General features: G+C 32.2%; 1 protein-coding gene across 4 annotated transcripts; it reads left to right on the top strand.

Moving 5' to 3' along the window:
• Positions 1-22,432: 22,432 nt before the first annotated feature.
• Positions 22,433-29,749, top strand: LOC139897495 (uncharacterized protein At5g08430-like). Of its 4 annotated transcripts, none has more exons than XM_071880203.1 (8): positions 22,433-22,680; positions 23,172-23,937; positions 24,434-24,543; positions 25,292-25,351; positions 26,301-26,351; positions 26,981-27,051; positions 27,340-27,587; positions 29,114-29,749. In XM_071880203.1, the coding sequence occupies exons 2-8, from the start codon at positions 23,289-23,291 to the stop codon at positions 29,500-29,502; spliced, it is 1,578 nt and encodes a 525-aa protein (XP_071736304.1). In that variant the 5' UTR covers positions 22,433-22,680; positions 23,172-23,288; the 3' UTR covers positions 29,503-29,749. The 4 variants fall into 4 exon arrangements, with proteins under 4 accessions (XP_071736304.1, XP_071736303.1, XP_071736302.1 ...); XM_071880202.1 differs by having other exon boundaries at positions 23,212-23,937; XM_071880201.1 differs by having other exon boundaries at positions 23,217-23,937.
• The last annotated feature ends 42,340 nt before the right edge of the window (positions 29,750-72,089 follow it).

Consider the following 72,089-nt stretch of genomic DNA (forward strand, 5'->3'; position numbering starts at 1 on the left):
TCCAAATCGTTTGTATTCCAAAAGTATGTTTGCAAGCACCCAATTATCAAGACTTAACTGTTTTGTACCCTGTTACGCAGTGTTAGAACATACACTATACTTGAAAATATATTTCATCCGCTAACGGTAGCGAACCGTCCGAATGAGGGCTCGTCAAGCCCAATGTGATCACATAACATAAGTTCACGTTTACACCCTGCAAGTGTAACTAATGATAATTGAATTGAGGCTTTTTGTTCTAACTCGCTGTGTAATGTTTGTTTTCGTACTTGTGTTCAAAGCATAAAAGTATGATACGTATATGTTTCTCATCCCATAGTTTAAAAGTAAAAGTTGTTGAAAAGGTGGGACTATGATCTTACCTTGAGTGCACGAGTAAATAAGGTACTTCACAAAGTAACGTGTGTAAGAACGAATGCTAGTCTTGACCTAAACAAATAGGTTGTATCAATATCGGTAAACACGGTTGGTCAAAGTGTTTAATTAGTTCTATGGCTCGTTACGACTAGATTAATGTAGCATGTGAATCAAATTGTCAAGTTTCATGCAAGATTCAAGTATAAAAGCATGTTACCATAAGTATTTGGTTAAGTTTGGATAAAGGTCAACTTAGGTCAAGTTAAAGTCAACGAAAAAGTCAACACGTTCGGGTCGGGTCCCGAACTATTTTTTTGAGGTTTTTAATCATATATAAGCATGTTAGAACAAGTTACATGTGAATCGGAGGTGCGTAGCATAATTAGAATTAAATGGTAAACGGCCAACCAAATCAGAACCTGGTAGTTCATCTGGACGGCATCCAGATTGGCTGGACGGTGTCCAGATGTTTGGACGGCGTCCCATCCAGTACCCAGGTCCTGTTTGCTGGAATTACACAATTGCACGAACCAAACTTCAAACAATCACAATTTATGATCCACAAACAATCAAAACATGTATCTTATATTGTCGAAAAGGTATTTTGATGAGGAACGCAGCTAAGTACATTTCATCAATCAATTTAACATTTACAACAACCAAAATTGCATTAAATGCTCACCATTTATTACACTCAAGTTCATTAAATGTGTTTCATGATTCGGGCAACCAATTTACATGTATGATATGCCGTTTCGAAGGTAATTGAACACACATTGCAACTAAACACTTATCAATAACATTTCATAGCATTTAATGCATCAAAGTTCATAATCAAGCCTATCAAACCCTAACCCAAATCACTAAAACAATAATCATGTTAATGAAGTTTTCTTAATCAACCTACACATCAAAATGAAGCTAGTGATGCTAGTAACACATTTAATACATGCACTTTTAACATCTAACAATATTTAAGCAACTAAATCACAAGATCAAACACACCAAATTTCAAGTTCATGCTAGTTACTCAAAATAACAAGATCGAGCATACAAATCATATATTCATGTTAGACTTGAGTCATAGACACTAATTAACACTTTTATAAGTTAAAAACATCAAGAAAAAGGAATCTAGTATTTTTAGAAAGTTATCCAAATGCAATGAAGTTGGTATGGATTCGAAGAGGAAGTTGCAAGGATTCTAAATATGCAATTTGTTTTGAAAAACACTTGCTAGATTTAAAATGGATGATGATTCTTTGATTGAGGGTTTGAGAGTAAAAAGTGGAAGTATTAGAAAGTGAGGAGGTGATGAATGAGTGGAGGAGGAAGAGTTGACCACTTGACCTAGTCAAGACTTTGGTCACTTGGAAAGTTTAGTCTCTCAAGTTTAAGAGCGGGTGCGTGAATTACCTAAACGAAATATTTTAAAATGCGTATTAACGGAAGATGTTATAATTATATAACGGACTTTAAGATAATTAAACAGAAAGTAAACAGAAAAAGGCGGGATGTTACAATTCGCAAGACACCTACGAAGATGGGAAACATGAAACGTGCTATGGATCCCCGCAAGCTCTTCGGGCAACTCTAGTCTATAAGAAACCTCGCCAACACGTGCAAAAACCTTGAAAGGACCAATAAACTGAAGAGCTAACTTTCCTCACTTTCGAAACCGGATAACAACTTTCCATGGCGAAACCTTAAGCATCACCATGTCACCTTCTTGAAACTCAATCGGTCTCCTACCTTTATCAGCATAAGATTTTTGTCTATCTTGCGCTGCTTTAAGTCGAGCCCGTATCATCTCAATCTTACTATTCATCTCTAAAACCAAATCGGTACTCCCGATTTCTCGTTGACCCACTTCACCCCAACAAATAGGAGTTCGACATCTACGCCCATAAAGCATCTCATAAGGTGGCATTCCAATACTAGTGTGATAGCTATTATTGTACGAGAATTCCACCAATGGTAAGTGCTCATCCCAACTACCACCGAAATCAATAACACACGCCCTTAACATATCCTCCAACATTTGATTCGTACGTTCAGTTTGACCGTTCGTTTGAGGATGATACGCCGTGCTCATTTACAATTGAGTACCCATATCTTCATGAAACTTATTCCAAAACCGAGACGTGAAACGTGTATCTCGATCCGAAACAATAGATATAGGAACCCCAGGTCTCGATATCACTTCCTTGATAAACAACTTGGACAAAGTCTCCGACGATATCGTTTCCCGAATGGGAAAAAACAAAGCACTCTTCGTCAACCGATCAACTATCACCCAAATCGTATCATAATGGGTTCTTGCCGTCTTTGGTAACTTGGTAATGAAGTCCATGGTAATGTGCTCCCATTTCCATTTTGGAACTTCTAACGGTTGTAACTTACCATACGGCATTTGGTGTTCGGCTTTAACTTGCAAACGCATGACGCATTGTTCAACATACTTAACAACATCACGTTTCATACCGGGCCACCAATACACTTTCTTCAAATCATAGTACATCTTCGTTGCACCCGGATGAATGGAATACTTTAACTTATGCGCTTCATCAAGTAGCACTTGTCGGTAACCACCCATCTTAGGCACCCACACTCTTCCTTGAAAAGACAACAAACCATGCGGGCCTAAAGTAATAGACTCCGTTTGCCCCACAATCCGCTCTTCATGTTTGTTGTGAACGTACACTTCTATTTGAATCTCACCAAGCTTTACAAGAAAATCGTTAGTAATGATCATGCATAACGACCCTACTTGTATTACCGGATGTTGACTCTTTCGGCTTAATGCATCCGCAACCACGTTCGCCTTACCTGGATGATAAAGTATTTCACAATCATAATCCTTTACCACATCCATCCATGTCAAACCCCGTCCAAGACCCCCTGGACGAAATCATCAATATCTGGTTCCATTGCGATGATCGACTCCAAGTAATGTCTTTAGTATGATCTTATGCACAGCGGAAGACTTAAATCATACCTGAGAATAAACATGCTTTAAAATGTCAACATAAAGTTGGTGAGATATATAGGTTTGATGCTAGCAGCGTAATAACTATGGACCACAAGATTTCATATACATACATAATACACTCCTCGTGTATGAAAAGTCGTTGAGCACTTGGTAACCATACTTAACATTTAAATTACAGCAGCATATTCTTAAATAAACCCTACACCGTACCAAGTGTAGTAACGAAACGAAGTACTGTGCAACCGTTTAAAACTGGTCGTCCAGCCCGGTTGGGGTTGTCAGGCCCGATAGATCTATCAACAGGATTCGTGTTTACGCTCCTCACGTAAATATTAGCTACCAAGTATAAAGAAATATGCCATGGTACATCTCAACGTAGATTTTATTTTTGATCACTTGTGTCCATATCGTAAAACATTTATAAAAACAGCTAATGTATTCTCAGCCCAAAATATTTAAAGTTTAAAAGGGGACTATATACTCACCTAGTGTATTTTGTAGTAAAAATACATATAACACCATTGGTAACTTATAAGGTTGGCCTCGGATTCACGAACCTATAACACATGTATATATATTAACACATAATTGAAATCAGATAATTTCGCCTATTAATTATATAATATTTATATAATAAATGTTAATGTTTATTTAATATTTTATGTAATATTAATATAATTATGTATCAAATATGTTTTTATGTATTTTAAAAAAATAAAATTAATATTAATAATAATAAAAATTATGTTAATGATAAAAATAATAATAATACTAACAATAATAATAATAATAATATATAATAGTATTGATAGTAAAAATAATAATAATTATATATAAAATCTTGATAAGGGCAATATGGATAATAATAATAATAAATAAAAATAAATACCTTAAATGGGAAAGGCTTTTAAAAAAAAAAATTCCCCGGGTTCGAACCCGCGACTTCCCACTAACTTATTAACGCTTATAACCATTCCTCTGTCACCTCATTTCTGATTTAATTCCCAGTTTAATTCTATTAAATCTATCTTACTGACTCCATCTTCTTACTTAACTAAATCACCATAATCATTTAATCATTTTTATTCATCATCACCAATATATCATTAACACTTATCATCATATCTAACTCGTCATCCCATTTCATCTAATTTAAATCTCGGCCCAATAATGTTTCGGCCCAAGAATAATTACTTAACATAAATCGGCCCAACTTGTATTCTGGCCCCAACCATTTCTGTTGTAAAAAAATAAACGCCGTTGCCTGGTTTCGATCCTAGGACCTCTCGCTTAAACACAAACGCTCCAACCATTCAACTGCCATTCAATTTCTGTTATAGTGTATACTTTAAACTTATTTATTCTATACTGTATCAGTTTCTTCTTCATCGTTATCATCATCCTTAACATAACAATCATGCTTATCATCTTCTTGATCATCTAATCATAATCATAACAGACGTTTTCCGGCTAACACATAATAATACTTCGTATAAATAATTAATTAAGTGTGTTCATATGTATCATTACCATCTTCCTCATATCATTCGTATTCCATCGTCACGAATCATCATATTAATCGTCATTATTAATTAATTATCACGATCATCATCTTTCTCATCCTAACAGCTCATCGTCTTCTAAACTTGGAAGTTCGTAAATCGTTTTAACAGAAAACGAAACCTCGGGGACCAAAAATGGTTATTTGTCCCATGAAAACTAATAGTGCATAATACACTTTTTAAAAGCAAACAGAATACATCATAGCCACGTTTTTTTTTCTTTTTCCTCTTGTCTGTTTACTTATTGAAATTTCTTCTTTTGGCACCCTTTAACTGTAATCAAGTTTACTTTATTTAATAAAGTAGGATGACACTTATGTAGGTCACCTTGTACCCGATATCACCACAATAGTTTAACAAAAATAGAAAACACAAATAACGGTTTATGGTGGTGGGAGAAATGGCTGCAAACAGTTGGACGGTGGTGATTGGGTTATGGGTTATGGTGGTGATAATCGACTAAAAACAAAAATATAATAGTAGCAGGAGCTGTGGTGGCGATGTATGGTGGTTTTAGATGGGTGGGTCTCGAATGATACAGCGGTATCCGAAGGAATAAAGCATGGTGTGGTGATCTTGATTGATGGTTGTTCGTTGTGTGTTCCTCAAACAGGAACGGAGGACAGAAGCGGATAGCAGGTTTCATTAAGTGGTGGTTTGTTATCATGAAGGAGTAGAGGAGACTAACATGGTGATGGGTGTCGATGGTAAATGTGTTTGTGGGTCTTGGTTGCAACGGATATTTGAAATAAAAAGAAACATACCACGAGATGGCTATGGTGGCGGGTTTGATCACATGAAGAGGACGATGCACATCCGAAATATAGTGTTTTGTTTGATTGTTGTTTGATAAAATATTAAAGGAGTAAGGAAACACAAAAATAAACTATCATATGTATGTAGGAATATATGTAATGCATATATATACAATAAGATAATAGATGGATAGCTGGATCTAGAAAAAGAAAAGGGGAATATAGAACAAAAATAGTTGGTATGCATGTGATTTGCCTAATTGCTATGAAAACGAATATAGAGTATTATATTAAAAGAAATCAATATTATAATCATATAGTAACCATAAATTAAGAAACGTGTAAAAAAATAGAAAAATAGTATAGCCGTCGGATACTATTAGTTTTCACGGGGTATTTCGTACTCCGTTGCTAAATTAGTGGCGGATAAAAGTGTTAAGAAAAATCTCATACTTTTAAATTAACCAAATTTATTTATTCATTTTTTTTTTACTCTCGCTGATAAATATAATAATCTTATATCGAAACCTAATATTATATATATCTAATACCTTGTTAACGTTAACAATAAATAAGTATATATCACATATACACATAAATGTTCGTGAATCGTCAGGCTTGGTCAAAGGGTAACTAATTATCCAGATATAGGTTTCAGACTTTCTAGACTCAACATTAGGGTTTTTGCTTATCGTGTCGGAAACATATAGAGTTTAAGGTTTAAATTTGGTCGGAAATTTCCGGGTCGTTACAGTACCCACCCGTTAAAGAAATTTTGTCCCCGAAATTTGGTAGAGGTTGTCATAAATAACAATAGGAATGTTTTCATGACAAATACGAGGTGGTAATGGAGTTTTATCATTATTGAGGGATATAGATAAAACGATTCGATCATGTGAAGTGCACGAGTGAAACTATCACAAAAGAGTGAAATGAGTAAATATAGAATTGTTTTAACCGATGACGTGGTTAGAATTGATTTTCGGAATTTAAGAGATTTAGAGAAAATCTTACGTAATAAGATTTGGTTCTTCGGCGATTTAGGCAACAGGATTTTCTTTGATTTAATGCGGCAAATCTGTTTTGATTTCTTTATCAGATATTTCATTATAAATCTACCCCTTCATCTCCTTATTTCCATATCCTACATCTTCTACTCTTTCTCCTTAATTCCTACTTTTAAACATTCGTCAATATGCTCCATCCCGTTCTAATTCTTGTTATACTTCTAATTTTCATATCTTTCATTCTTCTCTTTCACCTGTCGCCAGAAAAATCTATTTACTTATATAATTTCCTTGGAATTATATTATTTTTAATTCTCCCGTGTCTTTACGTTGCAATATGTATTGATATACACGGTTTGTAGTTTCTGGGTGGTTGTTGGGTTTGATATCTTCCCGTCCTCGAGTCAAGCGAGCAATGGTCCGTAATTCGTAGGTATGAAATTTGGAATGAATATAGCTAATGTTCATAGAAAGAAATGGTAATGGAATGGTTTTGAATTGTCAAATTACCAGGATATTCTGGAAAGATAGAACTATCAAAGTGATAGGTTCCTAATGTGTTTGGAGATTGGATAGAATGTAAGAGCCGTGTAACATGGCACATGATGACGGTACTGAGAATCATCATGCTTCATTAGAAACTCAACATGAGTTACTGTAATATAATGAAGTTGATCAAGTTTCATTATATTATACTAATTCATGCATCAGTTCCCAACACTGCTTCAAAACATTCATATTTTAAACTCGAAGGTTTCAGAATTTAGAAACTGACACAGCTTCTTTTATATTGTAACGCAGATATTACTGAGAGATAAATGATCGCATATAGAAATAGTTGTGAAAATATCTCCAGAAATAGGGAGAATATGTATAACAGAAGATATGAAGATATCTTATAATATCTAAGATAAGATGATGATGATGAATATCATCTGGAAAGGTTTAGAATAAGGATTAGGGTTCTTACTAACGGTTTCAGCAGGCACTGAATCGTTTGGATTCTTTGAAAACAGGTTCAGTTCTTGTGATTTATCCACAGCCTCTTTCACACTTTGCTCAATCCATCTTCCAATTCCAAATCTCCTCTTTTTCTGAGCTTTACCAACACATGATACTTTATCGTCAGCTTTTGACTGCTAAATTCATTTACAGTTTTTGCTGCTTCATCAGCATTTTAAGAACTTCTTCATAGTCCAGAGTGTTTTCAGAAACTTCACATTTGGAGTATGAATTTCTTAGGAATAAATATTATAGGTATAGCTGAAGAAGTGCTACGAGATTTTCAAGATACTAATTGCGGATTCCGCCGAAGAGATAATGAGCTGCTGGTATATCTACCGATGATGTCGTGGGGTATAAAAGGTTCTCCAGTAACGACGGCAAAAGGACAACGTATTTATATCGAGATGATAATAAGACTAGTTTTACTGAGAAGTCAAAGTGGAGCTGTGATAAAAGTGGCTAATTTGGAAAGAATTTGCAAAGTTCTTTTAGGTATTAGTAACACTAAAGAATTTACAATGCTACGTGTTGACTCAGTTTCCGAAAGTTTTCAGGTGCATAACCATATGCAGGAATCTTTCTTCCGTAGACGAGGTGCGACTGATTTAACTTCTCGATCGAGGCGTTTTTAAAAATCGTGAAAAGTTGTGAATACGAATTGTAATCGCCAAAATACAAATGAGGTTTAGATAGAATCAAGTGGCAAACTTGAAGAATTGTTTAGTTTCATATGTTATAATCATCATTTTTACTCATTTTTAATTGTCCAAAATTAGCAGTCCAATAGTCCGATTGTTCAATGGTCCAATAAATTCATATATAAATTAAATATATAATATTCGAATTAATTAATACATATCGTGACCCGTGTACCGGTCTCAGTGTCGATCACAACTCAAACCATATATCTATTTTGGAATCCACCTCAACCCTGTATAGCCAACTATAGAGTGTCTATGGTCGTTCCGAAATATATATATAGATGTGTCGATATGATAGGTCGAAACCTTGTATACGTGTCCCGTTATTTATAATGCATAAAATAAATAAATATATATCATGACCCATTATACAACGTGTTGTCTCAGAATTAATCTGACGTATTTTTGTACATGTGTCCCGACGGTATGTAAAGTGCAGAAATTAAATAACAATAAATAAAATTGCGAGAATGTAAATTGAGATAAATTAAATGTTAATCAGTTAGCTGGGAACAGTTAGCCGGAACAGTTAGCGTGTAATCCTAACCAAATTTCAATTAGTTAATTCATCTGTTTCTATCAAATTTTTATTTTGTCCAATATTTTCTTCTTTATGCCACTTGTTGGATTCTGATAGATCAAAATCCAAATATGAAATTTGAATAGAAATGATTGTTCTGTGGTGAACGGATACGTATATTGGTAGTCGTATGTGGGATAATAGATGACCGTTGAATCAGATTCGAAGAATGTACAGTGTAACTTATTAATGTGAAATCTAAATATTCCTCGGGTATTACCCACCCGTTAAAATATTTTCCACCATTAACAGTTTGTACAAAAGAATTTTTAATTACAATCTTTATGAAAATATACTTGCATATATATTTTCTTCAAATGTAATCATAGATTTAATGAGTCAATAAAATATTAAACTCATCAGGTTTATTGTTAATACTAGATTACATAATCTCTAAAGCATTAGAGATTACTTAGTCGCCATATTGAACGTAGGTAATGAGGTAGAATGGTACGTAAATCGAGGTTAATCGATGTAGAACGATATGAAGAACAAAATTAAAGTGGATAGAGCGATACATAGAACGGTGATTATACTCGAGGTGTAATTTGTGACGTTGAGATTTACGATGTGGTTGTGGTTTGAGGGGAATAATGATATCATTGACGTTGATGATGGTGATGATATTGATGGTGCTGGTACTGAAGATTGCGATGTTGATGTTACTGGAGGTACTGGTTATGCTGCCGGTGCTGCCGCTGGTGTTTGTAACCTTCGCACCAGGTTCTCCAAAGCCGTCACACGAGCGCGAAGTTCGTTACTTCTGCTAGTACACCGGGATGATTGGCGGTTGGAGCGAGCGGATAGATAAGATTCGAAATATGGGATAGTATATAGTTGTGACGAGATACTCTAGAAATGAGAGAGAAAATGGTTTCTCGAATAGGTTTGCCGGTAAGTGCTTCAGGTTCATCACCAAGGGTAATTGAATGGATGGAAAGGATCTTCAATGTGAAATGATTTCCAGATATCGGATGATATTCTAACTATATAGAATATCTGTATGTAATACTAAAGATTTCGTAGGCTACAAAGGATGTTACGGCATATATCAGGCAAATCTACAGATACGCCAAAATAGGAATTATCAGATACGCTAAGATATGAATTTCGTCTATACACTATCGATGCACTAAATGCAGTAGAGTGTGTCTAGACTTGAGAATGATAGGCAGGCAATTTCCTAAGGATAATAAGCAGATGATTTCCGACTAGAAATGATAAGCAAAACTTTTGACAGGCAGACACGGTCAAAGTCCAGACTCACTAATGTATCCTAACAACTACCAGTTAGACACACTAATGCAAGGCCTGGTTCGCTAAGACCAACGCTCTGATACCATTCTGTCAAACCCCGTCCAAGACCCCCTGGACGAAATCATCAATATCTGGTTCCATTGCGATGATCGACTCCAAGTAATGTCTTTAGTATGATCTTATGCACAGCGGAAGACTTAAATCATACCTGAGAATAAACATGCTTTAAAATGTCAACATAAAGTTGGTGAGATATATAGGTTTGATGCTAGCAGCGTAATAACTATAGACCACAAGATTTCATATACATACATAATACACTCCTCGTGTATGAAAAGTCGTTGAGCACTTGGTAACCATACTTAACATTTAAATTACAGCAGCATATTCTTAAATAAACCCTACACCGTACCAAGTGTAGTAACGAAACGAAGTACTGTGCAACCGTTTAAAACTGGTCGTCCAGCCCGGTTGGGGTTGTCAGGCCCGATAGATCTATCAACAGGATTCGCGTTTACGCTCCTCACGTAAATATTAGCTACCAAGTATAAAGAAATATGCCATGGTACATCTCAACGTAGATTTTATTTTTGATCACTTGTGTCCATATCGTAAAACATTTATAAAAACAGCTAATGTATTCTCAGCCCAAAATATTTAAAGTTTAAAAGGGGACTATATACTCACCTAGTGTATTTTGTAGTAAAAATACATATAACACCATTGGTAACTTATAAGGTTGGCCTCGGATTCACGAACCTATAACACATGTATATATATTAACACATAATTGAAATCAGATAATTTTGCCTATTAATTATATAATATTTATATAATAAATGTTAATGTTTATTTAATATTTTATGTAATATTAATATAATTATGTATCAAATATGTTTTTATGTATTTTAAAAAAATAAAATTAATATTAATAATAATAAAAATTATGTTAATGATAAAAATAATAATAATACTAACAATAATAATAATAATAATATATAATAGTATTGATAGTAAAAATAATAATAATTATATATAAAATCTTGATAAGGGCAATATGGATAATAATAATAATAAATAAAAATAAATACCTTAAATGGGAAAGGCTTTTAAAAAAAAAAATTCCCCGGGTTCGAACCCGCGACTTCCCACTAACTTATTAACGCTTATAACCATTCCTCTGTCACCTCATTTCTGATTTAATTCCCAGTTTAATTCTATTAAATCTATCTTACTGACTCCATCTTCTTACTTAACTAAATCACCATAATCATTTAATCATTTTTATTCATCATCACCAATATATCATTAACACTTATCATCATATCTAACTCGTCATCCCATTTCATCTAATTTAAATCTCGGCCCAATAATGTTTCGGCCCAAGAATAATTACTTAACATAAATCGGCCCAACTTGTATTCTGGCCCCAACCATTTCTGTTGTAAAAAAATAAACGCCGTTGCCTGGTTTCGATCCTAGGACCTCTCGCTTAAACACAAACGCTCCAACCATTCAACTGCCATTCAATTTCTGTTATAGTGTATACTTTAAACTTATTTATTCTATACTGTATCAGTTTCTTCTTCATCGTTATCATCATCCTTAACATAACAATCATGCTTATCATCTTCTTGATCATCTAATCATAATCATAACAGACGTTTTCCGGCTAACACATAATAATACTTCGTATAAATAATTAATTAAGTGTGTTCATATGTATCATTACCATCTTCCTCATATCATTCGTATTCCATCGTCACGAATCATCATATTAATCGTCATTATTAATTAATTATCACGATCATCATCTTTCTCATCCTAACAGCTCATCGTCTTCTAAACTTGGAAGTTCGTAAATCGTTTTAACAGAAAACGAAACCTCGGGGACCAAAAATGGTTATTTGTCCCATGAAAACTAATAGTGCATAATACACTTTTTAAAAGCAAACAGAATACATCATAGCCACGTTTTTTTTTCTTTTTCCTCTTGTCTGTTTACTTATTGAAATTTCTTCTTTTGGCACCCTTTAACTGTAATCAAGTTTACTTTATTTAATAAAGTAGGATGATACTTATGTAGGTCACCTTGTACCCGATATCACCACAATAGTTTAACAAAAATAGAAAACACAAATAACGGTTTATGGTGGTGGGAGAAATGGCTGCAAACAGTTGGACGGTGGTGATTGGGTTATGGGTTATGGTGGTGATAATCGACTAAAAACAAAAATATAATAGTAGCAGGAGCTGTGGTGGAGATGTATGGTGGTTTTAGATGGGTGGGTCTCGAATGATACAGTGGTATCCGAAGGAATAAAGCATGGTGTGGTGATCTTGATTGATGGTTGTTCGTTGTGTGTTCCTCAAACAGGAACGGAGGACAGAAGCGGATAGCAGGTTTCATTAAGTGGTGGTTTGTTATCATGAAGGAGTAGAGGAGACTAACATGGTGATGGGTGTCGATGGTAAATGTGTTTGTGGGTCTTGGTTGCAACGGATATTTGAAATAAAAAGAAACATACCACGAGATGGCTATGGTGGCGGGTTTGATCACATGAAGAGGACGATGCACATCCGAAATATAGTGTTTTGTTTGATTGTTGTTTGATAAAATATTAAAGGAGTAAGGAAACACAAAAATAAACTATCATATGTATGTAGGAATATATGTAATGCATATATATACAATAAGATAATAGATGGATAGCTGGATCTAGAAAAAGAAAAGAGGAATATAGAACAAAAATAGTTGGTATGCATGTGATTTGCCTAATTGCTATGAAAACGAATATAGAGTATTATATTAAAAGAAATCAATATTATAATCATATAGTAACCATAAATTAAGAAACGTGTAAAAAAATATAAAAATAGTATAGCCGTCGGATACTATTAGTTTTCACGGGGTATTTCGTACTCCGTTGCTAAATTAGTGGCGGATAAAAGTGTTAAGAAAAATCTCATACTTTTAAATTAACCAAATTTATTTATTCATTTTTTTTTTTTACTCTCGCTGATAAATATAATAATCTTATATCGAAACCTAATATTATATATATCTAATACCTTGTTAACGTTAACAATAAATAAGTATATATCACATATACACATAAATGTTCGTGAATCGTCAGGCTTGGTCAAAGGGTAACTAATTATCCAGATATAGGTTTCAGACTTTCTAGACTCAACATTAGGGTTTTTGCTTATCGTGTCGGAAACATATAGAGTTTAAGGTTTAAATTTGGTCGGAAATTTCCGGGTCGTTACAATCCACCTACGTTGACGATAATTCAAATCTCGTTGATTAAAGAGATGTTTCAAACTCTTATGATCCGAATAAATCGTACACTTGACACCATACAAGTAGTGGCGCCAAATTTTCAACGCATGAACCACCGCCGCCAATTCAAGATCGTGAGTCGGGTATCTCTTTTCGTGTTCCTTTAGTTGTCGAGAGGCGTAAGCGATAACTTTACCCCTTTGCATTAGAACTCACCCGATTCCATTTAATGAGGCATCACAATATACCGTCATATCTTCAATCCCTTCCGGTAATACCAACACCGGAGCTTGACATAATTTCTCCTTTAATAGTTGGAAAGCAATTTCTTGCTCGTTTTCCCAATTGAACCTCACGTTCTTCCTCGTCAACTTTGTCAAAGGAGAAGCAATTTTAGAAAAGTCTTGGATAAACCGACAATAATAACCGGCCAATCCGAGAAAACTTTGAGTCGGTTTTCCCCAACTCTTCACCGTCTCTATCTTCCACGGATCTACTTGAATGCCTTCTTTATTCACAATATGGCCAAGGAATTGAACTTCCCTTAGCCAAAATTCACATTTGGAGAATTTAGCATACAACTTCTCCTTCCGCAACGTCTTCAACACTTCACGCAAATGGTGTTTATGTTCCTTCATACTCTTAGAATAAACAAGTATGTCGTCAATGATCACAATTACCGAATTGTCCAACATAGGTTAGCACACTCGGTTCATAAGATCCATGAATGCCGCCGATGCATTCGTAAGACCAAAAGGCATAACTACAAACTCAAAATGCCCGTAACGATTTCCAAAAGCTGTTTTCTCTATATCTTCCTCACGGACCCGCACTTGATGATAGCCGGACCGCAAGTCAATCTTAGAAAAATACGTTGCACCTTTGAGTTGGTCAAACAAATCGTCAATCCGAGGCAATGGATAACGATTCTTGATCGTCACTTTGTTAAACTCCCGGTAATCGATGCACATCCGCATACTACCATCTTTCTTTTTCACAAACAAAACCGGAGCACCCCATGGAGAGGAACTCGATCGAATAAAACCCTTTTCAAGTAACTCTTGGGTTTGATTTAACAACTCTTGCATTTCCGTCAGCGCTAAACGATAAGGAGTTTTAGCGATGGGAGTAGCTCCCGGAACCAACTCAATGCGAAATTTAACTTGTCTTTCCGCCGGAACACCCGGTAATTCATCCGGAAAAATGTCTTCAAATTCATTAACCACCGGAATTTCACGAATGGGTGGTGGCTCATCACGAGTATCAACTACATGGGCAAGATAAACCATACCACCACTCTTAAGAAAACGTCGTGCCCGTGTATAAATGCATAATGGTACGAGTGTTCTTCGTTTATCGCCATGAATAATCAACTCTCCACCACTTGGGGTCTTGACACGAATGAACTTATCATGGCATGCAATATCGGCTCTATAACGATCGAGCCAATCCATACCCACAACAATATCAAACTCACCCAAAGTCATCGGAATGAGATCAATTTTAAATGTTTCGGTACCAAACACAACATTACAATCTTTACACACATCAACCCCTAGCACCGTCTTACCATCCGCTATTTCAACTTCTACTGGATGACTTAACTTAGCTAGTGGTTTGTTAAGCTTAGGCACAAATTGAGACGACACAAAAGACAAATTAGCACCGCTATCAAATAATATCGTTGCCGGATTAGAGTTAACCATGAAAGTACCTGAGACGACTTCATTGGATTACTTGGCCTCATCATTGGTCATCAAATAGTTTCGCCCCTTAGCCGTGCCCGCCGCCTTCTCCAACCTCTTAACATTATCATTATTCAAATCGGGACACTCCGGCCTTCGGTACCCTTCTTTACCACAATTGTAACAAGTAAGTTTGGTTATAGTAGATGGTTTGGTGCAATCACGGGCCATATGCCCCTTTCGTCCACAATTGTGACAAGAATAAGGAAAATCTCCGGGAGCACCTTTTTTCACACTACCAACACTTTCGGAGCCCTTCTTGTTCTTCTTGTTTGAAAAGTTCGAATGACTAGTAGCTTCAAACTTCCTTTTGCCAAAAGTAAATCCACTCTTTCTCAACACAAGCGCCTCAAAACCTTTTGGCCATATTGAACAACTCATCAAAACTCTTCACCACATTTACACTAATCTTCTCTTGATAACAATTGTTCAAGATTCGATAGAAGTCTTCCTTCAACATTTTATCATTCCCGACATACTCCGGGCAAAATTGGGTCTTGGACAAGAAAATGGATTTGAGAGTGTTCAAATCCATCAACCCTTGCCTCAAGGAACGTAATTCGTCCTTAAGCCTTGTAAGATCGGCCGAAGTTCAGTATTCATAGAAAAATTCCGCCTTGAATTCATCCCAAGTGAATTCCATGCATTGTTCTTCACCATAAAGTTGGATTTTCGCGTCCCACCACAACTTAGCATCGCCCCTCAACATGCTACAACCATACCTCGTCTTTTTATTAAGAGGGCATTCACAAGTACGAAAAACCCCCTCCATATCGGAGATCCACCGGGCACTCTTAAGTGGGTCCCGTTCGCCCTCAAAAGTAGGAGGTTGAGCATCTTTGAAATTCTTATAGAAAAAGTCTCGTCTTCCAACATTGTCCTCTTGAAGGACAACTTTAATTTGCTCCTTTAGTACTTTGACTAATTGCTCGTCAATCGTATCTAGAAACATCTTCTTAACATCTTCTAGGAAAGATGCATGATGAAATTTCAAAATGGCCTCAACCTTGGCCGTGAACTCGGGGTCCTCGCTCGTGCCCCCATTATCGGTGTCGTATCCGTTTCTCATCTTCATTCTATAAAACGGAAGAGGTTAAACATCGAAACGAAAAGACATGACATATATATATATATACATACACATATACAGCTCAACACCTCATCTTGCTCAACAATCATCGTACATCGCTTGTTTGACATGAATTGCACCCGTACTAATGGTAGCTAGTCATTATTACGCGAGCACTTCGCATTAACTCACTAGTACAACGTCTATCTCGCTTGATGATTGCAAATACAACACAAAACACTTAGCGCAAGGTTAGATCACATAAACTAAGCACTAACGATTCCCGATCCGACCCGAAGTCCTACAAGTCCCGCATAAAGCGCACACACAATAAAGTCTAAGTCTAGGCACCTATCTCAAGTTGCCTAAATCCCTTAAACCATGATCTGATACCACTTGAAGCAACCCAACCCGTATTTAACACGAGTAATTTTTTTTTTAAAAATGATATAACATTTACGCGCCTTTCAAAAGGTTTAAACCAAACAATATAACCTGTTAAAGCTTACAACAACTTTAATGTTTACAAAAGGCACGAAGGCCATTAATCAAATGTAATACAAGTTCGACCCACTAAAAATGATAGTTTTAATCCAAACTACACTCGAGCATGGTTTGGGGTTAACCTACCCAAAACGTTAGGTCGACTTCAAAAGCTTCAACACAAATCCAACATGGGGAACTAGTATCCCATAACCCCCCTTCCCTTTGTCCGCACCTGCATCTAAAAAGATAAACAACGAGAGGGGTAAGCTAACGCTTAGTGAATGCAATAATTATACATATGCATATATAATCTACTTACTTGCAAACACTTACACAATACCGCATACAAGCTAGCAATTCGACAACCATGCAAACATCATGCATAAACTACTATCCGTGATTCACAATAAGCTAGCAATAACAATAGCATATGGTTGACAATTTAATATGCTAAATACAAATTCACACAACCGTGGTTAACCAATCAAACAAGGAAACGGTACTTGAAAGACCGTCGGAGTTCATAACATCCACTAGTGTACATTACTCCGTGTATTCACTAATCCCCTGGGTGATGTCTTGAACACCGCGACTAACTCACCCCCATGATAATGTGGTGTCTTGAACACCGCGACACTTCCACATGTCAATCAAACCAAATGAGTGGTGTCTTGAACACCGCAACAATTCCACTCCCATGACAATGTGTTATCTTAAACACCGCGACTATTCCACATGTCAATCAAATCAAATGAGTGGTGTCTTAAACACCGCGACAATTCCACTCGTTACATAGAATGTGGTGTCTTAAACACTACGACAATTCCACATTCCACGCTACACAAATAAGTACATTATATACGTACACGCATAATTATTCCACTCACCTTAACACCAAGATGATGATTATGCACTTCCGAAACTTCAAAGCAACGTACCTAATATATTAAGTACACATTAAATACACAACTTGCGGAACCAACCATAATACTTACACTTGAGCATTTAATGACCCAATTGCATTAAATAACTCAACTACACCAAAACTGCCCATAAATGGCCAAGACTCATCTTTAATCATTAAAGCTAGTGATTTAAAGTCTACTAACTCTAACTAACATAAACTTAGGGTATTTCATACCCATTTCACCCAATTAGGTCAACATTACCCATTTGACCCATTTTAACACTTAGACTTACAAATTTGGTCAAACTTGACATATTTAAAATTCTTTCATCATTTACAAGTGTAATAGTGACTAACAACACCATTTAACACTTACAACCTCAATCCATGTGACCAAAACCATAGACTAACACCTTTTGGGTTTTCTTGTATCATATTAACCCAAATCCACCCATTAAGTCCTCAAATGGGTCTTACAAGACTCAAATGGCCAAACCCTAGCCATAAATTAACTAAAACTCAAAATACGGAGTTAAGACTTACCAACACTATCCACTCGAAGCTAAGAACGAGGAGAGAAAATTTACTTCTTGCTCCAAAGATAAAACTTCAAGTCTTCACTCGCAAATCTCACTTTGAATTCAATTGGGTTTTATGTTTTGAGAGGAAATAGAGAAAGAAAAGAGAAAAGAAATGAATTAAATGAGATAAGTGGCTGAGACTTAAAGTCTCAATCAGATCTACACGCGAAAAGATGAAAATACCCTTGATCCACTCTTTTTAAAAGCTAAAACCGGAACCAGTTCACCCAGTGGGTCACGGCGCGACCCTATATGTCGCGGCGCGGCAATGCACATAAAATTCGAGCTGCTTATTTCCCCTACTGACTTTGATTTGTGTTGTTTGTCGCGGCGCGCCCAAGAGCCTCGCGGCACGACAATGGCCTGTAACTGACCTAATTTGACAACTTAGCTGAACAATTGATTTATACGACTAGTACACCTCGTTCCCGCTATACATATTCGCCCAAACTTCGTCTATAAGCCTCACATGACCTAACACCGTCAAAACTCATGCATATACTTATACATGCGTGGGTTCTCAAATATTTATATATATGTATATATATATTTACACATCAACTAACACTTTATTTATTTCATCACATAAACGAACGAGTTATAAGCGTACTAACGATAAAATATATACCTTAATTCACGTATGGGAAAAACGGGATGTTACAATTTATATTGATCTTCCTGTAAACCAAGGCATGCGAATTAATCATAAAAGCAAGTGTATGGCCGACCAATGGAGCTAATAAAGGGATCCAATGTTAAATTATTGCATTGCTGTTGACACAAGGGGCCACCGTAGGCCTTAATTCAAACCATCTTTAAAAAATATATATATAATAAATAAATGAAATAAAAGGATGTTGGAATGCTAGCTGTTAATTTATGGATTATAAATAGATAGGTGGGCTTCAAAGTATTTACATGTGGGGAACCAGAATTTGATTATTATTGGGACGCTTCTCAGTTAAGGTGTTTGCATATGAGTTTTACATGTGGGTTAAATAAATACTTGGGCCGGTTACATTTTATGGTTGGGGCCGAGTTTCCCTTTATATTTTATGAGTGGGTCAGGTTCGGTTTAGGTTATGAATAGGCCGAATAACAATGATGAGTAAGGATCATGATATTATTGGCACATGAACGGGATATGAAGAACGATTATGATGCTAGTTGATGATCCTATGATATTCATGGAGTGATGAGGATAAAAATGAGGATGGCAACGATGTTGTTGTGGTGAGGTTTTGATGGATGATGTACGTGAGATAACGATGATGAGATGGAGATGATAATCGAAAACGAAACGATATGAAATGATCATGATGATAATGATGATGATGCTGTGATTATGATGAAGAAGATGATGAGATGATAAAATGGGTTTTGTTCTTGACTTAGAAAAAGAAGAAAAAGAGACAGGAAAAGATGAGTTATATAATTTAAAAACGAGTATAAAGCAGAAAAGAAGCAGCAGAGCCATGGTCTAGGTTGTTAGTGGGTTATCGAGAGGTCGTGGGTTCGAGCCTGGGCATGGGCAGTTATTTTCTTTTTGGAGCTTTTTCATGTGAGGTAGTATTATGATTACTCTTATTATATTTATTATTATATTTATTATTATTATTATTATTATTATTATTATTATTATTATTATTATTATTATTATTATTATTATTATTATTATTATTATCATTATTATTGTCATTAAACATGATTTTAGCATTATTATTAATATTATTATTATCATTATTTTTATTACTAGTATTATCATTATTATAAGTATCATTAATTTCAATATATTATTATTTTCATTATTATTATTACTACAAATAAAATAACTAGTATTATTATCAAAAATTAATATTTCATTATGAAACCTAAATATTATTATTATCAACACTGTTTTAGTATATTTAAAATCATTATTTTAACAAACTAAAAGTTATTTATGAAAAAAAATATATCAAATACATATATGATACCTATATAAATATTGCATTACTATTTTAAATAAGTAATATATAATTAATATATACAAACGAGTTTGATTATTATTACATGTTAAGTATATATGTTAATATATATATAACTGATATAGGTTCGTGAATCCGAGGCCAACCTTGCATTGTTCAGTTCTGTCGTATGCATATTTTTACTACAAAATATCGTATTGTGAGCTTCATTTGCTCCCTTTTTAAATGCTTTTGCAATATATATTTTTGGGACTGAGAATACATGCGCTGCTTTTATAAATGCTTTACGAAATAGACACAAGTGATCGAAACTACATTATATGTTTAGATTATCGAACCGAATATGCCCCTTTTTAGCTTGGTAGCCTAAGAATTGGTGTTTATGATAATTGCCACCAATTGACGCGAATCCTAAAGATAGATCTATTTGGCCCAACAAGCCTCATCCGAGTTACGGATGCTTTAGTACTTCGATTTATCATGTCCGATGAGAGTCCCGGAATGATGGGGATATTCTATATGCATCCTGTTAAGGTCGGTTACCAGGTGTTCAATCCATATGACTGATTTTTATACACTTGCAAGTGTAATGTTATTAATGAAAAATGAAATATTGTGGTCTATTAAAATTATGGAAATGATTGATTACGATAAACCTATGAACTCACCAACCTTTTGGTTGACACTTTAAAGCATGTTTATTCTCAGGTATGAAAGAAATCTTCCGCTGTGCATATTCTCATTTTAAGAATATTACATGGAGTCGTTCATGGCATATTAGGACAGTACCTTGCAATGGGACCAAATGTTGATGACTTCGTCCAGATGGATTAGGACGGGCTATCACACCAGGAATTGAACCCTTGGTGGTGTGCTTCATTGGGCAACTCGGTGGCCACTCAGGCAAGCCTGAATGGTTACTGTAAGTTCAAATCACAGAAAGTTGGATACTTTTGTTTGACCATACATATTGTAAATGTAATTATGAATAACTGGATCAAATTTCTAATCTGATTTTCTAATAACAGTAACCCAAATCACATCTGGTTCCGATGTATTTCGACTGATGATTCTGACAACACAATCATGCGGTGTTCGAAGCCAAAATTGTCATCAGAATCTAGTTATAAAATTTGACCTGTTAATCACCATCGATCACCTCTGTTGAATCTGTTTGATTTGTCGTCATTTTATTTATCGTCTTATTCATCATTTTCTTGTCTGGCGCATTCTCAGATCTCATGTTGATGTATTTATTTTGGTGATGTAATATAATTTGAATTTGAAAGTGGAGGCTCATTTTGAAAGTGGAGGTTTAGTATACATGATGTGAAAGTGGAGGTTCATGTTGCTCGCTAATTAAATTTAAGAGTGAGTTTTTATTTAACTTTGAATTTTTTATTTTATAGAGGGTAGGGTTTATGAACTTGAGATAAAGGAAGAAGAAGTTGTGTGTAGAGAAAGAAAGTGAATAAGGAATGATGTAAAACATAATTGAAATGACGATAATACCCTTTTGTGAATGGCACTTGTTAAGGATTACCTGTGCAAAATTTGTAAACTAAGAGGACTACCAATGTAATAAATAAATTCAGGTACCAAATTAGTAATTACCAATATAACTAATAGACAAAATTTGTCTTATTTGTTATGAATAGTACTGTTCAATTTTTCATTTTTAACAACCTAACCCCCTAACTTTCATTAAAATACAAATCGAACCCCCTACTTTACATCTATATTATAAATTATTATTTATCCCATCACTAACACCAAAAACACCCACCACACTTTACCGGCTTCTACAATGCGCTCAAACAGTAGGACCCACATAAGCCAATACTGTGCTACATTTTTTTTTGTCTCCAACGATAAAAGAAGCAACTTTCTTAAAAGGAACAACCCTTCAATGCTACCAAAAGATGTCGAAAAATATTTTTTTTTACAAAATAGATTAACTAACTTTAACGCTAAAAGAAGCAACTTTCACAAAAGGAACAACCCTTCAATGTTAGATGTTGAAAAAAATTCTTTTTTACAAAATAGATTCACAAAAGGAAAGACTTTTTTTAACTCGCATTCAAAACGGAGCCCCCGAACCCAACTAGTTTTGAACAAACCAAAAGAACTATTCACATAATTTTGTCATAATTTTCCATAGTACAATACATTTAATAGTGAAGAAATTGTAAATTGAACCGATGAACAACCCTAAAAGATAGGCTAACTTAACCTAACTTTTGGTTGCGGCTTCCTTTTGCCAAGTGTATGAACTACATGATAATAATCAATTACTGCAAGTTTCAGCAGTGAAAACGTCACTTGTCCATTTCGCGCATGAAATCAAAATCAAAATCAAAATCAAAATCAAAATGGAGAACAGCACCACGATGAAATTGGAAATCAGAATTTCAATATTCTAGGTAATAATTACTCTTTATTCCCCCCGATTTAGAAGTAGATGAATGTATTATAACGTAACTGACGATATTAACATTGTTTTTAGGGTTTATATTTGATTCTAATTGGCTATAATTGTATTATTTCATCAATGCTCTTTAATTTGTTAATTTATTATCTATTTTCATTCTATGTAGACACATGCATTGATTAAATTAAACTGTTGTTGAATTTTTATTCTATGCTTGAGCTGATGGTTGGTTGACTTTGTTTCATTATCAGTCTGTTTATGAGATTCAGGTATAATTCAGTTATTACATTTGGTGTAGTTAAATTGTTTGTTTATACATCTTCTGATGCTTTATAAACTGCTAAATTAATTTATACTGCTTTTTCTGTTTTTTAAATGTAGTAGATATAATATAGGGTAAAAGGATAAGGTTAGTATATTTTTATATTTTTTACTCAGATGTATGCGTCCTAACAGGTTTATATCAAACTGTTTATTAAGCAGATAATCAGTTTTTTTTACAAGTGTTGGTTGGGTGTTGTAGTGCAGTTTCTACAGTACCACCAGTCAATCAAGTGCTCGATTGTTGATTCAACTATCTGCTGTTGTGTTAGAATAGAAATGGGGAAGGGATTCGAATGGGTCGAGGAACATAATGGGATGACACTGAGTCCTATGAAGCACAAGCGAAAATTTAAGACAAAGAAAATGGAGTTTGTTGGCTGGGGTTCGAAGTTGTTAATCGAGTTTCTTCAATCAATTGGCAAAGATATTGGGAAACAGCTCTCTCACATTGATGTTACAACCATCATTAACAATTATGTGAATAGTTTAAACCTAATTAACCCTATAAGAAAGAAAAAGGTCGATTGTGATGAGAGGCTTTTTTCTCTATTTGGAAAGAAATCGATTGCGCGAAATAAAATACACGAGCTGCTGGAATCACATTTTGCTGAAAACAATGATTCCTCTGAAGACGAGCAAAAGTACAGTTCAGATGAATATGAAGATTTTAGTAAAACCGGCAAGAAACAAAAGGTTTCAAGTTCTCATAGTCCTAAGAAAAAAGCATATGAAGCACCAGGAAGCTGTTTTGCGGCTATTATTCCCGAAAACATTAAACTTTTATATTTGAGGAAGAGTTTAGTTCAGGAGCTTGTTAAGCATCCCGAAAGCTTTGAAGGCAAGCTTTTAGGTAGTTACATTAGGATAAAGTCTGATCCAAATGATTTCTCGCAAAAGAACTCGCATCAGCTTCATCCAGTTACAGGTGTATTAAAGCTTCCTTATGTTTTATGTATTTCCTATTTTCTTTTTAAATATTTTTGACATGCATATAAATGGGTCGTCGGGTTCAACTATTATTTTAGCTATTATGGGTACAACCTTACCCATTTTACTTTCTGATCATTGAATGATTAGTGAAACCTTAACATATTTTGATTATGTTTTGTTTTCAGCATTAGTTTTTTTTTTTTACTAATCTGTGCACTGAAGAGAACATGCTTAAGTTATTATCAAGAATTTTGCATTAAATAATTTCTAGAGCAGGCATTTCAATAAATATATAATTGTTGACAAATTCGATTTACTATGATCCATGAGGATTCATTAAATCAATGCTAATAAATAACATTATGAAGTTATTTAAATGTGTAATTTGTTATTTGCGATCATAAAGTGGTTTCATCATTATGATATATGTAAATCCTATGTCATTACTTTGGTCTTTGTTCTTATTAAGGCCTTTTTATTTTATCGTGCAGGAGTAAAGAATGTACCTAGAAATGGTGTATGTGGAGAAGTGCTCCTTCAAGTTCCAAACATGATGAAAGACATACCTATATGCACGTTGTCAGATGTTGATTTCTCCAAGGTAATTGTTATTTAATGCTGGTTGAGTTGTACTTTAATAATAATTTGATTTATTTTAGCCTATAAAATTCTTATGATGCCCCTGAATCAGTGTTTTAAAATTGGATATTAAACAGACGTTTAGGCAAGGGTGGGAAACCTACACCTGAACATGTAAAAGGGTTGCTTGAATATTGAAAGAAAAGATAAAAATGAATATTGAAAGAAAAGATAAAAATCATATTGATTTTTTGTCAGACTATAAAATATATGATAGTTGCTAGGCTACGATTTTTAACTATTTTCGCTGACTAAGTATATAATATGTGTTTAAGGCATTTTCATCTCAACTTATTTACAATACTTGGCTCATGAGCCTCTAAGACTATCATAATATGCCGATTGCATATACTAAACCATTTATAGCTGAATATGAATTGCATATTTTTTTATTTTTTTATTTTTTTTTTGTAATAATTTATGTTACATAATCAGATACTATACAGTATACACTAATTTTCGTACTTGGAAGTCTAAGTGTGTAAGCATGTGGCTAGTAGTTATGTAAACAGTTCTATCATTTTAACAAAACAACATAACTCTCATTCTCAATTTACGCATAATAGAGAGTTCATATTCACCCTTCATTCTCATTTTTAATCTCGGTTGTCATGTTTTAACAAGTGAAAACCATCAATAATAACCAACCAATGAACTAACTGAAGGAGATATCTAGGCCTACTATTAAACTAATTCGTTTGGGTATACAGGAAGAATGTGAAGATTTATGTCAAAGAGTTAAAGATGGTCTGCTTAAGAGGCCTACTGTTGTAAGTTTCTCTTTTTTCTGTGGTATGTTGAATAATAGGGTTGTAAAAATTGGGTTTAATCACCGGTTAATCTGTTCTCGAAGCATACAGCTTAAATTTGCATATCCATCTGATTAGACAAATCCTTATAAAAATGTCGTATCGTTGATTCCATTAAATTTTATTCGTTTTCGTGGCGTAGATATAGAGGCAATGTAGTTTCAAATTGGAACTTATGGCTTTTATGTCCCTTGTAATGCTCTTCTAGCTCCTTGCTAGAGAGCTGTCTGTTTTATAATAAAATTTACGCCGTTCCAAAAAAAAATTGGTTAATGCTAGTCAATGGGACAAAATTGGTCAAAATCGGATTTAGCTGGTCAAGCTCGGATTTAGTCGGTCAGAATTTGTCAAAGGTAATGTCGATCAACATTTTAATCTGAATTAAACTTGGGATTTAGGAGTATTTGAATAACTGAAAAATTATGTTTATGTTCTAGACAATTATGTTGAAGTTAATGTTTGTTTATGTTTATGTTAATGGTTTTCTTGTATTAAATTATTATTTAAATGCACTAAAAGTCCAATCTACTTAATCCCCGATTTGGTCAATTAATCCTGGTTAGAGATTTTTACAACCTTATATTTAGTTTGGGAGTCAATGGCACCTTTTACTATTGTATGCTTCCAACTTTGAACATTTCCATTGTATGTATTTGTGTTTTAAAACCATATGTTTTATAGTCTTTGGCTACATAAACTGACTACTTTGTAAGTTCTATAAATATAATACTAAGTTAAATGTATACAATAGAAGATTTTAAAATTGTAAACGTACAATAGGAGGCTTCAAATTGGATGTATACAATAGACGATTTTTAAAGTTCGATACACTCCCAAACTATAACCCCTTTCAATAATAATTCTTTCATTTGTATTTTATTTCAATAATTTCTAAAACTATTCTTGGTAGGTAGAGGTTGAACAGAAGGCCCAAATGTTACATGAGGATATAACAAAACACGTAAGTAATGCATGTTATGAGATGCGTTTTCTTGTATTTCGGATATTGGTTCTGTGCTCTTGGATTTCGGATATCACATCATCATCCAGAATTTCTGATTGTTTATTAATTTTTTCTCGTTTTTATAATAGTTAAACACAACATATATCGATACTTAATTGGCGATTCAACATAATATGAGTTTCAAGTAAATGTATGTAGAATATAGATAAACTATCACTAGAGTACAAAAACTCGACCTCCTGGGTAACCCGAACATGATGAATCTCATTACTTTTAGTTGATTGTAAAGACAAAACATGTTTCCTTTATACATCATAGTTCTGCTTTTAAACATTTTAGCAGATCTCACTAACATGATTAAACTCAGTAAATAGAATTTGCAGATTTGATAAGTTTTAGAAAGTAATTAGTAATATAAAATAAAAATTACAGATTAAGACATACCTTCAGATATAGAAAATAACTAATGCTCGTTTTGTTTGAGTTATATTGCTTTCTTATTTCATCTATGTATATTTCAATTCCACAACATGCATATAATTTTTTTATATCGTATTCCTGTTATTTATATAATTTAAATATTAGTCTTAGCTATGATCACGAGAGGCTTACTTATTTGCTTACAGTGGATTCCTAGAGAACTTGTCTATCTACAAAACCTCATAGATCGAGCTAACGAAAAGGGATGGCGCAAAGAATATCCTTTTTGTTCCAAAGTAGTAAATTCATGATCTACTAAAGTTTATAAAATTTTAATGTTTTACTCTCTTTGTCCCAAAATAAGTGTCTACCTTACCATTTATCTGTCCCAAAATAATTGATAAAAGGGCAAATCAGACATTTATCATACCTATTTTAAATCTAACAAAAATTCCTACAGGTGTCCCCTCTTGATATACCTGTTAATAATTTCAATACTATAGTTATAAACTTACATGAATTGTGTATAGATGTTTGGTAAACCTTTACTTATTCCAGCTCTTACATTATTTGATTATCTGGAGAGAAAAAAGAAGCTCCAAACTCCATCCGAGGTGTCAAAATTGTTGACCGAGGTTCCAAAGGTGACTGCCGATGCATTAGAGCCAGAAGATACTCCTCAGGAACAATTGCAAGACACAACAGAACCCGTTCAAGACACAAAAGAACCCGTTATTTCTGTTCAGAGGGATGTTTTTCATCTCACTCTTGATTCAGGGAAGGCAGTGGCATCACACGGTCCCAGTCCTGTAGGTATGTACATATGCTTAGCTTTGCATTCGGTAGTGTCAGCATTTTTATTATATCTTTAAACCCATGTAATTTTGTTCATTGGGTATTTATAGCTAGAAACACACTCAGGGTGTGGTAAGATTTGCATTTTTGAACTGATTTGACTTTTAGCTGCAAGCCTTGGTAACTAGTAATCATTATTAGTGTTCGGATAATCAAATTTTAAAATAATAATCTAAAAATGGGTTAGTTAATAAATTTTGAAGAACCTGTTTCATAGCGGCTGCAAATTGTCTGTTGTTATGTAACATAAAGCTGTGTATTTACCCTAAAATTTTGTATTACTCTCATTCCATAAAACTTATGCCTACCAAACGGGTCAGGTTGGGTTGGTTTGGGTAACGGGTCAAAATGGTTTTGGGTTGAAATGGGTCATAGGTCAAACGGGTCAGTTTTTTAAACGGGGAAAAATGGGTCAGGTTGGTTCGGTTTGGGTAACGGGTCGAAACGGGTCACAGGTCAATTGGGTCAATGGGTCAAACGGGTTGCATCACTTTTTTAACATTTATTACATCATTTTAGTTATTATTATTTATTAAATATACATAAGAAACATTAATATACATAATAAATGATATAAACATGAATGATATATAAATTTTTGACGGATGAAACTTTTTATGCTTGACCCATTTGACCCATTCACAAAACTCATTAGACCTATTACTATTTGTTGATATTTGAGTATTGATACCCATTAGACCCGTTCATTCATTTTTTGTATAGGACTCAATAGGTTGGAGAGAAACCCATTTGAATCTTTTTTTAAGTTTTGATTTACATTGTTAGGCCTAATTTTTCTCAAGACCCAATTGACCCGAAAGCTTGACCCATTTGACCCGAATTTGAGTGTTTGGGTCTCAATTGCCAGGTATTTAAAACTTTACCATCTATATAAATGTTCTTTTAGGTTATATCATCTATGTAAATTACTAGATGCTCAAAAACCATAAACATACCTCAATCCTAGTATCTACAACCCTTCTTATTAATCACTTTCAAAATGCACATTGAACAACCCTTAACAAGTGTTTTCAGGATCAGTGCTGTAAAACTCCCCGATTGATGCCGATTACTTCCCAGTTACTCCTTTTTACGAACCTGCCGATCTGATTTTCCAAAATCTGAGTATTTAATTGGTCAATATGGTCAATGGGTCAAAATTAGATTTAGTTGGTCAAAGTTCTATTTAATCAGTCAAATCGGTCAACATTTTAATATGAATTTAAATTATGATTTTAGAGTTCTTGGACAAATGAAGATTATGTTTATGTTTCTAGACAATTATGTTAACGTTTATATTTATGTTTATGGAATTCTTGTATATTTACACATAATTATGAAATTTATTATTTAAATGTCCCGATCAAGTACCGCTCAATTTCTAGACAATTTTTGAAATTTATTATTATCGATTTTTGCAATCTTTTTCACAATGCTAATGCATGCATCTCTTTTTTATTCACACTTGATATTTATATATGCAGAACTCGAACCATTAGTTGTTCTTGGAGTTAATGAAGGCAGATCTGAACCAATGGAGAATACGGGTCTGGGAAAACAATTGACAGGTCAACAGGGGGTTAAATCTGAGCGGGTTCCAAAGACCACAAGTCCAAGTAAAGCATTGGACATTACAAAGCAGCCAAATGTGATTGAGCTAAGTGACGACGAAGAGGAACAAAAAGAGTACGACTTGACCCATAAAATGTGGTTTTACTTGGACCCGCAAGGACAAAAACAAGGGCCTGTTTCAAAAAAAGAGTTGAAACTTTGGAGTGATTTAGGTTACTTTACGTCTGACTTCAAGGTGTGGAAGGATGGTCAGACTTCGGACCGTGCTATCTTGTTGAAAGATATGCTTTCGGATCTATAGTTGATAGGAATCATTTATAGCAGTTAGTTGTTTACTTGTTAGGGAAGAATTTTTTTCCCTTGAACCTTTTTTATTTACATTTTTATAATCAGTATTTCATGGTAGCTTATTTGTTATCAGTGTATAGGTAGGTTAATCTACTTTTATCATAGTATGCTTTTAAGAGTTGGCAAAAGTTTTTATGTTAATAAACTTAGTTATGGCAACATAATTTAACTTTATACCATAATTATTTATGTTTTTTGTTATTAGGAGAAAAGGTGATATCTTGGATGCACTGGTTGAGTTTTTTGATTTGCCTTCAATTCATGTTCATATGCTGCTGTTTACTTTGAGAGACTTGTCTACCCACTATTACTAGATCAGTTTCTAAGATGTTTTGGCTGAATCTTCTGGTATTGTTTAGCTAAAATGTCCAACGGTTTGATCTATCTGGGTCATGAGCTTCGCAAACAGGAAATTATTATGATTAAGTAATCGGTTTATTGGCGTCTTGACTGTCGTTTAAAGCTTAAATTGAATTTCAGGTAGGATTTAAAACTCATGGAAATTTGATTCTATCATTTTCTAGGCTTCTCAATTTTATTTTACTACTTTTAAAAAAAAAAAAATTCTACTTACTGGTCGGAGGTCCAATCGGAAGTAATCTCTTTATCCGTTGAATAGAGAGAGATGACTTTCTCCACTTTTGAGAGTGTTTCACTCTGGGTAGAGAAATGACTTACTTATTCTTGAACAAGGGAATGATTGTCTACATCTCACCTTCCTCATACACCACTCATGTGGTATTGAGTTTTGTTGTTGTTGTTGTTGATCTAGTAATCAGAACATTGCTTTCTAATGTGACGACCCGGAAAATTTCGACTATTTTTAAACCAAACTCTCGATACGATTTAATATTTTTGACACGATAAGAAAAGTCTGTAATGTTGAGTCTCAAAAATTTGGAACTGTTTCATATGTTCAACTGACCTTCGACCATTTCTGACGATTCACGAACAACTATTTATAAATAGATATGTATATATTTAAATAAATAAATATATATATATAACTTGAAATATAATTTGAAATATAATTTATGATGTAATTGTTAGAAATTAATTATGTAAAAATAATAATTATTATTTACAACATATCTGTATACAAATAAAGTATATTAAAAATAAATATTTAATAATTGTAATACTCGTTGATGTTTCAATTGATATTAAACAAGTTAAATTCAAACTTATATTATTTCAAAATAAACGGTGATATGAAAAATGAGTTATATAAATTTTAGGCTTATTAAAAATATATTTAGAAGCTAATTAGTAAATCTCTACACTTTTTATATTTTACCTGAGATCGAGCGTAGACAGTGAGTTAATTTTTATTTAAATAGTTAATGATCGAATTTTATACCATAATGACCAAAATAAATAAATATAGTTAATTTAAAAATATGGGATTTTTCTGAGTACTTTTTATCCGCCACTAATTATCAACGGACCACGATATAGCACTGTGCTGGAAAAGTGTCGGTACAACCATCCAAATGACAGGCGGCTAACTGTTTAATTATTGAATTAATGGAAAGATACTGTGTTAGATTGTTCCCTTTATTCCTCCACTGAATCATATAGATATATAATATACATGTACTCATTTATATTGATATGCACACATACATATATTTTCTTGTTTCTCTGCTCGAAACTCACCCCAAGAACATCACCTTCATCACCCTATTCGCCACCATCCTTTACCCACCCTACGGCAACCATCATCGGTCACCAATCTCACCACCCATGAACACACCATCGTGATTCCCCACTTCACCACTCCATCGTCACCTTGCTACAACCATCACCACGACACCATTACTATCAATTTAAACAACTTACAACCATTTTCTGTTTCTTCGAATCACTACAACCATTAAAACCCACTACTATAAACCACCTTCATCACTCTTATCTCCCTCGTCTATTTTTCTGTGTGAACCCATTAAACATCGCACCACCTTCTTTAAATATAACCCAACATCATCATCTCCATACTATTACTGTTTATGTTCCGGTTCATTAAATAAACGAAACCCACCATGTATCAATCACTTTATATCTTTATCTTTTTCTTGTTCCACTTCACCATTCAAATCTAACATATGTTCCTGTAAGAATAAAGCAACTTTGTTTTTAAAATCGTCACAGGCAATCATATGCTACTCATAATTGTTTCCTGTTTTACCGAACGCAGACCAAACCATCTATCTTCCTCTTCTTTCTATCATGGTAAACTTCGTGAACCACCACCTTTATATTTTATTCTCGCTGCTACTACTATCTGTTATGTTTACATCATGTACATGATATTCGAAGTAAGAAACCGTGGCTGTTGTGATCGAGCAATATAATGAGATGAAACAAGTTGTATATGGTCCCCCTTTAATGCCTTATCATTATTGAATTTTACTATAAAAAAGGCGGATATGATTGTAAACACAAGGGTACACGACAACTTCCTAACTTTTTATAAAGTAGTGGGATTACTTTTGTGTATTATGATTATTTAATCCACAAATGAAAAACGTTGATGATAACGACTGACATTGTTTTCCTGCTTTCCACTCCTTTATCATTTGAAACAAACCATTTTTAAATACTTGGGATTGGACTGAGGTATTGGGCTGTTGATACAGTTTAGGTCGAAGCCCATCATACGCGTGATAAAAGTTTTTGTTACCCCGGCCCAACAAAACACACTTGAGGAAAGTTACCCAACTGTTTAGGCAGCAGTACATGTATCTTGTATGAACGAAGGAAGTATATGTAAGATGATGATGAAACAAGAATGCGAATATGTATGATGATGTTTCATATAACGATGGCGAAGGATTAGGAAAAAGAGATAATGTTTTATTTCTTTTTTTTTTCTCTCTGTTTCCGTTACCAGACGAGCCTCACTTCCCAAAACCATCGAACAAGTTAGCTAACATGTTGTTGGGCTTGTTCAAAAGGATTGGGCTTGTTTCTTTTAAATGAGTTGGGCCTAAGATTCATCTTATATAGTTGGTCCGAGAAATTCCTTTTTCTGTTGGGCCGATGTGCCTTTGAGTCCGATTATGTACACTGATGGGATAATAAGTTAATGATAATGAATATATTACATGAGGTTGAACGAAATATTGATGACGATAAATTGATGCGATTATGATAGTACATGACGTTAATAATAAAGTTCGTGGTGTATGTTGATAAATTAATAATAACGAGTATGATTTTATGATGGGGTAATTGTGATGATACATGAAATTATGATGAAGATGATAGCTGAAAATGATGGTGAAGTTATAAAGAAGATGATACCAGTTTCGAATATATTAATTATTTTGGCGTGCGAGTTCGTATAAGAAAGTATTGAGCGGTTTAGTGGTTTAGGTTGTTATCAGGTTAGCGGAATGTCGCGGGTTCAAACCTGGACTTGGGCATTTTTCCTTTAAGGGCTACTTCTTTGAGGTAGTTTATTTATTACTTATTATTATTATTATTATTATTATTATTATTATTATTATTATTATTATTATTATTATTATTATTATTATTATTATTATTATTATTATTATTATTATTATTATTATTATTATATTATTATTATTATTAAGGTTACTAAAATCATTAATTTCAATATTAACATATAACTATTATTATTATTATTATTATTATTATTATTATTATTATTATTATTATTATTAAATGATAGTATTATTATTATTATTAAAATTATTATCATTTTAATTAATATTATCATTATTATTAATATTATTATTATTATTGTTATTATCATTAACATTAAAATTTACATTTTAATTAAAATTATTACTATCATTATTATTATTTTCATTAACATAATTTTTTATATATAATTTTATTTACATTATTTTTATTATCATTATTATATTCATTAATATTATTATTATTACAGTAATATTATTACTACAAACATAATAATAATTTTTACATAAATATTTATATATAACAAATTTTGATTTAACAATATAAGTATATAGATATATATGTATTAATATAACTATATGTATAAATATTAATATACAAAATAAATATATAACTTTTGAAATAACAAATATATTACTAAACTAGATAAGTAATATATATAAACTAGTTTGATTATTATTACATGTTAATTATATGTGTTAATATATATAAATACTTGATATAGGTTCGTGAATCCGAGGCCAACCCTGCATTGTTCAGTATCGTCGTATGAATATTTTTACTACAAAATATTGTATTGTGAGTTTCATTACTCCCCTTTTATATATATTTTTGGGACTGAGAATACATGCGCCGATTTTATTAATGTTTTACGAAATAGACACAAGTGATCAAAAACTACTGGATTATGAATATTGAATATCACCCCTTTTTAGCTTGGTAACCTAATGATTAGGAAACGGGTATGGCCCCTAATCGACGCGAATCCTAAAGATAGATCTATGGACCTCGACAAGTCCCATCCGGGGTACGGATGCTTTAGTACTTCGAGATTATTATTATTATACAGATGAGAGGTTCTGTTTGGGGATATTATATGCATTAAAGTTAAGTCGGTTATCAAGCGTTCACCATATGAATAATTTTTAATTCGCGGGTTATGCCTGTTATTTTGTACTCGGGTTACGTGTACAATTAAATATCTGAAATCTTGTGGTCTATTAAAATGACGGAAATGAATGTTTATGATAAACTAATGAATTCACCAACCTTTTGGTTGACACTTGAAAGCATGTTTATTCTCAGGTTTGAAAGAAATCTTCCGCTGTGCATTTGCTCATTCTAAAGATATTACTTGGAGTCCTTCATGGCATATTTCAAAATACGTTGGATTCGAGTCATTAAGTTCATCAAGATTGATAAGAAGTCATTGATAGTTTGATATATTAGGAAATGGTATGCATGCTTGTTAACTTTAAAGAAAGTTTGTCTTTTAAAAACGAATGCAATGTTTGTAAAATGTATCATATAGAGGTCAAGTACCTCGCGATGTAATCATATGTTATTGTATTCATCCTTATGGATTAGGACGGGTCGCTTCATGTGGTATCAGAGCGGTGGTCTTAGCGAACCAGGTCTTGCATTATTGTGTCTAACTGATAGTTGTTTAGATGCATTAGTGAGTCTGGACTTCGACCGTGTCTGCATGTCCAAAGTTTTGCTTATCATTTCGTGTCGAAAATTACATGCTTATCATTCTTAGGGAATCATTTGCTTATCATTCTTAGTCTAGACACATCTTACTGCATTGATTTCATGAATAGTGTATAGACAAAATTCATATCTTAGCGTATCTGCTAATTCATATCTTAGCGTATCTGTTACTGTAAACTTTGCCTGACATATTCCGTAGATTCCTCCGTAACTTATGGGATTTTAGTATTATATATGCATATGTAAATTATGTATTGCAGGGTACTAATCTACATCCTATAATCTATTTCTTATCCAAAATCCTTCATCTGATCGTACGAGATGAATCCCTCAACCAGTTCGAATTCCTCGGATTCCGACAGCTATTCCGATATGGAGTTTCGCCTAAGCTCTGAAAGCAGTGTCACCTGAATGAATCAACCAATCATCCATCCCCAATTCATCTGATGGGTTCGTAGTCGACTTAATCAATGGAGACAAGAAGAAGGTGATCCTTTCCATCAACCGAAATCACCTCTTGGCGAAGAACCTGAAGCACTTACCGGCGAATCTATTCGTAATACCATTTTCTCTCTCATTTCCAGAGTATCTCGCCACGACTATATCACAAGCCAGATTCTAAACCTTATTCATTCGCTCGTTCCTACCGACAATCATCCCGGAGTAATAAGTCAACGAGCTTCGCGCCCGAGTTGTAGCCTTGGAAAATATGGTGCAAAATTTATCAGATTCAGCAACATCACCGTCATCAACAGTACCATCAGTAACAACACCAGTACCATCGACAAACCATGCCTCAACATATTATTCTGTACCTCGAGTATAATCATCGTTCTACGAATCATTCTACCTCAATTATTTTCATTCGACATGACGATTATGTAATCTTTAAAGTTTTAGAGATTATGTGTTCTAGTTCTAACGATAAATCAAATGAGATTAATATCATATTAACTCATAAATCCATGATTACATCTGAAGAAAATATACATGTATATATGTTTTCATAAGGATTGTAATAAAAAATTCTTTTGTACAAACTGTTAATGGTGAAAATATTTTAACGGGTAGGTAATACCCGAGGAATATTTAGATTTCACATTAATAAGTTACACTGTACATTCTTCGAATCTGATTCAACAGTCATTTACTATCCTACTTACATCCACCGATATACGTATTTGTTCACCACAGAATAACCATTTTCATTCAATTTCATATTTGGATTTTGACTTATCAGAATCCAACAAGTGGCATAATGAAGAAAACATTTGGCAAAATAATATTTGTTAGAAACAAACAAATTAACTATGAGAAATTTTGTTAAGAATCCACGCTAACAAAATCCTAGCTAACTGTTCCTAGCTAACTGTTAATTCCTTATTACATTTATTTATCGCAATTTAATTATCGCAATTTTAATTCTCGCAATTTTATTTATCATCATTTAATTTCTGGTATTTATTTTACGCACTTTAAATATCGGGACACGTATACAAGGTTTTGACATATCATATCGACGCATCTATATATATTATTTGGAATAACCATAGACACTCTATATGCAGTAATGCTTGAGTTAGCTATACAGGGTTAAGGTTAATTCTCAAATAATATATATACTTTGAGTTGTGATCGAGTCTGAGACTTGTATACAATGGGTCACGACACGTATTAATTAATTCGAATATATTATATTAAACTATATATGAGTTATTGAATTTCTAACTGTGGACTACTAACTGTGGACTACCAATATTGGACAATTAAAATGAATTAAAATATTGATTATAACATATGAAACTAAACATTTCTTCAAGTTGCCACTTGATTTCATCTTAAACCTCATTTGTATCTTGACGGTTACGATCTACGTTCAAATCCTTCGAAATTCTTGAAACACCTCGGATTGATAACCAATGATTCAGTTATGATAATATTGAATGCTAATGAAGTAGCAAAACTATAGATGGTCTTAATGGCCAAAAGTTTGATGATAAAGAATGGAGTGTTGGAAACACTCACTAGAAAATTGGTACTGGAAAGCGGATTATGCAAAACTATGAAGGAGACTGTGGACAAATCATCAGGATCAAACCCTATATTCAAAGAATCCAGATAATTCTATATCTGATGAAATCTTTAGAGAATATCTTGCTTCGTACTCATGTTAAATCTTGTGAAAAATCTTTCTTTATCAACCTTCGATCCTAGAAATTCTGAAAATATCATCATAAATAACTTTGATACTTCTGAGGATATTTTCATAACTCTTCTTGTCCGAAATTAATTATCTCTTCGTGCTATCTATGTTACATCATAAAAGAAACTGTTTTAGTTTCTATCCTTATGTAAAATTTGAGTTTAAATTATGAATGATTTATGGAGAAGTGTTGGGAATTGAAGCATGAGTTAGTATAATATAATGACACTTGGCCAACGTGATTATATTGCAGTAAGTCATGCTGAATTTCTAATGGAACGTGACGATGGTTCACAGATCTTACCCTCATCAGGTACCATGTTACATGACTCTTTCATTCTAACTTAACCTCCGAACATATCAAGAAAATATATTCTTGATAGTACTATCTTCTGTAAATTCTGGTAATTTAACAAATCAAATCATGCTATTTCCTTTCCTTTCTGCTTAATTTATTATGATCATTCGAAAATTCGTACCTACAAATTCTGAACCATTATTCGATTGACTTGAAGTCGGAAAGAGAAAACAAAAGTATGGAACTTTTAAATATAAGGGAAAATATAAAGCCCAACAACAACACAGGAATTACAAACCGTGTATATCAATATGTATAGTAATATAAAGACACGGGAGAATGAAAAATACTATAACCCCAAGGTAATAGTAAAAGTAAATAAATTCCTTCGGTGGTAAATGGAAAAGAAGAATGACAGATGTGATAGTCAGGAAAATATCAAGAATCAGAACTGGATTTAGCATTTTCGAAATCTTTTGGAAGTATGAACTGAGGAAGAAAATATAGGAGTCATGAAAATTAATGGAACTGAAGAAGTTCATTTATAGTAGAAATACCAGACAGAGCAATCGAGACAGATGATCGCATTTAATTAAAGAGATCCTAATTTCCTAAATTACCGAAGAATAAGATCTTATAGATTTCCAAGATTTTCTTTTAATTCTGGTAATTTAACAAATCAAATCATGCTATTTCCTTTCCTTTCTGCTTAATTTATTATGATCATTCGAAAATTCGTACCTACAAATTCTGAACCATTATTCGATTGACTTGAAGTCGGGAAGAGAAAACAAAAGTATGGAACTTCTAAATATAAGGGAAAATATAAAGCCCAACAACAACACAGGAATTACAAACCGTGTATATTAATACGTATAGTAATATAAAGACACGTGAGAATGAAAAATACTATAACCCTAAGGTAATAGTAAAAGTAAATAAATTCCTTCGGTGGTAAATGGAAAAGAAGAATGACAGATGTGATAGTCAGGAAAATATCAAGAATCAGAACTGGATTTAGCATTTTCGAAATCTTTTGGAAGTATGAACTGAGGAAGAAAATATAGGAGTCGTGAAAATTAATGGAACGAAAGAAGTTCATTTATAGTGGAAATACCAGACAGAGCAATCGAGACAGATGATCGCATTTAATTAAAGAGATCCTAATTTCCTAAATTACCAAAGAATCAGATCTTATAGATTTCCAAGATTTTCTTTTAATTTCCTTGAATTCCAGAAATTCACCGTGACTACGTCAAAAGTAAGACAAATCTTAAATTCCTCATTTCACTCTTTTGTGATAGCTTCACTCGTACGCTTCACATAATCGAATCGTTTTATCTATATTAATCAATAATGATAAAACTCTATTTATCAACCCATATTCGTCATGATAACATTTTTATTGTTAGCCATGACGACCATATTTAAATTTCGGGACAAAATTTCTTTAACGGGTAGGTACTGGGACGACCCGGAAAATTTTGACTAATTTTAAACTAAACTCTCGATAAGATTTAAAATTTTTGACACGATAAGAAAAATCTGTAATGTTGAGTCTCAAAAATTTGGAACTGTTTCATATGTTCAACTGACCTTCGACCATTTTCGACGATTCACGAACAACTATTTATAAATAGATATGTATATATTTAAATATATATATATATATATATATATATATATATATATATATATATATATATATATATATATATATATATATATATATATATATATATAACTTGAAATATAATTTGAAATATAATTTATGATGTAATTGTTATAAATTAATTATGTAAAAATAATAATTATTATTTACAACATATCTGTATACAAATAAAGTATATTAAAAATAAATATTAAATAATTGTAATACTCGTTGATATTTCAATTGATATTAAGCAAGTTAAATTCAAACTTATATTATTTCAAAATAAACGGTGATCTGAAAATGAGTTATATAAATTTTAGGCTTATTAAAAATATATTTAGAAGCTAATTAGTAAATCTTAACACTTTTTATATTTTACCCGAGATCGAGCGTGGACAGTGAGTTAATTTTTATTTAAATAGTTAATGATCGAATTTTATACCATAATGACCAAAATAAATAAATATAGTTAATTTAAAAATATGGGATTTTTCTGAGTACTTTTATCCGCCACTAATTATCAACGGACCACGATATAACACTGTGCTGGAAAAGTGTCGGTACAACCGTCCAAATGACAGGTGGCTAACTGTTTAATTATTCAATTAATGGAAAGATACTGTGTTAGATTGTTCCCTTTATTCCTCCACTGAATCATATAGATATATAATATACATGTACTCATTTATATTGATATGCACACATACATATATTTTCTTGTTTCTCTGCTTGAAACTCACCCCAAGAACATCACCTTCATCACCCTATTCGCCACCATCCTTTACCCACCCTACGGCAACCATCACCGGTCACCAATCTCACCACCCATGAACACACCATCGTGATTCCCCACTTCACCACTCCATCGTCACCTTGCTACAACCATCACCACGACACCATTACTATCAATTTAAACAACTTACAACCATTTTCTGTTTCTTCGAATCACTACAACCATTAAAACCCACTACTATAAACCACCTTCATCACTCTTATCTCCCTCGTCTATTTTTCTGTGTGAACCCATTAAACATCGCACCACCTTCTTTAAATATAACCCAACATCATCATCTCCATACTATTACTGTTTATGTTCCGGTTCATTAAATAAACGAAACCCACCATGTATCGATCACTTTATATCTTTATCTTTTTCTTGTTCCACTTCACCATTCAAATCTAACATATGTTCCTGTAAGAATAAAGCAACTTTGTTTTTAAAATCGTCACAGGCAATCATATGCTACTCATAATTGTTTCCTGTTTTACCGAACGCAGACCAAACCATCTATCTTCCTCTTCTTTCTATCATGGTAAACTTCGTGAACCACCACCTTTATATTTTATTCTTGCTGCTACTACTATCTGTTATGTTTATATCATGTACATGATATTCGAAGTAAGAAACCGTGGCTGTTGTGATCGAGCAATATAATGAGATGAAACAAGTTGTATATGGTCCCCCTTTAATGCCTTATCATTATTGAATTTTACTATAAAAAAGGCGGATATGATTGTAAACACAAGGGTACACAACAACTTCCTAACTTTTTATAAAGTAGTGGGATTACTTTTGTGTATTATGATTATTTAATCCGCAAATGAAAAACGTTGATGATAACGACTGACATTGTTTTCCTGCTTTCCACTCCTTTATTGTCACACCCCAAATAGGGCCTGGGGTATTTGTGACTAATTATATCAAATCACAGTTGTATAAACAAGAACGACTCTATATGAGACGTTTTATTGAGTTTTGCAGCGGAAGATAAATAGATTACATTGTATTTAGAATATTAAATGTCTTTGATTGATATGATATGTAATGAAGACTCCAAGCATAGCAAGCAATCATCATTAACGCAGCAGATATACAGCGGAAGCAATATTTAAGTACCTGAGAATAAACATGCCTTAAAAAGTCAACACGAGGTTGAGTGAGTTCATAAGTTTATCATAAATAATGATTTCAGTAATAGATATAGACCACAAGATTTAGTTTAAAGTTGATTGATACCCATCATATCAATCTTAAAAGAGTTGCTGTAGTTTGTAATATCGCGACTAAACATAATTTTACCCCGACACCTTGAACAGTCAGTGTCAGTTTGAATCATTATTATGTAACCAAAGACCAGAGGTCAAATGATTAGGGACGTTACTCTCAATAGCGCTATTCATAATAACTAAGTTTGCGTTCACCAAGCAATTAACGATATTACGGCAGAGATTTAGCATGACAAAGCACGTATTCAGCATAAAAGTTTGAGTACTTGTGTCTAACGTAAAACAGTTATAAAAGTTGCGCATGTATTCTCAGCCCAATAATATATATAAAAAGGGAGCAGATGAACTCACGATACGATATTTCATAATAATTATGCGTATAACGGCACTGAACAAATGCAGAGTTGGCCTCCGATTCACGAACCTATATCAATTATATATATTAAAATATACAATGACAATTAACCAGTTTATATATATTAATATTATTAATATATTTCTTATATTAATAATTAATTACTTAATTAGCTATATTCACTTTATATATTTTAAATTAATATATATCATATTTAAAGTATATGATATGTCATTTATTATAAATATCATATTTTTGGATGTTTAGACGTATCATATCATGTATTAAAACTTAATATATATTTGTTTTCAATATTTGAAATAAGTATTTAATGTTAATTTAAAAAGGTAAATTAAAATATTTTAGCATTAGTAATAATAATCATAAAAGTAATGATATTAGTATTAATGTTAATAACTTTAATAATAATTGTAGTGATAGTAAGGTTACTAAAATAATAGTGATAATGATTATTCTAATAATAATAATAGTGATAGTTTTTATTGATAATAAAAAGATAATTTTAGTCAAATGTTACTCTAAATGAAAATGCAAATTTTTAATAAAATGATAGATTTAAAAATAATGATACTGATAATAATAGTAACTAATCAATTACTACGAATGATATTAATGATAATAAGTTTAATAATAAAAATACTAATAATAATAATAATAATGTTAATACTAATGATATTAATAATAATGATAATATAAACTATATTAGTGATAATAATTTTAATGACCATGTTATTAACAATTAACAATAATGATAATAACATAATAATAATAATAATAATAATAATAATAATAATAATAATAATAATAATAATAATAATAATAATAATAATAATAATAATAATAATAATTAGTAATAATAAAAATAGAGTTGAAACTACCTTAGAAGCCTTTCTAAAAAAATATATGCCCAAGACGGGGCTCGAACCCGCGACCTCCCGCTCTCACACAAACACCTTAACCATTGCTCCGTATTAATTTTTCTGATTTATCTTCCAAACTCAATTTATTTAAACAGAAAATTTCTGTTTTCTATTCTTCTTCTTCTTCTTCTAAAAAAATCGACTATAATTAATTCATTAATCAAAACTCGAATACATAATTGGTTTTAGGATTTTAAAACAATACAGAAATAATTAGTGGGTATTTAAATTAAGTAAACAAAAAAAAATTTAAGAAAATGGTATAGCAGCAGCTTTGCTGCAGTCGCTGTTTAAAAGGAAAAAAAAATGATTTTTGATTTTTGTAACATTATAGATAAAGATTATAACACGAAAAAGTTTTCAAATAGTTCACCGAAACTTAAAAAATTATCAATTTAACCATAAACATCAATATGACTTCTAATTTTTGGATGAACAAATAAGTTGACTTTTCAATCTTAAACTTTGACCTCAAAATTCGAATTTGATAGGAAAAACTGGAAGTTGAGTTTTTGCATATAGTTTGAGTGACTGATTCCTAAAACAACTGCATTTATAGATTTTGAAGAATAATTCAGATTTCAGACTTTGATTTAAATGGGACACGAACAGAGTTAATGGCTTCTTTCTAAATTTTCTGTTAAATTTATCATTTAAAAGTAATTGTAATCAATATTGATAATGGATAGTCGACTGGATTCCTAATCAACATGAGATGAATTCCTGTTTTATAATGATAGTGGTTCGATAAAGGAAATCACAAACACAGATTAATAAAAAAATAATAATAAAGCAGCTTATAAAGCGGTAGATCACGATCAATAATAATAATAAAAAAATAGATACTTAAAATACCTAATTTTTTTTATAAAAATATATATAAGAAATAAGAAAGTAGATATCACGATGGATTTTTTTTAACTAAAAGCTGATCATAAAAAAATAAACAGATTATCTAATTTAGGTATATGTCTGATTTTTAATTTATTTAATATTAATAATTAATAATTATATAATAATATTAATAATAATAATAATTATATTAATAATAATAATATTATTATTAATGATAAATAATAATAAATATAATGATAATAATATTAATATGACAATACTAATGATAAAAATGATAATTTTAATTATAATTAATAATAATGATTATAACATGTTAGTAATATTATTAATAATAATAATATTATTAATAATAAGCTGTATAATAATGATATTTATAATAATCTTATCACTTTTAGTAACGGTGATAATACTAATAATATTAATAATAGTAGTAATAATAATAATGATATTTCATTATTTTAATATGATTGTTAAGTATTAATACTAATACTAATAATATTAATAATATATTAGTAATTTATATTAATGATAATGATAATTATTAACAATAATAATTATAATACTGATAATAATAATGATTGTAAATGATGTACATATACTCACATATACATTTACATATCTTTTTATAACCGGTTATTCGTGAATCGTCGAAAATAGTTGAAGTTTAGTTTAAATTTAATCAGAAATTTTCCGGGTTATCACAGTACCTACCCGTTAAAAGAAATTTCGTCCCGAAATTTAGTTGTTGCCATCAGTCGGCGTTGTTTGTAAAAAGGTGAGGATATTTTCGTTTTATTTGGTCTTCACGTTCCCAGGTATACTCGGGGCCTTGCGGATAGAATATTGTTTTGTTTCAAGAGTTTAAATCTTACGATCCATAAATTTTACGAAGTGCATTTTATTATTATTGCGGAGGTTATCTAAAGGATTTATCAAGAGTGTTATTGATTAGGTTTTCTCAGAAAGGATGATGACGCTATACAAGTATTTTAGTACAAATGAAATGTGTTATGAATAATAGTGAGCTTATTTAAACCTTGAGCATTTATACCACAATATTAGGGTAGACATAATAGAGAGGAGTTCATGAAAATCATAGTCATGAAGTTTGATAGAGATCGTCATTCTTTACAACAAGAATGATGAATATGAGTTGAAAAATAGAGTTTTATCAACATTGGGTAATATGGATGAAACGATTCGATTATAGGAAGGGTATAAACGAAGCTATCGTAAAATACTGGAATGAGAAAATTAAATGTTCGTCTTAACTTTTGACATGGTTAAAGTTGATTTTCAGAATTCAAGGGATTTAAAGAAATCTTCATAATCTATAAGATTTGATTCTCCGGTATTTACGGAAATTGGGATTTCCTTCGATTAAATGCGGTGAATTGCCTCGATTGCTGTGTTTGGAAATTTGTTATAAATTAGCTTCTTCCGTTTCATCATCTTCACCACTTCTATACTTTCTTTCTTAATTCATATTTTCAAAAGATTTGTTAATATGCTCAATCCAGTTCTTGTTCTTGACCTTATATTAGTTATCGCCATAATCTTCCTTCTTTTCCAACTCCCACCAGAGGAGTCTGTTTACTTCTATTATACTCTAGGATTTATTGTGTTTTTAGTTCTCCCGTGTCTTTATATTGTTATACGCATTGATATACACGGTTTGTAATTTCGGTGTCGTTATCGGGCTTTGTATTTTCCCTTATATGTCGAAGCGTCATGCTTTTGTAAGGCAAGTAATGGTCCAGAATTTGTAGGTATGGAGTTTCGAATGATCATAATATACAAAGCAGAAAGGAAAGGTACTAACACGATTTGATTTGTCAAATTACCAGAATATCCTGAAAAGACCGAATCATCAAGAAAAATATTTTCTTGATATGTTTAGAGGTTAAATAGAGTGAAAGAGTTATGTAACATGGTTCATGATGAGGGTATGATGTAACGACCCTGACTTTTCCATCTTTAATTAATAATGGTTATTATTAATACTTGTGATTAAACGAATGTATGTTATTACATTTACATGTTGCCATGATTGCCCGTACTTGACTTTAATTGCCCGAAACGTCTTGTGACACACGAAACTTTCACGAATAATATTTTTAGAATATTATTTACATTCATGATTGATTTTATTAATCATTTTAATTAACTAAAGTTATTAGTTAATTACATGGGCTTCGTTGGATTTAATTGTTAATTACTTGAACTTGGGCCTTTATTAGTGTTAATGGACTTTAAGAGCCCACCCTACATCTTATATGGACTTACTAGCCCAACTCTTTCATGTAAGTATCATTTAATATGAAACTAGATGATTTATGTAGTAAGGAATCTTGTTACTACTTAGTTATATCATAATCCCCATGAAACCACCTCATTTATCCACCTTTTAAGCTTTAACATGAAAGAATCTCATCGACAAACTTCTTCCTCCCTTTCCTCTATTGTGGCCGTGGCCTTTGATGGCTTTAGAGGGGTTTTCATTTCATTTTTTTATTACTTCTACTTGCATCCTCATTTCCCAAAACACACACATTACTTGCTCACTTTTTCTCTCATTTCTTTCTCTTATTCTCTCTAAATATTGTGAGTAACTTGAACTTCTTTTTCTCTTTTTCTTTCTTGCTAAAACCATGACATAACACCCCTAAATCATCATCATCATTTGTTGTTTGTTACTTGTACTTAGTTGTTGTTACTTTGTTACTAGTTGTTGTTTGTTACTTACTAGTTTCAAGAATCAACTCTTTAGTTTGATTCTTCATAATATCTTGTATTTTCAAGAACACAAGAACATAAACTTACTAGTTTATGATTCTACATTTATTGTTTCAAAAGATTTAAGGTTCATGTGTTGTAAATCATACTTGTAATTCATGTTAGTAAACTTTAAAGTTTACTCTCTTAAAGATCAAATTTTGGTTTGAATCTTTAAAGTATGAATGACCCATGAACTAGTTACTAGTTACTTGTTTACTTAGCTTATTTACTTCATTTACTTGCACTTTAATTTCATGTTTGTTGGTTGTTATTGGTCAAGTGTTACTAGTTAACCTTGATCTCATTAATCTTGAACTAAAAGTAAACTTTAAAAGTTTAAGAACATGTAAGTAAGCTTTCTTTAAATTATAACTTGGTACACTTATGTTAGATCTAGACTTTTGAGTCTTGGATCTTCAAGATCAAACTAAGAACTATGTTCTACAACTCAAGATCTTGATTTCATAAGTTTACTTTCAAGTTTGTAACTTATTATTAGTTTTAAAGTTCATGCATGTGTTAGATCTAAGACTTTGATGTAACTTTGGTTCATCAAACTTCATACAACTCTTAAGTGAGTTGTGCTACATGTCTTAGACCTACACTTGCGTCATAATAGTCAAAACTTGGTTAATATTACTTTTACATTTCATGTATGTATTGAATCTAAGACTTTGATGTAACTTTGGTTCATCAAAACACTTGCAACACTTAAGTGAGTTGTGCTTCATGTCTTAGACTTACACTTGGGTTATGATGGTCAAAACTTGGTGAAAATGATGCAAACACATCAACAGGTTGTACACTTGAAGCTATATGCATCAAGGATGAGAACCATGATAAGCATCGAGCACCAAGAACCACCGGAACCTACTGACCCTACTGTTTTGCTGTTTCTGGGTCTGATCAGTAAGACCTGGTCTGTTTTAATGTTGATTTTCAGATATCTCTGTTCGAGTAGATAACTTTTCATATAGGACTCGTCTTAATCCAAGTTACGGTTTAGGATTTATGGCCCTCCGATCGTCACTATGTCCATTTAACGTTGTGCAGAAAATTCTGACCTACTCGCACTTAGACCGTCGCCACGGTCAAACGAAGATGAGTTTGCTTCTGGTATTCTTACCACAACTAAAGGACTCATATACGGAGCCATGGCCACTGGTCTCACCTTATTTAAGTAGGTGTAGTGTCCGTGGTGACTGACCGAACTCAGCCTTTGTTTTAAACTACTTTCATAAACAAAACTTACTTTACTCCTTATGTTTGATGATGAATGATGATGACCTTTAAGACCTTATTTACATACTTTTAAACCTATTCGGATGATTTACTAACTTAGTATTATTTGACTTAGGTTGAGGACCCGTTTGGACAACCTTCATTACTTGCTTACTTACCGAGTCATACTTTACCGCTACTTTATCATTGTGAGTTATAGCATTCCCTTTTTACTTTAACTTATTTTGGGAACTGAGAATACATGCGGATTTAATATTTTACATACTAGGAACGAGTACTTAAACTTATATATGTGTGGGTTATACAACGGCATAAACATTCCCTTTAGCTCGGTAACGTTTAATCATTGGTTTTTGAACCGTGAACGCGAATCTTAGATATGGATCCATAGGGTTTGACATCCCCACTCGGGCTAGTCGCGCTAGCATTTAACGAGTGTTTAATACTTCGTAGATATACGTACTTGCCAAGTGTACTTTCAGGGGGTATAAACGTTAAGTTAGTTACCGAGTGCCCACGGTTGAGCATATACTTAAACATACGGATTTGGATTACTGTTTTGAAACGCTCTTTGTAGCACTGAAATCTCGTGGCCTACCTTACATACTGTTATACTTAAAATATAGCTCACCAACCTTTGTGTTGACGTTTTTAAGCATGTTTTTCTCAGGTGCTTAAGGTTATTTGCTTCCGCTGTCGTGCTAGTCTTGCTGTAGACACCCGCTGCTCTAGAGTTATCACCGCATGAACTGTTTAACTTGCATTCAAACTTTAATACTTTTGAACTATGATTTGTAATGACCTATGGGTCACGCACTATTATATTTGCTTCCGTTCATTGAAGCATACTTTTGGATGTAAAACATTTGACGTTGTCTATGACGTCACCTTTTTATCATGAATGCAAACGTATTTTGAAATAGCATATAGTGTTTGACCTTGTAATAATTCTGTTGTTGATGATTCGTACACAATGGTTTTGTACGGGGCATCACATTTGGTATCAGAGCATTGGTTGTAGGGAATTAGGTTGCATTAGTGAGTCTAAGACCGACCCGAGTAGGATTCACTAATAGGACTAATCTACAACTTGCTAGTTTACTTGTTTCCGCTGAACTTACTGCATACTGCTGCTTGCTTTTACTACTATATATCGTATGCTGCTACTTGTTTACACTACTGCATGATATTACCTACTTTCGATTACATGCTACTGTGTTACATTACTGCATGCCACTATCTGCCTTTAGCATGTTACCTCGGTATGATACTGTTACTATTGCCATGCTATGTGCTGCTGTAAACAATCTAGGCTGCTGTAGTTGTTATGCCTGATTACGCTCTTGCTACCTGTCTACTATCCGCTATACCGACTTGGAGAACTTATCCTTCCCGGTTCAGATGTTTTCCTGAACTACTTTCCCACTCGTCTAACCCTAAGAACTAGTAGTGTAATCCACCTGTTACTACTGTTCCACCATTCCAGAGATCGAAACATTACTTCACGCAATCTAGAAGATTGTTCAGTTGACACAACACTGTATGCTTTCATAACTGTCACTTAACTCTTTCATTCTTCACGACTGCTCAACAATCTAACGACACTTCTGCACTTAGGTCCCTACCACTCCTAGACAATGGAGAAGTCGGGAAGGCATTCCCTTTAATGAGGTCATAGTGCCTTCTACTAATACTCAGCCATACCCAAAGACTTTCGAGTCACCTCGAGACATATCGTATCACTACTTGCTACACGTACAACCCGACGCGAGATCCGAAATGAATATCTAGAAGGAACCTAACAACGTTACCTGAATCCAAACCTTTGAAGAAACTTTGGGACACTTAGGCATTAATACATGACCTACGGAACCTACGCACCCACATTGAGAAACTGTGAGATTAGTTATGTCGATTCCGTTTTGAGATGACATAGATAAAGCACCGTTAGATGAAATTGTGTATAATTGGAAGTGATCACGTTACATTGACCATATGAAATGATATTGGAATGAACGTACGATTTAGTACAATATAATGACGCCAGGCCATCGTGATTATATTGAAGTAAATCATGCAGAAGTTCCAATGTTACTACATGAGGAATATGGGGTGATCCAGGGAGAATTTTGTCAGGAATTACTTGAGCATACACATTGTAGCATGCTAAAGGTAGGGAAGGAATAACCACGTAGCCAAGATACTGTACAAGAGGGGCCTTGATTGCAGAATTGATAACCCGAAAATTTACTATAGATATCGACACCCTGGTCATTTAAGGGAAACAGTTCTCATATAGGAAAAACTTTAAAATTACCTGCGGTAAAGCAATCGTTATGGAGTTTTTCATGGATCCTGATTTTAGTTAGGGTACGTTTCATCACAACGTTTTATTGTCACAAGGCTGTTTAATACTGGAGCGATAGAAACCTTATATCTAAGAACTTTAGTGTCATGACTAATAAGCCATTAACAACCATGAGGGTTAAGTATTCTAGAGGACAAGCAAATGGTAAACTGGCAGAGATAGAGGAATAATTTAAGGTAGTACTTTAAGATTAACAGGTGGGTCATTTGGAGATGACCTCATATTAACCAAACTTGGAAGTTGTAATGTAGTAGTTGAAAAGGGATTAGTTACCTACGCACAGGCAAATGTTATTTGAGAAGATTGATAAAATTTTCACGGCAGTATAATAAGATTGGTTGAAATGAACCCTAAGATTAACCTAACCCATCAATTTGAGAAATTGGATGCAATAGTTGGGATGAACTTTAAGATTAATCTAATACTCATCAAGTTAGGAAGCTTTGATGAAATAGTTGGGACGAACTGACTTTCAAGGATGAAAGCGGAATTTATTCATAATGAGGAAAATTTATTCGTATACCTCGCAAGAATGGTGAAACTATTATGGGAAGAGATGTAACCCAAAAACTGAACCTTATTAGTTACAAACCCGAAATCCCACAATGGAAATGGGAAGGAATTCATCACTAAGCTACCAGAGATGGTAAGGAGGTTAGGACATCATCTGGGTTATTATTAACCATCTAACCAAAACTGCTCACCTCCTAGCCATGAAAGAAACTGATACAATGAACAAACTTGCACAACGGTACATAAAGGAAATTGTATTCCGTCACTTCAGCAATTCAAATTCTATATTGAAGATTTCCCAAGAATCTCATTTGATACTTATTCTTACGCAACTCTAAATCCTAACTTAGTACGAGGAATTTCTTATTCAATGAAAACCACAACGTCATCCTTCTTACCTCGATATTGGTCAATCCAGTTCGAAATTTTCCTAAAATCAATGACTGGTTAACTCTCACCCTCATACTCTCCCATTCGTATCTCACTTATAAGCAACAACTTCACTTAAACATTTTGGGTCAAAGGACTTATGCTCTACTAATAGTCGTCACTCACATATAAATTCAACGACTTTTATTACCTCAAATATCACTCGAGATTTTCAAAAGTCTTTTACCCGATTCTCATCAACCTTTTCCAACTTGTAACCTCCGAAATATGAAAATTTTATTTGCCAAAATTTTACACACATTATCTTACTGTGCTCCCCTCTCAAAGCTCTAAAAAAAAAAAAATTTTATTTTGTTTGCCATTCACGCAAAATTTTTTGAAATCGTACCCATTATATAAAATAAAGTAAATAATTACTCATTTTTGGCAAATGCATATGAAACTTTACTTTCACTTTTACATACAAATCTTTCATTCAAAGGATATTATACTTTGAACGGTACGTGTTGCACATAACCCTAATGTGACAACCCGGAAATTTCCAACCAAATTTAAACTTTATCTTTATATTAATCCGACACGATAAGCAAAGTTTGTTAAGTTAAATCTCAAGAATTTTAAATTGTGTTCATACATTCATTATAACCTCGACCAAATTCCGACGATTCACGAACCGTTATATATAAATAAATATGTATATATATATATATTATAACTTGAGAATATTAATAAAGTATTAAACGTATAATACTTTACATGAACGTATTTGTTTCAATATGTTTATCGATGGAATTAGAAGATAATATCAAATGATTGATTTATCAGATACATTATGATATCATTACGGGTCTATGTTATGAGGTCCACTGTGATTTAAGAAATCTATTCTTTTTGACAACATTCGGAAAATGGTAAAGTGATTTATAAGTAAGAACGTGAAGTGTAAATAACTTAGATGTTGGATATCGACAAGTTAAGTAACTCGACATTTTTCATTAAGATGATTTTATACGTTTATTTAACCTTTGAACTTTATCCCATGCTTCACCAACAAACTGTAATTTAAAAACTTGAAACCTATTATGAATATATATGATTCTACTTTTCTAAAACATTTTATGATATAACGATTTCCATTATTTTAACCTTTAAATAAAATGATTCTTAAAAATATATTTGGTTTTGGAAAACAAAATTATTATATTTATTTGATTTAGTTTTAAACGTACAAAAACGTTTTCAGTTTAAAAAGAACTTTATTATTAAAACGTATATAACTTTTATAAATATCTAGAACCACTTTTGACAACTTATTACTTAACCAGTATGATAAAGATAACGATATTTATATTTTATTTTATTAAATATATATAACGATTTAAATTAATATTATATATATTTATACGCGTATTATACGTACATAGTTTTATACTTTTACTATACTTAAACTTTACTTTTACTTTATTTTTACTTTACTTTAACTTTAATAATTCACTTTAATAATTCATACTTTAATAATTCACTTTAATAATTCATACTTTAATAATTCACTTTAATAATTTATACTTTAATAATTCACTTTAATAATTCATACTTTAATAATTTACTTTAATAATTCATACTTTAATAATTCACTTTAATAATTCAAAAATCTATTATAAATAGAATTCAATAGGTTTCATTATTTCATAGAAACTTGAAAATATTTTTCTCTAAACTCTAAACTCTCTCAATCGATTTACATATATATATTTACTACGTATTATTTTAAGATATTATTAGTATACATAAAATATTACGTCAGAGTGCTGTCCAAGTGATTTCGAAATTGTTTTTCGAGTGGGATTGGATTAAGGAAATTATGGGTTATAGCTATGGAGGTGATTGGATATGGTTCATGGGTATGCTCGTGAGGTCAATATAGTATTTATCATCTCCGTTGCGTCTACGTACCTTTCCTGCAATATTGAATCTCAATATTGATACGTGAGTACTCATAATTTAACTTTTACATACTAATAGTGTATCCCTGACTAGTGCTCGAGTATATAGGATTATGCATGTTTGTACTTTTGATATTGCCTTTAGTTAGGTTATGTTGAATCCTGAATTAGTTATATATTCGACTGAGATAAGGTATAAGATATGCATGTCGTTGGAAAGCTAGTGAAAAATTAAGAACTTTTCATTTAGATATCGAATGATTTCGATGAACGGATTTGAAGTTATAGTCCATCGAATTTTTGTATTATTATTAAAAATGATTATTATTATCGTCGTTATTATCTTCGTTCTAGTTTTATCTTATTATTATTATTATTATTATTATTATTATTATTATTATTATTATTATTATTATTATTATTATTATTATTATTATTATTATTATTATTATTATCTTTATCAATAAAAGGATTTATCATTAAAAATCGTTATTTTTTTATTATTACTATCGTTATTATCGTTAAAGTTATAATTAGTATTATTATTATTATCCAATTATTATTATTATTATTATTATTATTTTTATTATTATTATTATTATCATTATTAATATATATATCATTATTTAAAAATGGTTATTGTTATTGTTATTATTATTATTACTATATTATCATTAAGATAATTATTAGTATTATCGTTAATAATGTTATAGTAACTATCATTATTAATATTAGTGTAATTAAAACAAATATTTGTAACACCTAATTATTTTGATTACTATTATTATCATTATTACGAACACGATATAAAAGACGATTAAAAGCTATTAAACGAAACGATTAGGAAATAATGGGTAAGAGTATCATGATGAAATTAAAATATTATAAGATATTGATTTAGATAAAATTATCGTTCTTATTATTTTTATCATTACTATTATTATTAAAATTATCGTTAGTATTAAAACTATCATTTTAACAAAAATTATCATTTTAATAGAAATGTCATTGTTACTATAAAATATTATTATTATTATTATTATTATTATTTTAAATAGAATTATTATTTTAAAGATAATATTAAAAATTATCGTAAATATTAAAGTTATCATAATTAGAATTATCGTTTTATCATAATGTCATCTTAGTAATTATAAATATTGATATTTTTATAATAATAATTATTATTACAAAATAATACAATTTTTACTTACTATCATTATAGATATTATTTTATCAAATATATATTTTATACAAACATATTTTACTACATGTAATAACTTACTTTAATAATACCTATCATATTATCTTTATAATATTAAATGAACCCTATAATTTTATTACTTAATATATATAAAAGTATATTTTATTATATAAATATAATATAAAATTTTATTTATTAATAAATAAATTATATTATTTACTCTAATAAATCTTTTAAAAATATTTAAAAATATAAAACGACGATATTTAAACTATATATTAATCATGTATAGATTTTTGGAAATTATTTTGAGTCAAATTTACTTTTGTTGACTTTTGCATATTAGTCTCGAGCATTAGGATTGTGGTACACTATGACTTGACCTAATTTGTTAGACAAATATTGACCAACACATAAATATATATAATTAATTTAGGTTCGTGAATCCGAGGCCAACCTTGCACTTGTTCAATGACGTTATATGTATTTTTACTACGAAATACAGTATGGTGAGTTTCATTTACCTTTTTACCCTTTATATTTTTGGGACTGAGAATACATGCGCTTTTATAAATGTTTGACGAAATAGACACAAGTAATTGAAACTACATTCTATGGTTGAATTATTGAAATCGAATATGCCCCTTTTTATTAAAGTCTGGTAATCTAAGAATTAGGGAACAGACACCCTAATTGACGCGAATCCTAAAGATAGATCTATTGGGCCTAACAAACCCCATCCAAAGTACCGGATGCTTTAGTACTTCGAAATTATATCATGTCCGAAGGAGGATCCCGGAATGATAGGGGATATTCTTATATGTATCTAGTTAATGTCGGTTACCAGGTGTTCACCATATGAATGATTATTTTTTTGTCTCTATGCATGGGACGTATATTTATGAGAACTGGAAATGAAATTCTTGTGGTCTATTAAAATGATGAAAATAAATGATTACGATAAACTAATGAACTCACCAACCTTTTGGTTGACACTTTAAAGCATGTTTATTCTCAGGTGTTAAAGAAATCTTCCGCTGTGCATTTGCTCATTTTAAAGATATTACTTGGAGTCTTTCATAGCATATTTCGAAGAACGTTGCATTCGAGTCATTGAGTTCATCAAAGATTATTATTAAATCAATTTATAGTTGGATAGTGGATATTATGAAATGGTATGCATGCCTGTCAATTTTTGATGTAAAGAAAGATTGTCTTTTAAAAACGAATGCAATGTTTGTAAAATGTATCATATAGAGGTCAAATACCTCGCAATGTAATAAACTATTGTGAATCGTTTATAATGTATATGAACGGGTCCTTTCAGTTGGTATCAGAGCTGTGGTCTTAGCGAACCAGGTCTGCATTAGTGTGTCTAACTGATAAGTCGTTAGGAGGCATTAGTGAGTCTGGACTTCGACCGTGTCTGCATGTCAAAAGTTTTGCTTATCATTTCTAGTCGGAAATCATCTGCTTATCATCCATAGGAAATTACCTGCTTATCATTATTAGTCTAGACACGTCTTGCTACATTAATTGCATGAGTAGTGTATAGACAAAATTCATATCTTAGCGTATCTGCTAAATCATATCTTATCGTATATGTTACTTTAAACTTTGCCTGACATATCCCGCAAATTCCTCCGTAATCTATGAAATCTTTTGATCTCTATATATAGATATCCTATGTAAATAGAATACCACCCGATAGCCGAAAAATCATTTTATATCGAAAATCCTTTATCCAATCGTACGAAATGGAATTTGTTATCAGTTCAAGTCACTCGAATTCCGAAATAGAATCTCACTCAAGCTTCGAAAGCAGTGTGACCGAAATGGATCAACCAATCAGACATCACCTATTCTGGATGAATTGGGGATGGGTTCGTAGCCTCCTCGATCATTGGAAACAAAAAGAAGGAGATCCTTTCCATCCACCACATTGCCCTCTTGGCGAAGAACCTGAAGCACTTACCGGCGAACCTGTTCGAGACACCATTTTCTCTCTCATTTCCAGGGTATCTCGTCACTATTATATACTACATCAAATTCTAGATTTTATTTATCCGCTCGTTCCGACCGACAATCATCTTGGAATAATAGAAGAAGTCAACGAACTTCGCGCTCGGGTAGTGGCTTTGGAGAATATGGTGCAGAGATTACAAACACCAGCAGCAGCACCAGCAGTATAACCAGTACCACCATCATCAACGCCAACAGTACCATTACCACCTCCAACCACAACCGCGTTGTAAACCTCAACTTCACAATCTGTCCCACGAGCATCAACGTCATACGCACCATAGATACCAAGGAGTACCAACAACAATAACTGACGAAGTATTAATTCATAACTTCATTGGAGAAACATTCCGCGGCGATTATATAATCTCTAAAGTCTTAGAGATTATCTAATCTAGCCCTAACCATAAATCAGTTAAGCGAACCAAAATGATAGAAGGAAGAGTAGAAATCCTGATAAAAATAGTGTGTGATTAACAAGTTAAACTTGTTTTACCAACAGCATCAACAGTACCGTCAACGTTACCAGCATCGTCAGTACAGTCAACATCAGAATCAACAATACCTATAACATCACAAACTCCGTCAGTTCAAGAATCACGGTGGACATCATTACGAATCAATAACGTGTATATTGTATCAACAAGTTATGAAGAATTAACTCATTCCCTCTGAAGAAATTATATATATATATATATATATATATATATATATATATATATATATATATATATATATATATATATATATATATATATATATATATATATATATATATATATTTTGAAATAAAAAATAAATCTTTCCGTGCTAAGCTATTGTGTGTGAATCTTAACTACTCGGTTAATTCATATTACAAATATGCAATAATGTACGTCCCTCACCCGCGACTTAACCATCGTTAACTACAATCTCTGTCTCAATTCAACAAATTCCAATTCCTAATAAATCAAGTATATATTTGATTTTACACTTCATCATTGATGTAACCGAAACTTTTCAGATAACATCATTCGTACTTTGCGAAGTTCACAAGAATTTAACGAAAACCAACATCACATCTCAACAAATAACGAAGTATTGATTCATAATTTCAATATTATTGAAGAAATACTTATGTAACCTCTAAAGCCTTCAAGGAATTATTCAATTCTCGTTCCAACCGTAAATCGAATGAGTTTAATTTAGTATTAACTCATTAAAATCTATGTTACATCTGAGGAGAATATATACATATATATTTTCATAAAGACTGTAATAAAATTCTTATATACAAAATATTAATTGTGAAATTTTTTTTTACGGGTAGGTAATACCCGAGAGATATATATAAATTTACAATTAATATGTTACATTCTTCGAATCAGATTAAGCAAATTATCAATTATACTTCCTACTTTCACAATAATATACATTCTTTCATAGAAATCAAAACAACCATACTCATTCAAACCCAATTGCATATTCTGCTTTTAAAATCTCAGAATTCAATTCGAGATATAACCGGTACCATCACTTTTAGATTCCTACATCTTTCAAAGCTATACTTTGACTTCAAAAGTGTGTTAGAACATCAAATGTATACAAACGATTACAATCTGTGTTCAAACCCTTCGAAAATCTCTGAAGACACTTCAAATAATGAGCAATCGAGATGATGATCCAACCACATATTACCCACAGTTATGTACTTAAAAAGCTCTCGAAACCAAAGTCATAATTCAACACATATCTGTGTCAGATCTTTTGGCATTTATTAGCAAAAATAACCTTGCAATTCCTTTGCAAAGTAGCAAATTATGTCACAGCTCCAGCAAGACAACTTCGATTTTTTCATTCGGAGTAGCCTTATCATAATTTTGATATATGTGATTACCCTTTTATTACCGGAGAACCTTTCATATTCCACCACATTAGCAATAAACTTACCAACAACTTCACTAATCTTGGGCATTCCGAAGAATCTTTATATTTATCGAAACCTCATCATTTACTCATCTGCCTCTTGTAACGAGAATTGCCATATGAATCATTGGGAATTAGCAATCAGTATTTTGAAATCTCACAGCATGTTGACGCCAACAGTTATACATAACGTCTATTTCCAAGGCTTACATACTTCGAATGTGAAGTTTCTGAAAAACACTCTAAACCGCGAACTAGTTCTTGAAATGCTGATGAAGCAACAAAAACTGTAAACGACCTTAGCAGTAAAAAGTTTGATGATAAAGATTAGTGTATTAACAAAGCTCAGAAATAGAGAAGTTTTGGAACTGGAAAACGGATTGAGCAAAGTATGAAGGAGGCTGTGGACAAATCACAAAGACTGAACCTGCCTTCAAAGAATCCAAATGATTCAGTGTCTGCTGAAGTCATTAACGAATACCTTGCTCCTGACACTAAACCCTTACAGACAATATTCTTCATCATTCTCTGATATTAGAAATTCTAAGATATCATCGTATCTTTCATTATAAATATCCTCCATATTTCTGAAGATATTTCCATAACTATTCTTATCTGGAATCATTTATCTCTTTGCGCTATCTGTATTACATCAAAAAGGAAACTTTTTAATTCCTATACTCTGTAAACCTTTGAGTTTAAAATATGAATGTTTTTGAAGTAGTGTTGGAAACTGAAGCATGAGTTAGTATAATATAATGACACTTGATCAACGTGATTATATTACAGTAATTCATACTGAGTTTCTAAATGGAACGTGATGATTCACAGATCATAACATCATCATGTGCCATGTTATACGACTCTTGTATTCTATTTTACCTCTAAAATATCAAGAAAATATTTCTTGATGATTCGGCCTTTTCCAAGGTATTCTAGTAATTTGACAAGTCAAGATCGTGCCATCACAATTTCCTTCCTAGAACATTAACAGTGTTCATTCCAAAATTCATATCTGTGAATTCTGGACCATTACAGGCGGTGCTTAATCGCAAGAAGAAGAAACGAAAGGACAAAACTCCGAAATAGAAATTGGGGTATAAATTGCCGCAAATAAAAGAGAGCATTAACTGTGGATGCCAATGATTATAGAAGATAGAAACAGAGACTTTGAAATATAAGGGAAGATATAAAGCCCAACGACAAACCAAAAATTATAAACCATATATATCGATACATATAGCAATATAAAGACACGGGAGAACTAGAAACACTATAAACCCAAGAGTATAGTAGAAGTAAATAGATTCTTCCGGCGGTAGATGAAAAAGAAGAATGACCGATATGAAAGTTATAAGTATATCGAGAATCAGAACTGGATGGAGCATATTGATGAATACTTTAAAATATGAGTTGAGGGGGAAAGAATAGAAGGTGATGAAACATGACTAGGAACTTAGAAATCAACAGATTTAACTCACATAATGACGGAATAAGTGAATCAAACCCTCTAGTGAATAGGTTAAGCTTTTTGGGATTAATTTAGTCATACCATAACTAAATCAAGTGTGATTAGATCAACACCTAGAGCTATTATTCACCACCTGGGTGATTTGGGTTGAGAGAGAATCGGAGGAGCTCACCATATCTGAGTGTGTGTAACAAATGAGAGGCTTAACCTAAAATGAAGAACATAAGACTTTATATACCCCTGCTGTTGACTCACCCGTACGATTCATCCATCACACATACGAGTTAGTTTCATCAGCCGTACGGGTGATCACTCACTCGTGTCTTCTCATTTTGGTTGTAATTGTGACTTAGCTCAGCATCAACCGTGCGTATGAGCCTGTCAGCCGTACGAGTGAGGCTTCACTCGGATGTCTGACTAAGTCTAACATAGTCAGATATCCAAATCTCGTTCCTGCAGTTGCTGTAACCACATACAAACACGGATAGGATAATAACGAACGATCATGGTGGCCTGTAAACTGTTGTACCTGCAATGGAGGTGGGTAGATGTCTAGGGACTTGCATAAAATGCATCAACAGAAGGTGTGAGTTGTAAGAAAACGAAGGAGGTGAATTTATAAGAAAATCTCCGACAGAACAATTAAAATGGACGATCGTATTTAAAGCGGATCCTAATTCCTTTTGTTACCGGAGAATCAAATCTTATTACAAAGATTTTCTTCAAATCCCTTGAAATCTGGAAATTAATCATATCTACGTCAAATGATAAGATGAATCTACACTTACTCATTTCACTCTTCTATGTTAGCTTCATTCATACTCTTCATATAAATGGATTGTTTATTCAAATTATTCGCTGATGATAAAATTCTAATTTTTAGCCTGTATGCATCATGAAAACATACTTATTATCATTCACGACCTTTCCATTCAAATTTCGGGACGAAATTTCTTTAACGGGTAGGTACTGTGACAACCCGGAAATTTCCAACCAAATTTAAACTTTATCTTTATATTAATCCGACACGATAAGCAAAGTTTGTTAAGTTAAATCTCAAGAATTTTAAATTGTGTTCATACATTCATTATAACCTCGACCAAATTCCGACGATTCACGAACCGTTATATATAAATAAATATGTATATATATGTATATATATATTATAACTTGAGAATATTAATAAAGTATTAAACGTATAATACTTTACATGAACGTATTTGTTTCAATATGTTTATCGATGGAATTAGAAGATAATATCAAATGATTGATTTATCAGATACATTATGATATCATTACGGGTCTATGTTATGAGGTCCACTATGATTTAAGAAATCTATTCTTTTTGACAACATTCGGAAAATGGTAAAGTGATTTATAAGTAAGAACGCGAAGTGTAAATAACTTAGATGTTGGATATCGACAAGTTAAGTAACTCGACATTTTTCATTAAGATGATTTCATACGTTTATTTAACCTTTGAACTTTATCCCATGCTTCACCAACAAACTGTAATTTAAAAACTTGAAACCTATTATGAATATATATGATTTTACTTTTCTAAAACATTTTATGATATAACGATTTCCATTATTTTAACCTTTAAACAAAATGATTCTTAAAAATATATTTGGTTTTGGAAAACAAAATTATTATATTTATTTGATTTAGTTTCAAACGTACAAAAACGTTTTCAGTTTAAAAAGAACTTTATTATTAAAACGTATATAACTTTTATAAATATCTAGAACCACTTTTGACAACTCATTACTTAACCAGTATGATAAAGATAACGATATTTATATTTTATTTTATTAAATATATATAACGATTTAAATTAATATTATATATATTTATACGCGTATTATACGTACATAGTTTTATACTTTTACTATACTTAAACTTTACTTTTACTTTATTTTTACTTTACTTTAACTTTAATAATTCATTTTAATAATTTATACTTTAATAATTCACTTTAATAATTCATACTTTAATAATTCATACTTTATTAATTCACTTTAATAATTCATACTTTAATAATTTACTTTAATAATTTATACTTTAATAATTCACTTTAATAATTCAAAAATCTATTATAAATAGAATTCAATAGGTTTCATTATTTCATAGAAACTTGAAAATATTTTTCTCTAAACTCTAAACTCTCTCAATCGATTTACATATATATATTTACTACGTATTATTTCAAGATATTATTAGTATACATAAAATATTACGTCAGAGTACTGTCCAAGTGATTTCGAAATTGTTTTTCGAGTGGGATTGGATTAAGGAAATTATGGGTTATAGCTATGGAGGTGATTGGGTATGGTTCATGGGTATGCTCGTGAGGTCAATATAGTATTTATCATCTCCGTTGCGTCTAAGTACCTTTCCTGCAATATTGAATCTCAATATTGATACGTGAGTACTCATAATTTAACTTTTACATACTAATAGTGTATCCCTGACTAGTGCTCGAGTATATAGGATTATGCATGTTTGTACTTTTGATATTGCCTTTAGTTAGGTTATGTTGAATCCTGAATTAGTTATATATTCGACTGAGATAAGGTATAAGATATGCATGTCGTTGGAAAGCTAGCGAAAAATTAAGAACTTTTCATTTAGATATCGAATGATTTCGATGAACGGGTTTGAAGTTATAGTCCATCGAATTTTTGTATTATTATTAAAAATGATTATTATTATCGTCGTTATTATCGTCGTTCTAGTTTTATCTTATTATTATTATTATTATTATTATTATTATTATTATTATTATTATTATTATTATTATTATTATTATTATTATTATTATTATTATTATTATTATCTTTATCAATAAAAGGATTTATCATTAAAAATTGTTATTTTTTTATTATTACTATCGTTATTATCGTTAAAGTTATAATTAGTATTATTATTATTATCTAATTATTATTATTATTATTATTATTATTGGTATTATTATTATTATTATCATTATTAATATATATATCATTATTTAAAAATGGTTATTGTTATTGTTATTATTATTATTACTATATTATCATTAAGATAATTATTAGTATTATCGTTAATAATGTTATAGTAACTATCATTATTAATATTAGTGTAATTAAAACAAATATTTGTAACACCTAATTATTTTGATTACTATTATTATCATTATTACGAACACGATATAAAAGACGATTAAAAGCTATTAAACGAAACGATTAGGAAATAATGGGTAAGAGTATCATGATGAAATTAAAATATTATAAGATATTGATTTAGATAAAATTATCGTTCTTATTATTTTTATCATTACTATTATTATTAAAATTATTGTTAGTATTAAAACTATCATTTTAACAAAAATTATCATTTTAATAGAAATGTTATTGTTACTATAAAATATCATTATTATTATTATTATTATTTTAAATAGAATTATTATTTTAAAGATAATATTAAAAATTATCGTAAATATTAAAGTTATCATAATTAGAATTTTCGTTTTATCATAATATCATCTTAGTAATTATAAATATTGATATTTTTATAATAATAATTATTATTATAAAATAATACAACTTTTACTTACTATCATTATAGATATTATTTTATCAAATATATATTTTATACAAACATATTTTACTACATGTAATACCTTACTTTAATAATACCTATCATATTATCTTTATAATATTAAATGAACCCTATAAATTTTATTACTTAATATATATAAAAGTATATTTTATTATATAAATATAATATAAAATTTTATTTATTAATAAATAAATTATATTATTTACTCTAATAAATCTTTTAAAAATATTTAAAAATATAAAACGACGATATTTAAACTATATATTAATCATGTATAGATTTTTGGAAATTATTTTGAGTTAAATTTACTTTTGTTGACTTTTGCATATTAGTCTCGAGCATTAGGATTGTGGTACACTATGACTTGACCTAATTTGTTAGACAAATATTGACCAACACATAAATATATATAATTAATTTAGGTTCGTGAATCCGAGGCCAACCTTGCACTTGTTCAATGACGTTATATGTATTTTTACTACGAAATACAGTATGGTGAGTTTCATTTACCTTTTTACCCTTTATATTTTTGGGACTGAGAATACATGCGCTTTTATAAATGTTTGACGAAATAGACACAAGTAATTGAAACTACATTCTATGGTTGAATTATTGAAATCGAATATGCCCCTTTTTATTAAAGTCTGGTAATCTAAGAATTAGGAAACAGACACCCTAATTGACGCGAATCCTAAAGATAGATGTATTGGGCCTAACAAACCCCATCCAAAGTACCGGATGCTTTAGTACTTCGAAATTATATCATGTCCGAAGGAGGATCCCGGAATGATAGGGGATATTCTTATATGTATCTAGTTAATGTCGGTTACTAGATGTTCACCATATGAATGATTATTTTTTGTCTCTATGCATGGGACGTATATTTATGAGAACTGGAAATGAAATTCTTGTGGTCTATTAAAATGATGGAAATAAATGATTATGATAAACTAATGAACTCACCAACCTTTTGGTTGACACTTTAAAGCATGTTTATTCTCAGGTGTTAAAGAAATCTTCCGCTGTGCATTTGCTCATTTTAAAGATATTACTTGGAGTCTTTCATATCATATTTCGAAGAACGTTGCATTCGAGTCATTGAGTTCATCAAAGATTATTATTAAATCAATTTATAGTTGGATAGTGGATATTATGAAATGGTATGCATGCCTGTCAATTTTTGATGTAAAGAAAGATTGTCTTTTAAAAACGAATGCAATGTTTGTAAAATGTATCATATAGAGGTCAAATACCTCGCAATGTAATCAACTATTGTGAATCATTTATAATGTATATGAACGGGTCCTTTCACCTAATTTACTAAGAACTTCGCTCTTTCACTTACATTGTCACCATAAACAATTTCTATAAAACTTTCGTTGCTTATTATATAAAACTTTTCGTGTTACTCGTATCCAAGTCATCATAAAGGCTTTATAACCATTGAAATCGAGAGATTCATGTGCATGTGATAAAGGCACTGACTACCACGTCATGCAAGGCCTTCGGGCATCCGCTAACACTTAAACCATTCAAAACTATTGCGTTACCCCATGGATTTATTTCACCACACCTGTTGGAACAATGCATTTTCTTACATAGCTCTAAGACCTGACTCATTCCAAGGGATTCTCATTTAGTGGTATTAATACCATCATTATTCCAACTTTAATACTAGTCATAACCTGTTTGGCACTTTGCAAATTCAAGAAGCAATTAACTACTCATCCTCGTGCTCTATCCTTCGTACCTCACTTTTTAGCAACGGTTTCGCACGTGAATATTTTTGGCCCAAAGACTTGTGTCCTGATAATTACCAAAACTACATATATGTCATTAGTTTTCGTTACCTAGTAACTGGTCACCTGATGATTCAGAGTTTTTCCACTCAAATTTTTTTTTATTCCAACTCGTGACCTTTGAAATACGAAAAACTATGTTTATCAAAAAATTTTACACGCTGTTTATTTGTGCAGTCCTCACAAGATTTACAGACAATGAAAGTACTAAAAACTTTTCGGTCACTTAAACGATTTATAAAATCATATATATATAAATTTATACTTACTTATTTTGATACTAAGTTATATCTTCAAATTATTTAAAAACCGCTCCTTTACCGAGTTATTCAACTTAAGTCAAATAGTTTTGAGCAAAATGGTACACGTTATACCTACTTCTAAATTTACTAGGAACTTCGTTCCATTTACGTGGTCACAACAAGCGTTCAAAGGCTTGATTTTCACCACTCCCTTGGTTGATTCTATTAAAGGTTTTCGTATTAGACTACATCATGTATGGATCACACTTTTTCTCGCCCCTGTTAGGGATGTAACTTACTATTAAGATCTTTGTTAAAAACTCTTGAGCTACTTTGGATGGCGGTTTTATAAAATTTGTTAGAAAATCTTTGCACCCATAAAATGTCTTTTTAAAGCTAGACATGACAAAAACGCGGGCCGATAAACCAGTTTTTCTGAGGTACACTCATTGGTCACCCTATTGTAGGAAAGGTACTAGGTGGGTTACCGTTCTCAATACTTCACGGCAAATCACAACACCCTCGTAAACCTCATCTCTTTGAAACTGTACGTTAAGAACACAAGGATATTTTTTTTTGAGACTCTTTTCCACTCGGAGTAAACCATTCTTTAGGACCAAGAGTTCACGTATCTTCTCCTCCGCACATCCCCTTAAGTACACGGAAAAATTCAAAACGAACCACTCGAAGAGTTCACTCTCGTTTAGGACCACACCTTTCGTGTGACTTTCTTTCGGAAATGTCATATAAGATACTTTGAGAACCTATGAATCTCGTTATCCCTTTTGGAAAGAGACTGCTTAAAACATCTACGACACTCAGGTGGATACTCTATATATTTCTTCTTTCATTGGTTGCAACTGTATGTTGCTCTAGTTAACGTTAACCCTAACTTCAACATGTAACTGAAAGGATGAAGTTACATTGCGGAACTGTGTTTTCATTTCATCCAAGGATAGGTTCACCTACAGTATGGTAAACTAGGTGATATCCCTCATTGATCGTTCAGACCGTTCTGAAGACACTATGAATAATTATGGCTTGCAAGTCCGATTGATCACTTTCAGCTAAAATTTCAGCTCATTTATTCAAATGAAACGTTCTTAAATATCGAGTTCCTTATGCCCATGGACTCCTTCCGAAATCAAGGGGTTTTGTAAAATCCGTGACTAACACTATCCAGACATCAAATCGCAGGGTTGTGATCACCATATTTTCCATCCTACCTGTCAACTTTGTATTACGACATAAACGCTCGATGTGTTAGATGGGTTTAGAGACATTCATGATGCATTTCACGCATCCAGCTTACTGAAGATGCCTGTAAGGCTAAAACACACCATCTTTCCCTTGTGGATATATATTCAGATGACACACTCATGTTAAGCAGAAACGAAACAAATTTGTTGACCTCTTAGGGTAAGAGACTTAATTAACGGCACATACCTATTCTCACTTTCATATGTCGAAGTACCTTTCAAGGTAAATAACTTACTTCTGAGCCCACGAGTCTCACGGAACCTTGATACGCCCTTCTTATTCGAATACGGTACCATTGTTTGGTCATTCCTTAAAATTTCGAGACGGAATTTTCTTTAACAGGTGGGTAATGTAACGACCCTGACTTTTCCATCTTTAATTAATAATGGTTATTATTAATACTTGTGATTAAACGAATGTATGTTATTATATTTACATGTTGCCATGATTGCCCGTACTTGACTTTAATTGCCCGAAACGTCTTGTGACACACGAAACTTTCACGAATAATATTTTTAGAATATTATTTACATTCATGATTGATTTTATTAATCATTTTAATTAACTAAAGTTATTAGTTAATTATTTGGGCTTCGTTGGATTTAATTGTTAATTACTTGAACTTGGGCCTTTATTAGTGTTAATGGACTTTAAGAGCCAACCCTACATCTTATATGGACTTACTTGCCCAACTCTTTCATGTAAGTATCATTTAATATGAAACTAGATGATTTATGTAGTAAGGAATCTTGTTACTACTTAGTTATATCATAATCCCCATGAAACCACCTCATTTATCCACCTTTTAAGCTTTAACATGAAAGAACCTCGTGGACAAACTTCTTCCTCCCTTTCCTCTAGTGTGGCCATGGCCTTTGATGGCTTTAGAGGGGTTTTCATTTCATTTTTTTTATTACTTCTACTTGCATCCTCATTTCCCAAAACACACCCATTACTTGCTCACTTTTTCTCTCATTTCTTTCTCTTATTCTCTCTAAATATTGTGAGTAACTTGAACTTCTTTTTCTCTTTTTCTTTCTTGCTAAACCCGTGACATAACACCCCTAAATCATCATCATCATTTGTTGTTTGTTACTTGTACTTAGTTGTTGTTACTTTGTTACTAGTTGTTGTTTGTTACTTACTAGTTTCAAGAATCAACTCTTTAGTTTGATTCTTCATAATATCTTGTATTTTCAAGAATACAAGAACATAAACTTACTAGTTTATGATTCTACATTTATTGTTTCAAAAGATTTAAGGTTCATGTGTTGTAAATCATACTTGTAATTCATGTTAGTAAACTTTAAAGTTTACTCTCTTAAAGATCAAACTTTGGTTTGAATCTTTAAATTATGAACAACCCATGAACTAGTTACTAGTTACTTGTTTACTTAGCTTATTTACTTCATTTACTTGCACTTTAATTTCATGTTTGTTGGTTGTTATTGGTCAAGTGTTACTAGTTAACCTTGATCTCATTAATCTTGAACTAAAAGTTAACTTTAAAAGTTTAAGAACATGTAAGTAAGCTTTCTTTAAATTATAACTTGGTACACTTATGTTAGATCTAGACTTTTGAGTCTTGGATCTTCAAGATCAAACTAAGAACTATGTTCTACAACTCAAGATCTTGATTTCATAAGTTTACTTTCAAGTTTGTAACTTATTATTAGTTTTAAAGTTCATGCATGTGTTAGATCTAAGACTTTGATGTAACTTTGGTTCATCAAACTTCATACAACTCTTAAGTGAGTTGTACTACATGTCTTAGACCTACACTTGTGTCATAATAGTCAAAACTTGGTTAATATTACTTTTACATTTCATGTATGTGTTGAATCTAAGACTTTGATGTAACTTTGGTTCATCAAAACACTTGCAACACTTAAGTGAGTTGTGCTTCATGTCTTAGACTTACACTTGGGTTATGATGGTCAAAACTTGGTGAAAATGATGCAAACACATCAACAGGTTGTACACTTGAAGCTATATGCATCAAGGATGAGAACCATGATAAGCATCGAGCACCAAGAACCACCAGAACCTACTGACCCTACTGTTTTGCTGTTTCTGGGTCTGATCAGTAAGACCTGGGCTGTTTTAATGTTGATTTTCAGATATCTCTATTTGAGTAGATAACTTTTCATATAGGACTCGTCTTAATCCAAGTTACGGTTTAGGATTTATGGCCCTCCGATCGTCACTATGTCCATTTAACGTTGTGCAGAAAATTCTGACCTACTCGCACTTAGACCGTCACCACAGTCAAACGAAGACGAGTTTGCTTCTGGGATTTTTACCACAACTAAAGGACTCATATACAGAGCCATGGCCACTGGTCTCACCTTATTTCAGTAGGTGTAGAGGCCGTGGTGACTGACCGAACTCAGCCATTGTTTTAAACTACTTTCATAAACAAAACTTACTTTATGCCTTATGTTTGATGATGAATGATGATGACCTTTAAGACCTTATTTACATACTTTTAAACCTATTCGGACGATTTACTGACTTAGTACTATTTGACTTAGGTTGAGGACCCGTTTGGACAACCTTCATTACTTGCTTACTTTCCGAGTCATACTTTACCGCTACTTTATCATTGTGAGTTATAGCATTCCCTTTTTACTTTAACTTATTTTGGGAACTGAGAATACATGCAGATTTTATGTTTTACATACTAGGCACGAGTACTTAAACTTATATATGTGTGGGTTATACAACGGCATAAACATTCCCTTTAGCTCGGTAACGTTTAATCATTGGTTTTTGAACCGTGAACGCGAATCTTAGATATGGATCCATAGGGTTTGACATCCCAACTCGGGCTAGTCGCGCTAGCATTTAATGAGTGTTTAATACTTCGTAGACATACGCACTTGCCAAGTGTACTTTCAGGGGGTATAAACATTAAGTTAGTTACCGAGTGCCCACGGTTGAGCATATACCTAAACATACGGATTTGGATTACTGTTTTGAAACGCTCTTTGTAGCACTGAAATCTCGTGGCCTACCTTACATACTATTATACTTAAACTATAGCTCACCAACCTTTGTGTTGACGTTTTTAAGCATGTTTTTCTCAGGTGCTTAAGGTTATTTGCTTTCGCTGTCGTGCTAGTCTTGCTGTAGACACCCGCTGCTCTAGAGTTATCACCGCATGAACTGTTTAACTTGCATTCAAACTTTAATACTTTTGAACTATGATTTGTAACGACCTATGGGTCACGCACTATTATATTTACTTCCGTTCATTGAAGCATACTTTTGGATGTAAAACATTTGACGTTGTCTATGACGTCACCTTTTTATCATGAATGCAAACGTATTTTGAAATAGCATATAGTGTTTGACCTTGTAATGATCCTGTTGTTGATGATTCGTACACGATGGTTTTGTACGGGGCATCACATATGATCTGTGAACCTTTATCACGTTCCATTAGAAACTCAGCATGACTTACTGTAATATAATCACGTTGGCCTGATGTCATTATATTATACTAACTCATGCTTCAATTCCCAACCCTTCTCCAGAAATCATTCATAATTTAAACTTGAATTTTACAGAATATAGAAACTAAAACAGTTTCCTTTATGATGTAATAAAGATATCGCAAAGAGATAATTAATTACGGACAAGAATCGTTACGAAGATATCTTCAGAGATATAGAGGATATTTATAACGAAAGATACGATGATTTTATAATCGAGGAAAATTCTTCTGTAGAAATTTAGAATGCGTAAAGAGATCTTCAGTGATATCCATCAGAAATCGAATCATCTTTATTCTTTATGTATAGGTTTAATCTTCGTGATTTGTCAACAGCATCCTTCATGGGTACCAAGTTTTCTTTTGAGCTTCTCCATCGTACCATTCTTTATTATCAAGCTTTTGGTCATTAAGACCCTCTACAGCTTTTGCTGCTTCATCAACATTCTCAAAGTTTAACGAACCTAAATCATTGGTTATAGTTCTGAGGTGTTTTCAAGAATTTTGAAGAGTTTGAACGCAAATGGTAATCGTCAAGATACATATAATGTTCGAGAATTTTGAACGAATATTTTTCTGGGTTTTATGACTAGAAGTGATGTTCTAGCACAGTTTTGAAGTCAAAGTATAGCTTTGAAAGACGTAGAAATCTAAGAGTGATGTCCTATTAAATCTTGACTTGTATTATGTTCTGTCAAAATTAGAATATGTAATCGAATTTATATGAAAATGGTTGTTCTTTGGTGAACGACTACATATATCTGTGGATGTAAGTGGTATAGTTAATGACTGGTTGAATCAGAACTGAAGAATGTACGGTGTAACATATTAATGTGAAATCTAAATATTTCTTAGGTATTACCTACTCGTCAAAAATATTTTCACAATTAACAGTTTGTACAAAAGAATTTTTTTAATTACAATCTTTATGAAAATATACGTACATATATATTTTCCTTTAGATGTAATCATGGATTTAATGAGTTAATATAATATTAAACTCATTTGATTTACTGTTGAAACGAGAATGAATAATCTCCAAAACCTTAGAGATTTCATAATTGTCGCGAAATATTTCGCTAATGAAGTTATGAATCAATACATTCGTCGTTACACTTGATTTATTATAAAATGGAGTTTATTGTGTTGAAGCAGTGATTAACGATTGCCAAGTAATTAACGAAGGATGTACATCATAGCATATTAGTGATATGAATTAACCAAATAGTACATACTCGTTAAGATTCACATGTAATAGCTAAGTACGAAAAGATTTATTATTGTTCCAAACCATATATATATATATATATATATATATATATATATATATATATATATATATATATATATATATATATAAAGTATACATATATAATTCTTCTGGAAGAATGAGTCAATACATCTTAACTCATTATTACTAATATTCCTTGATATCTATGGTGTTGCTGTCTTTAGTAGTTTCGGAGTTTGTGGAGCTTGTGATACTGCTGGTGCTTTCAGGGCTTGCGGTTTTGGTGATGTTGGCGGTATTGCTGGTACTGGTGGTGCTGGTTATGCTGCTGGTGCTGCTGATGCTTGTAGAATTCGCACCATATTCTCCAGAGCCACCACTCGAGCGCGAAGCTCGTTGACTTCTTCTACTATTCCGGGATGATTGGCGGTTGGAACAAGGGGATGAATAAGATCTAAAATCTTCGATATTATATAATCGTGATGGGATACCCTGGAAAGAAGAGAGAAAATAGTGTTTCGGACTGGTTCGCCGGTAAGCGCTTCAGGTTCTTCGCCAAGAGGTGAATTCGCTTGGTGAAAGGGATCACCTTCTTATTGCCTCCATTGATTGAGTCGACTATGAACCCATCCTTAATTCATCCAGAATAGATGATGACTGATTGGTTCGTTCATTCCGGTTATGCTGCCATTGGAGCTCGAGGAGTTCGAAGAATCCATATTATGTGTTTGGAATAGGGTTTGGTATGAAATGGGTGTTGGATGTCATACCCCGTCCTAATCCATCTAGATGAAGTCACCAACATCTGGTCCCATTGCGATGATCGACTCCAAGTAATGTCTTTAAAATGAGCAAATGCACAGCGGAAGATTTCTTTCATACCTGAGAATAAACATGCTTTCAAGTGTCAACAAAAAGGTTGGTGAATTCATAGGTTTATCATAAAACAATAAAATTCATTATTTTGATAGACCACAAGATTTAAATGCTGCATGGTACAAATGGGCCCGAATCCTATACCCACCTGTAATGTACATGCGATATCTTTTAAATACAGTACACCTTTCTCGTGTACGAAATCATCTTTCATAAATCTTAGTAACCGTACACATATCTCGTGCACAAAAATAACATACACATAACCTGTGTATAAAATCATTCTCTCGATACATAACATTCACTTTTCATTGTTTTCATAGCTTGGCTTGGTAACCGACCTTAACATATAATGCGCATAAATAATATCCCCAAAACAGAACATCTCGTCTGTATAATAATCATATAAACTTCGAAGTACTAAACTGTGAGGACCCGTCCTAATCCATCCGGACGAAGTCATCAACATTTGGTTCCTTTGCGATGATCGACTCCAAGTATTGTCCTTAACATGAGTAAATGCACAGCGGAAGACTTAATTCGTACCTGAGAATAACATGCTTTAAAACGTCAACATAAAGTTGGTGAGATATATAGGTTTGATGCTAGCAGCGTTATAACTATGGACCACAAGATTTCATGTTATACATAATACACTCCTCGTGTATGGAAAAGTCGTTGAGCACTTGGTAACCATACTTAACATTTAAATCACAGCAGC

This window comes from Rutidosis leptorrhynchoides, chromosome 3, assembly GCF_046630445.1.
Source record: "Rutidosis leptorrhynchoides isolate AG116_Rl617_1_P2 chromosome 3, CSIRO_AGI_Rlap_v1, whole genome shotgun sequence".
NCBI classification, from domain to species: Eukaryota; Viridiplantae; Streptophyta; class Magnoliopsida; order Asterales; family Asteraceae; genus Rutidosis; species Rutidosis leptorrhynchoides.

Coding starts and splice junctions, on each gene's coding strand:
- LOC139897495 (XM_071880203.1), top strand. CDS start 23,289: ATGGGGAAGGGATTCGAATGGGTCGAGGAACATAATGGGATGACACTG. Junction 24,544..25,291: donor CAGATGTTGATTTCTCCAAG/GTAATTGTTATT, acceptor TTGGGTATACAG/GAAGAATGTGAAGATTTATG. Junction 25,352..26,300: donor TGCTTAAGAGGCCTACTGTT/GTAAGTTTCTCT, acceptor TATTCTTGGTAG/GTAGAGGTTGAACAGAAGGC.